Source organism: Tetrao urogallus (genome assembly GCF_951394365.1).
Source record: "Tetrao urogallus genome assembly, chromosome: Z".
NCBI lineage: Eukaryota > Metazoa > Chordata > Aves > Galliformes > Phasianidae > Tetrao > Tetrao urogallus.
Window position 1 is genome coordinate 31,697,985 of NC_136816.1, and position 72,089 is coordinate 31,770,073.

Genomic DNA, 72,089 nt, shown 5'->3' on the forward strand with positions numbered 1-72,089 from the left:
AGCAACCTGGAGCTTCTTGTGGAATGATTGCTAGAGGTGACTTGGAATTTAAACTTAAGTTGAAGGTATAGCTATATTCATTCATCAAGGAAAGGTACAAAAACATAGTGCAGCTGGTATGCAAGGAATCCATTCCTTGCAGAAGTTCCCTAGGCAACCTTAGATGTTGGCAGCATCATAGAGCTTGATGTGCTAACTGTAAGAGAAACAGCAGGAGGGTGGAGTGAAGGCATTGCAGCCAGGCTCTGTGACACCACCTTGTCACTTTGTACTGATAGACTGTTATTTTTTGACAGAATACCATCTTTTTGGTGAACTCTGTTTACTACAATCTCATACAACTAAAACACACCTCCATCCCAAAAAGCTACCTGTTAATACGGTTTGACCACTTCTCATTTAAGTTGCGCCCTGAGGTCTTCTGTCTATACCTTTGAAGCAAAGCAAGAAAATTTTGCAGTAGTCGTAACAAAGGGTGTGTATCAATACAGTCACTCAAGCTCCACCTGTAATATTAGAAATAGTAAAAAAAAAAATTGCTTGAGAGAGTAGATGGCAGGGAAATACCATTGGATGTCAGGCACAGTCCACCTTTAACTTATGAGATCAGTTGACAGGCTGATCCTCTTTCACCCCTATAGGAACACCTTGGGTTAAGATTAAAACACTTGGTTATATCGAGAGTTTCCCTGGAAAACTTGGAAATCTCTGTATTGTTCTATAACTTCATGCGCTTGTGTCCAGGATGTATTTTTCTCATTTCTTTGCATGTGCTTTGCAGACAGTGAACTGGTAAGCCAACAAATCTGTAGTTTATTTAAGCAACAGATAGATACTATTCATTAATCTAGGCATGACAGTCATGACAGTGGTTTTTTAGTGTAGTAAGGAAAAATTATACTGCATTTTAGAAAAGTGATTAAAAAAATTGCTTTGTATTCTTTGGCATTGTTGTGTATACAGTGGTAGATTGCAGAAGAGATGAAATGTGGAAAAAAGACAGTCCTTTAAAGAATTTTGAGTTTTAACTTCAGAAATTTGTACAGGTTCACGACTGAATGTCTGCTGTAGTTCTTTTCTTCCAAACGCAGATTTTTCCAAAAACTGCAAGTTGACAAACTAAGAACACCAAAAATGAGCATGTAGTCTTATCTCTGTCTTGTTCATTATTCCAGGAATTATTTACATATTCATTATTTACATCATAACATCATTATTTACAGAACCTGTATTGTTCTAATATGCCTAGAATTTAAGGAATGTTAGTCATGGAAGAACTGGCAAATGCTGTTAGATACAGGCGGATCTTTCTGAGTAACACTTGTATCATACCTCGAGGCATGTCTGTTCTCTTGTTTTTCAGTAAGACATAAACAAGATACAGATTGCCTCTTAGGTCACTGGTTTTCTGGTCACTGGTACTCTGTTTTTAACCAGTGTGTCAGAATTCATAGCAAATTCCAAAATTGAAGTAAAAGGGAAAAGGTCAGCTTCTGATTAACAGATTATAGAGAGTGTTACAGCAATGATTTTTCTTAAGAAAATGGGGCTAAAAGGATGGGTATTGGGTAAGGACCCAGAAAGAAACTAAAGGATCTTGTCTTTAAATACCTGGCTTCTTGGCTGGTGCCATCGCCATAATTTGGGTTTCTTTTGACAGCCAGTTAGTCTACATGGTACCAGGTTTGTAGGCAGCAGATGGGGTTTGCCTTTCTCAGAGAGGAAGAAGGAACCTAAGGGAAAAGGTAGTGAGACTCATTAGGAGGGCTTTAAACTAGGAAAGGATAGTGAGCCTTCCCATTATAGGGTGTGGGAGAGAGTGCTGGCAGGGGCCTTGGGGGACCTGCTGCCATAAGAGGTGCTGGCAACACTGCAGCACATACAAAACTGTCATGATGAGGCAGTGACTGCTGGGACAACAGGAGAAGACACTGGGAAAAATCAAGGGAAATGCCTAAAAGGAGTTATGGAGTTATCTTCTTGGGAAGTGGCAAGACCAGCTGCCCACCTGGAGTGCCTCTGTACCAATGCATGCAGCTTGGGAAGCTAACAGGAGAAACTGGAAGCTACCGTGCTACCAGAAAACCACAATATATTTGTCATCACCAGAACCTGGTGGAGTGGTTCCCATGACTGGAGTGTGGCTATCAAAGGCTACAAGCTTTTAGAATGGATGGATGGGGAAGGAGAAGAGAGGGTGTTGCTATTTACATCAGGAAGGGAATAGTATGTGAAGAGCTGTCCCTAAAGAACAATTGAAAGCAAGTCAAAAGCCTAAGAGTGAGAGTCCAAGACAGCAAAGGGAGCCTTGTGATCAGCAGGGCCTATTGATAAGACCTTCTACTTCCAACTGCAGGAGGCATTGCAGTCGCAAGCGCAGGACTTCACCCATCCCAGATATCTGCTGGAAAAGTAGCATGGCAAGCTGCAGGTAATCCAGGGGGCTCCTGCAACATATTGAGGATAACTTCCTAAGTCAGGTAATAGCCAGGAGAGATGTAATACTGGACCTGTTGCTTACCAGTTTAAAAGGACTAATTGGCGACATCAGGATTGGAGGTTGTCTGGGCTGTAGTGAACATGAGTTCACACTCCAGAAGGATATGAGATGAAGTGTAAAATCAGGAAGGTAAATGCATAGCTGGCCTACCTTAAAGGAAGCTTTCCTCAGGGCACAAGAGCTCTCATCCTCTGGTATAGAAAGGCAGGAGACCAGCATGGCTTAACCAGGACCAAACTGAAGATCAAACTGAAGAGCAAGAAGAAAATGCACTGGCTGTAATGACAAGGACAGGTTCTTGGGGAACTGTAGAGAGTTCCTCTGGAGTTTCCCGGTGCACTTGGAAATCATACCATAACACCATACACCAGTATGGTTAAGATGTGGAATGGCTCATTTATTGTTTAGATCAGTGTATTTTTATACATGCTAGTATTAGCAGTGCTTGTAATTGCGTTTCCACGGTTACACTTACGGAAAGTTTCAGTTCTAGATGCCATTCCAGAACAGACATTATCATGTTCCTGCCCTTGTTACCAACTCCCTCAACTTGGCTTAATCAGGGGTACCATCCCTGAGCCCACGCGCTGTTTTGCTCACAACAGTCCAAGGACAGGAAAATATGACCACTGTCTTTGAGCCAATCCTCCACAGCAAACAGTATAAAGAAGCTGCTAAGCTGTGTAGGGGATGGGGTCAGAAAAGCCAAGGCCCAGCTTGAACTAAACTTTGCAGGAGATGCCAAAAAGAGTAAGAAAGGCTTCTACAGGTACCTCAGCCAGAAAAGGAACGTCCAGTAGGTCATGCTTATGTTAGTGAGTAACACAGGCAGACTGCTAATGGCAGAGAAGGAGAAAGCTGATGTACTTTGCAACTTTTTTTGCCTTAGTCTTCTCCGATAAGTGCTCACTGCATAGCCCTCAAACATTTGGTTCTGTAGGAGGGGACTGGGGAAACAAGATCCCTCCCACTGTAAGGGAAAATCAGGTTTGTGACCACCTGAGGAACCTGAACATCCACAGCTGTGTGAGTCATGATGAGATGTATCGCAGAGTCCTGAGGGAGCCTGGCTGATGTAGTTGCCAAGCTGCTCTCAATGATATTTGGCCAGATGTGGCAATCAGGTGAAGTCCCTGGTGACTAGAAAAAAGGTAACATCATACCTGTCAGCGGTTTACAGGCTGGTTCAGCCCGGTTCCGTAACCAGCAGGGCGGAGGGATCTGCGGATCTGCACCTCCAGGAAAGGGGAAACAGGGGACTCCAAAATACTTGAAAATAACAGCAATCATCTGAGGTGGAACAAATCATTTACTAAATACAGTATTAGCAAAAAGATACAGTGAGAGAGAGAGAGAGAGTCTGTCTGAATGGTAGATAGACCTCACCACAGTGCTGAGGTGAGAAGTGCAGTCCAGTGGAGTGACTGAAGAAAAGCAGTTAGGTGACCTTGCACAAAGTTATATCTCCTTGCTGACCGCAAAGCCTCCTGGGGAAATGTAGTTCTTCTCCGTCCGACGAACATTTGGCAGAAGTCAAACCCACCCCCCCCCCAGTGCATTACATGATGTTATGGTGTGGAATACTGATAGCCAAAAATCATAAAAACATGACAATAGCCATCATTAAAAAGGGTGAAAAATATTACTCCAGGAACTACCCAGACCTATCAGTCTCACATTTGTGTCAGGGAAAATTATGGAACAGATTATTTTGGAAACTATGCTAAGGCATATGGAAGGCAGGGAAATGATACATGAGAACCAGCATGGCCTCACTAAGAGCTGTTTGACCAACCTACTGGCCTTCCATGATGGTGTTGCTGCATTAGTGGACAAGGGAACAGTCCTTGTCTATTAATGCAGTGATGCACTAATGCACTGATGTCATCTACCTCAATATCAGTAAGGTCTTTGACACTGTACTCCACAACATCCTTCTCTCCAAATAGGAGCAATATGGATTTGATGGGTGGTCTGCTCAATGGATGAACAACTGGTTGCAGGATTGAGTCCAGAGAATGGTGATCAATGGCTCAATGTCTGGGTGGAGATCAGTGATGAGTGTGTCCCCCAGGGACACCTTGATGCTGGGATCAATACACTCTAATATCTTCATCAGTGACATGTGCAGTGGGGTCAGGTGCAGCCTGAGCAAATTTGCTGATGACCCCAAGCTGTGGGATGCGGTTGAAACACTAGAGGAATTGGATGTCATCCAGAGGGACCTAGACAGGCTTGAGCAGTCCAGGCCCAGGTCAATCTCATGAGGTTCAACAAATCTAAGTCTTGCTTGCACCAGGTTTAAGGCAACCCCAATTATCAATACAAGCTGGGAGATGAAAGGATTGAGTGCAGCCTTGTAGAAAAAGACTTTGGAGTACTGGTGGATGAAAGCTAACCTTGAGTCAGCAGTGTGCCCTTGCAGCCCAGAAAGCCAACTGTATCCTGGCTACATCAAAAGAAGCATGGCCAACAGGCCAGAGGAGATGATCTTGCCTCTCTGCTATGTGCTGGTTAGAAATCAGCTGTAGTTCTACATCCAAATGCGAAGTTCTCGGTGTGGGAGGGACATAGAGTTGTTGAAACACGTGCAGTGAAGAGCCGCAAAAATGGGCCATGGAATGGAACACTTCTATGAGAATAGACTGAGAAAGCTGCAATGTGCAAGGTGGTAGCAGCCTTTCAGTGCTGAGCGAGGAGCTACAGAAAGAAAGGGACAGACTCTTGAGCAGTATCTGTAGTGATAGAACAAGGGGAAATTGTTTCAAATTCAAGGATTGTAGGTTTAGGTTAGATTTTTTTAAGGAAAAAATACTTTACAATGAGGTGGTGAGGCATTGGAACAGGTTGCCCAGTGGTGATGTTGGTGCCTTTCCCTGGAGATTTTCACGGTGAGGGTGTATTAGGCCCTGGGCAACCTGATTTCACTGTGGTGTCCGTGTCTATTGCAGGGGAGTTGGACTAGATGACCCTCAGAAGTCCCTTCCAACTCTAAGGATTCTGTGATCCTAACCTAAGTGTTAACCAGGTGCCTCTTAAACACCAACACAAGGAGTCAGCAACCTTAGGAACCCCGTTCCAGTGTTTCACCACACTTACACAGAAAAATAGTTTTTAAAACCCCAAGTTTTTCCTGATTTCTGGTCTGAACCTGGTAGAACTTTATGCCATTACCGCATCCTGCCATCAATGACAAGTAGAAGAGATGATTGCTTCCCTCTAGGCTTCCCTTCCTTACAAAGGACAAGGAGGATGCCTCTGAGCCTCCCCTTTCCAGATTGGGTAACCCAGGTGTCCTCAGAATCTCCCTGTAGGATGTGCCTTCCAGCCCTTTTATCAGCCCTCCTCTGGAAACTTACAAGTACTTTACCATCCTTGTTATTTTATAGAGTTCAGAACTGCACGCACAGTATTCAAGGTGAGGCTGCACCAATGCTGACTGTAGTGGGAAACTCACCTCTTTTGACTAATGGCTGTGCTGTGTTTAATGTATCCCAAAATGTGGTTTGTCCTTTGGCTGCCCGGGCACACTCCTGGCTCATGGTGAGCCCGCCTGTCACCAGTACCCACAGGTCCCTTTCTGCTGAGCTGCTCTTCCTACCACTCATTTCAGTCTGTCTTTGGCATAATCCCATCCTAGGTGCAGAACTCAGCATTTTCCTGCATTGAACTTCATTTTGTTGCTGATTGATCAGTGTTCCCATCTACTTAGATCACTCTTCAGAGCCTTTTGTTATTCCAGGAAGTCAATACTGCTTGCCAGTATAGTATTGTCAGGCAATTTTTCATAAGGCTGTCTTCTACTTTTCTTTTTGGATAACTGATAGGAGTATTGAAAATAGCTCTAAAGTTGTGTATGGGGGAATGATGCTAGCAACTGTTTGTCAGCCACTTGTAGCCCCATTGACAGCAAGCCTTACAGGCAATTCATCACATTTTGTCCAAAAAGATACTGTGGAAAACAGTGTTAAAAGCCTAGTCTAAGATAAAGTTGAGGAAAACTGCATCTACCACCTTGCTTTCACCTACTAACTGTGTTATCTTACTGTTTGTTTAACTCAGCAGATAGCTAAGCACCCTCTCAGCTGTTTGCTTAGTCTTGTGGGATGGTTGAATGAACCAGGGCAGTGGTGGGGAAGTAGGGCTCATTGGTTGAAATAAAACTGTTTACTAGGAAAAGAGAAATAACAGCAATGATAATATGTGCAGAAGTAATACATATACAAGTAATATTTATGTGTATTTGCAGAACAAATGATGCAAGGTATAGCTGCTCACCACCTGCCCAGCCATTCTAAGCAGCAGCTGCCCCTCCTTGCAAAAGCCTCCACAGTTTTATAGTTTTTCCACATGATGCCATATGGTATGGAATATACTTTTGGCCTGCTAAGGTCAGTTATCCTGGTTCTGACCTCTCCAATCTTTCTGTGCCCTGTCAGCCCCCTCACTGATATGTGTATATAATCAATGAATATATAGATGTTGTACTTATGAAATAAACAAGAGAGTTTCGCTAAGCAGTTATTATAGCAAGAAAGAGAATAAATAAGAGTGCTTACCCTTGTCCTAGGCTCACTGTAAAACTCCAAAGGACAAATCTCCAGAAAGATCCTTTCCTACGGTCGTCATCTCTTAAATGGGTCTAGGAGAGGTAGAGCCAGGCTCCACCCCTTCCTGCAGCACAGGTGAATTGCCTTCACCTCTGCTCCCCGGGCTGAATCATTGCTTGCCTCAGGTGATCAATTAGAGGTTCAGGCCGTGATTCAGCAGTTCCCTTATACATGTGACAGTATGTGAAGATGAAATGTCCTTGGCTCTGTGTAGCATTACTCAGTAACAATTAAAAAATTGTAAAATATCTGTCTGTTATCAGTATTGTTTTACTTCTGAAGCCAGAGCACAGCATTATACTATGCTCTGTCGTAGTTGAAACTAGGACAGTCATCAAATTAGCGAGACAGGCTTTTCCTTTCAAGAACCCGTGTCTGGTGATTGCTGTATCCTTTAAGTGCAGTTGTTTTCAGGTAGTGAATTTATAGTTACAGGCCAGTAATTTCAAGGCTTTTTGCTGTGCCCGTAAATTGGAATAGTGTTGCCTTTTTGACCAACAGTTCTTCAGATTTCTAGGTAATAAAAAGGTTTCTTTAATTTAACTTCTAAATGGAACTTCTAGAAGTCCTTAGTTATCTCCTTGATTATCTAGATGAATGTGATGACTAAATACTTTAGGAATCAGATGAATTTAGGTATAGAAAATCACCAAGAACTTCTGCAGGTCTTTACAAACCAGTGACTCATTCAGCCACGAATGCTTATTTCAAGTTAAGTTTCAAATCAAACAACTTAGTGCTTTGCCTATTTTGTTTTTCAGAGTGTGTCTTCTGCTTTTGAAGAAGAACAAATTCATGATTGAATAGTGGATTAAGTAGCAGTTTCTCTTTGAAGAGTGAGATCTCCTGAAAGCTGGGAAGAACTGGATTTTCACCCTAGTCCAGCAGCTTTGCTGCTCACTTAAACACAGATGAATGAAGACCCCATTTGGAAAATCACCAGGTCAGCGATCCAGAGCTGATGCGGGTAAGCCTCCTTTTCAGTTTTATGGATTTTGTTTGCTTGTTTGCTTTCAGTAGGTAAAAAATATTCTTGCTTTTATAAATAGTTTTTATGTCTCAGTGTTTTTATACAGGCATTACTACTTGTGTCTTAAAAGAGTGTTTACTCATGTTACAGAAGCTGACAAAAAGACTCAAGCAGATTTAATTTAACAATACAGACGTGCATATAAGAAGTTTATAATGTAAAAAATATTAATGGAGCTGTAAATTAAACACCTCCTTAAAAGGAGGAAAAAAATGAGTTTGTTGTAGACCTTCACTGACGTTTTCACAGGAGACTTTTTCTTCTGTTTATCCCTGAAGTGCTGACACAAATAGAAAGAAATGTATACCCCTTGTATTTATAGTTTGATGTAACTTCATCAGAAATTGTAGAAGAGCCTCTGTTAAGCACTACAAAAAAGTTTGTCTATAGACTGCTGCTACTGTCTTATCTAAATTGAAAATTAGTCATAAGTATTTTATAATCACGTAAGTGCAAAATGTGAGTAAGCATGCTTTATGACCATTTGGGCTTATTTGAAGTTTTGCAGTTTGATAGACTGCAATCAATTGCAGTCTAGCGTACTCTGAAGTGAGGATTATCAGCAATGATGCAGTAAAAGCATAAAGTGGTGAAGAGTTGTTCTGTGTTTTTCTATGAGGCCCTTTAGAAACAAAACCAGGTCAGTCTTTTTTTTTTTTTTTTTTTTTTTTTTACTATTTAAGTAATGCAAATCATTCTATATAATTAGACCTTTTTTTTTTTTCCGTGAAATTACTTAATGTTTTCAGAGAGAAGTAGAATTGCCATTTTTATTGTGTAGTGAAATTAAACTCATGACTGGCCAGCACAGTAAAAAACTTTGTAGATGCATGATGTAGGACATTACCTAAAATCAACCATTCTGAATCACTGCTTTTCTGAAAATGTCAATAAATCAAATGAATACAATTGGGTAAAATTGGGAAAGGGAGTTATCTTTAAAAATACCCATTTTGCTGCTTTCAAGTACTTGCTGAATTCATTCAGAACTGAAGCACCCAATGAAGGAAAATTCCTTTGAAACCTTTTGGTAACTTATTGTTTTTATATGTCACTAGCTTCCACTAATGTTAATTTGCTGTCTGTCATTTGAAACATATACTGATTTCAAATGTGACTTCTGCAAGTAGTTTTAATAAATCGTCTCAAAGGAATGTTGCTTTTCATAGGAATGATCAATTGCAAAGGCAATATATATTGTATATATATATGTTTGTGTATATAAAGTACTCCTTATTTGCATCAGCATTTTAAGTTTAAAGACATACTGTCATCCAAAATCCAGGAAGAAAACTCTCCAACTCCAGCACAGTGTTAGAAAGTGGCATTCCTTTACTTCTTATGATACGCAAGCACAACTTCTCAAGCTCTGCATTTGAACAGTTGAGACATACATATGCAGTACACTGGCATACATATTCATTCTTTTTCAAGGACTCATAATATGCTAATGTCCCTTAGAGTATGCTCAGTGGTATCTCAGGTGGTCGAATGCTCACCCACTTCTTCCCATTTTTCACTTCATCACTAAATCTTTGACTTACTTTTGTCCACTTTTCCCCACTTCGGAAGATTTCCATTGCTTATTAGGCCATGATGAGCCACTTTTTAAAAGCAATACATGTGGAGCCTGAGAAAAATGTTCTTGCATGTTTTGAGAGAGATGATATCAAGTATTCTATTGTGACTCCATTGCTTCGTTCAAGGCAAAATCATTGAGGCAAAAGATGAAATTATTCTATTATTTTCTTACTGCAGAGTTATTGAGGAAAACAAGACTATTCATCATGAAAGCTGAAATGGAAAATTTTAGAACTATCACTTATGGATTCCTTTCACTAATACATTGGTTCTTAAATTAGTGTACTAATTCCTATTGCTAACCAAACCAACCTATATTGGTAGCAATATGACAGTATAGATGTAATCAAAATCGCATTCATTTACAAATGAGAAACTGTACTTACAACAAAACTTGTCAGGCTTTTTGCAGTTTTGAATAGGAAATAAGAATCGTGTTTCTTGCCACTGAAGTTTTCTCTGTCTTACTTTACAATAGTTTTATGTAGTTTAGTTTTTTCCTTTGATCTTGGGGAGAAAGTGAAATGCACAGAACTTAGTATGTAAAAAAAAAACAGAAGGATTTTAGTAGTTTGAATTAATTTTTTAAATTCCTCTAGGGAAAAGAAAACTGGAACAGCATTTCAAAATGTAATTTGTTCTAATGGATTTACCACTTCAAAGGAGTAATGTTTGTAATCCTTCAAAGACTCTCTCATTTTAGTTTCTTGAAAAAGTTTTATCTTGACAAGGGTGTGATGGTATTTTTTGAGTAAGGGATGGGCAACACAGTGTCACAGAGTTATCCCTAGATCTGTGTCCATGATGGCACAAGCCTGGAAGGAGACAAAAGAGAGAGGAAAAAAAAAAAGTATTAGCTTTTTGGGGTGGGATGAGGCCCTGTGACTAATGAGGCAAGGCATCTGAGGGCTGTGCACTCTGGGAGAGGAGGAGAGGGGGGAGGGTAGGAACATAGCAGATAAGTCTAAAAAAAAAAAAGCAACAGCAACAATCTGAGGAGGAACAGTAATTTACTAAGTCCAACAAAATCAAAGGAAATGAGAGAGAAAAGAGTGTCCAAATACGAGGTATTATGCTAGTAGACTGCAGGGGAAGCACATGCTTTTCTTCCCAGCAAGCTGAGTGAGCAAGAGGTGGCTGGTGTACTGCCAGGAGCTCCACCTTTCTTCCTCTGTGTGAGAAGTCTTCCAAGAATGCCGCGCTGCTCCTCCTTTCCCTTGTGAGAACCAAAAATGCCCCCAAAAAGGCAATCCACAGAATCAGAACAATTAACTCTGTAACTCTCACTGTTTTACATGATGTTATGATGTGATATACCAACAACAAAAATAGAAAGAACACAACATACAGGCACTTGTTGGTGCATCACCAATCTTGTGTGTGACAGGGGTTGTTCAGTGTATATTTTCCTATTTTTATTAATGGTGTTTGTTTCACAAAATCACAGAATGGTCCAGGTTGGAAGGGACCTCAAGGATCATGAGTCTGCAGCCTTCCTTGCCACAGGCAAGGCCATCAACCTCCCCATTTAATACTAGACCAGGCTGCCCCTGCTCCTTCCAGTCTGGCCTTTAATGTCTCCAGGGACGGATCATCCACAACCTTTCTGGGCAGACTCACCACTCTCTGTAAAGAACTTCCTCCTGACATCCAACCTAAATCTTCCCTCCCTCAACTTAAAACCATTTCCCTTGTCCTGCTGATACCCACCCTTTCGAAGAGTTGGCTCCCCTCCTATTTGTTGACTCCCTTTAGGTACTAAAAGGCTGCAATGAGGTCAACCCGCAGCCTTCTTTTCTCCAGGCTAAACAAGCCCAGCTCCCTCAGTCTGTCTTCGCAGGGGGGTTTCTCCAATCAGAGGAGAAATCTTATCTTTGTGGCCCTCCTCTGGACCCTCTCCAACAGCTCTCTGTCTTTCTTGTACTGGGGGCTCCAGACCTGGACACAATACTCCAGATGGGGCCTCACAAGAGCAGAGTAGAGAGGACAATCGCCTCCCTGTCTCTGCTGGCCACCCCTCTTCTGATGGAGCCCAGGATACCATTTGCTTTCTGAGCTGCACACTGCTGGCTCATGTTTTGTTTTTCATCCATCAGGACCCCCATGTCCTTCTCTGCAGGACCTCTCTCAAGGACTGCTCCTTCCAGTCTGCATGGATGCCTGGGATTTCTCTGGCCCAAGTGCAAAACCTTGCACTTTGCCATGTCAAACCTCATCAGGTTCACCCAGGCCCACCTTTCAATCCTGTTGAGATCCTTCTGAATGGCCACCACATTCCTTCCACCATATCAACTGCACCACTCAGCTTGGTGTCATCAGAAAGGTTGTTGAGGGTGCACTCAATTCCGTCACCGGTGTCATTGATAAAGATGTTAAAGAGCACCGGTCCCAAGACAGACGCCCTGGGGAATGCTGGCCTTCACCTGGACATAGAACCATTGATGACCTCCCTGTGTCTGCAGCCTTTCAACTGATTTCTCATCCATCGAGTGTCCATCCATGAAATCCATGTCCCTCCAATTTGGAGATAAGAATGTGGTGGGGACTGTGTCGAAGGACTTGCTCAAGTCCAGGTAAATGACATCAGTCTCCTTTCCATCATAGAAGGCCGCTAGATTGGTTAAGCATGGCCTTCCCCTGGTGAAGCCGTGCTGGCTGTCTCAGATCATACGCTCATTCCTCATGTGATCAAGCATGTCATCCAGGAGGATCTGTTCCATAATCTTCCCAGGCTCAGAGGTGAGACTGACCAGCCTGTAGTTCTCTGGGTCCTCCTTGCTCCCTTTCTTGTTAATGGGACTGATGTGACCCTTCCTCCAGTCATCCAGGGCCTTACCTGACAGCCATGACCTTCCAAATATGATGGAGAGCAGCTTGGCAATCACCTCAGCCAGCTCCTTCAGAACCCTGGGATGCACGCCATCTGGCCCCATAGATTTGTACACATTCAGGCTCATGAGGCAGTCTCGGAACTTGCTCTGCCCTTACAGTGGGAGGGGATTTACCACCCCAGTCCCACCTAGAGTTTTAGGAATGCAGGGTTCAGAGACGTGAGAAATACTAGAATCCTGGCTGCCAGTGAAGACCGAGGCAGAGCTCATTCAGTACCTCAGCCTTCTCTTTGTCCATTGAAGCCAGTTCTCCTTTTACATTTACCAAAGTAGGTACACTTGTTTTGACCTGTCTCTTCTGGCCAGTGTACCTGTAGAATGTCTTCCTATTGTTTTTCACATCACTCACCAAGTTCAGTTCCACCTGCACCTTGGCTTTCCTGATCCCACTTCTGCAAGTCCGGACGGCATCCCTGTATTCTTCCCAGGTGATAAACCCTTGTTTGCAGAGCTTTCTTTGCCCTCAGTGTGCCCAGCAGGTCCTTGCTGAGCCATGCCGGTTTCCTACCTCCTCTGCCTGCTTTCTTATTCAGAGGGATGGAGAGCTCTTGTGCTCTCAGAAGGCATCCTTGAAGAGTAGCCAGCTCTCCTCAACATCTTTGTCTCTAAGGACAGCATCCCAGGGAATCTTGGCCAGCAATTCCTTGAACAACTTATTGTTCGCTCTTCCAAAGTTCAGGGTCCTGATCCCACACTTTGCCAGGCCCGCATTCATCGAGATCACGAATTCACTGCAGCCCAGGCTGCCTCCAACTTTAATGCCTTTAATGATCTCCTCTGCATTGGTGAGCACCAAGTCCAGCAACACTGCACCTCTGGGTCAGTTTGTCCAATACCTGGACCCGAAAGTTATCATTAGTGCATTCCAGGAGCCTGCTGGATGTCTTGTAGCTCGTCGTGTGGTCTTTCCAGGAGATATCTGGATGGTTGAAGTCCTCCACCAGGACAAGAGCCTGTGGGCATGATGCCTCCTGCATCTGAAGGAAGAAAGCCTCGTCAGCAGTTTCCCCTTGATTGGGTGGCCTGTAGTATACTCCTATCACCAGCTGGCATTTATTAGTCCTGTCCCTAATTCTAATCTGGAGGCTAAGAACCTGTTCCTGACTTTCTCACAGTCTATCCACTCTTTGATATAGAGGGCAACTCCCCGACCCTTCCTACCTTGTCTATCCCTTCTAAAGAGCCAATATCCCTCAGTGGTGACATTCCAGTTACAGGAGGCATCTCACCATGTTTCTGTGATAGCAGTAAGGTCATAACTTTCCAAATGCATCACGGTTTCCAACTTGTCCTGCTTATTTTCCAGGCTGTGTGTGTTAGTATAAAGGTATTTCAGCTGGGCTTTCCATCTACCGCCTTTATAGTGGATCCAGGATCCCCTAGAACAACAGCATCCCCAGCATCCCTCTGCCCTCGACCATCCCTTTGTACTCCACCCTCTTTTTCCATCAAGTTTGGTATGAGCCCTTGAACTACCCGTTCAACCCCAGTGGCCCTGATTTTATCCCCTTCCCCCTTCATACGTAGTTTAAAGGCCTTTCAATGAGTCCTGCCATTTCCTCAGCAAGGATCCTCTTACCCCTCAGAGACAGGCTACTTCCATCTGCAGCCATCATGCCAGGTGCTGAGAAAATTGCCTCATGGTCAAAAAAGAACCAAAATTCTTGTGTTTGCATCAACTTCTAAGCCATTTATTCATCAGGTGGGTTTTTTGGATCCTCTCATTATCCTTCCATGCTACTGAAGGTATAGAAGAAAAAGCCACCTGCACGCCTGTTCCTTTAGCTACCCACCCCAGTCCCATGAAGTCTCGCTTGAGAGTTTTCAGGCTTTTCTCGGTGACTTCTTCACTGCCAGCCTGAACTATCAATAAAGGGTAATAATCAGAAAGGTGAATCAGTTCAGGAAGTTTCGTAGAAATCTCCCTGACCCCAGGGAGACAGCACGTCTCCCTGTGGGTAGGATCAGGCCGACATATAGGACCTTCCTCTCAGCAGGGAGTCGCCTACAACAACCACCCTTCTGTCCTTCCAGGTTTAGGCAGTCTTGAGGTGTGGGGTCAGCCACTTCACGCGGCAACCTCATGGGTGGACCTCCCTCCACACCCTCACTCACTTCTCCCTCGAGTTCCAGGGCCTCAAACCTATTGTGCAGTGACACATGGGGAGCCAAGGATGGGGGATGTCCACTTCGCTGAGCCAGTATCTGTTTCCACCCCTCATAAATTGCCTTGATGGCAGGGCAGCAGATCCACCTGTCTGGTGAATATCACCCTGGTGCCTTTTTGGGAGAGAGTTATGCTGCTTTTGCCTGTGCCCCACACCCTCCAGTTCTTCCCTTGGGGGGAAGGACAGGGGGCTAGGTGGAGGAGAGGACCGGGGGTTCACTGCAGCAGGAACACCATCTGCCTGCCAGTTCTCCTCTACCACATGTTTGCAAGGTGGCACGGGGTGACGTGCTCCATGTGGAACCTCAGCTGTGTGCCAAGATCTCAGAGCTGATAGGTACTGGCACCAGCAATTGTTTGTGGAACATAATGGCTTTTTGTGCCATCTCTGACCTTTTGTACGAGTACCAAATAAAGAAATATTCTTCCGCACGATGCTGTTACGCAGATAGGAATGTGTATATCTTGTTCAAGCAGTGTTAATGGTTGTATGGTCTAGTGTAGTGTACATAGTCTTTAGCTGAGTAACTTATTTTTGAAGGTTACAAACTTCATTTACTTCATTAAATAACATCTATTTGTTTTAGCTATTATTTTTTAAAAGTAATTAGTTTTAAAAACCTTTCTTAACAGGAAAAACAGCAGTCTGAGAATTTTTCATAGAATCATTGAATGGCCTGGGTTGAAAAGGACCTTAATAATCATCTAGTTTCAACCCCCCTGTCGTGGGCAGGATCACCAACCACCAGACCAGCTGCCCAGAGCCACATCCAGCCTGGTACTGAATGCCTCCAGGGATGGGGCATCCACAACATCCTTGAGCAACCTGTTCCAGTGCGCCACCATAATCTGTGTGAAAAACATCCTCCTAATGCTTAACCTATGCCTCCCCTATCTTAGTGTGAAACTACTCCTTCTTGTCCTATTACTATCAACCCATGTAAGCAGTAGTTCCTCCTCCTGTTTCTATGCTCCCTTCAAGTACTGGAAGGCCACAATGAGGTCTTCCTGGAGCTAAACAAGCCCAGTTCCCTCAACCTTTCTTCATAGGAGAGGTGTTCCAGCCCTCTGATCATCTTAGCGGCCCTCCTCTGGACCCATTCCAAAAACTTTGCGTCTTTCTTGGGCTGGGGGTGTCCAGGCCTGGATACAGTATCCAGATGGGGCCTTACAAGAGCCGATTAGAGAGGGACAATCACATCCCTCTCCCTGCTGGGCACCCCTTTTTTAATGCAGCCCGGAATACTGCTGACCTTCTGGGCTGCAAATACACACTGCTGGCTCATGTCCAGTTTCTTATCCACCAGGACCCCCAAGTGCTTCTCTACAGACCTATTCTCAAGGAGTTCTTCTATGTAAATAACTGAGATGGCACAGCTCAAGCACAACACCTTACACTTGGCCTTGTTGAACCTCATTAGGTTTTCATGGACCCACTTCTCCAGCCTGTCCAGGTCCCTCTGGATGGCTTTCCTTCCCTCCAGTGTATTGACCACACCACTCTGCTTGGTGTTGTCTGCAGATTTGCTGAGAGTGCACTCAATTCCATCGCCTTATGTCATTGATGAAGATGTTGAAGAGCACTGGTCCCAAGACCAGCCCTTGGGGGACACCACTTGTGACTGGGCTTCACCCAGAATGACTGATTACAACCCTGTGGCTGTGACCAGCCAAGTTCTTAATCCATCAAACAGTCCATCTTTCAAATCCATACCTCTCCAATTTAGAGAGAAGGATGTGATGATGGACCATGTCAAGGGCATTGTAGAAGTCCAGGTAGACGGCATCCATCGCCCTTCTCCTATGCACTGATTCTGTCATTCCAACATAGAAGGCCACCAGATTGGTCAGGCAAGATCTGTCCTTAGTGAAATCATGCTGGCTGTCTCAAATTACCTTTTTGTCTCATGTGTGCCTTAATATGGTAACAAGGAGGATCTGCCCCATGATAACCACCAGTGAAGACTGAGGCAAGATTGAGGACCTCAGCTTTTCCCAGGTCTAAGGAAGCCAGTTCTTTGTTCTCATTTATCAGAGGGGGGTACATTCTCCTTGACCTGTCTTCTCTTGCCTACTTACCTGTAAAACCCATTCTTGTTATTTTTCACATCCTCTGCCAAATTCTACTTGGCTTTCCTAATCCTGTCTCTACACTTGCAGACAACATCCGTGTATTCTTCCCAAGCTACACAACCCTGCTTCCACTTCCTGTACATTTCTCACTTTTCCTGCAGTTTAAGCTGCATGTCCTTGCACAGCCATGTCAGTGGCCCACCTTCTCTACTTGTTTTCTTCTGCTGGGGGATGGTGAGCTGTTGTGCTTGCAGAAGGGTGTCCTTAAAGAGCTGCCAGTTCTGTTCTATTCCTACACCTTTAAAGACAGTTTCCCAAGGGATCCCATCCAGCAGTTCCTTGAGCAGCCAGGTTTGCTCTCCTGAAGTTCAGGGCCCTGACTCTGCTTTTTGCCAGGCCTGCATTCCTCAAGATCACAAATTCCACCAGGGATGGTTACTACAGCCCAGGCTGCCTCCAATCTTAATCTCTCTAATGCTCTCCTGTGCATTGGTGATTACCAGGTCCAGTAAGGCTTCACCTCAGGTTGGTCTGTCTAATACCTGGACCAGGAAGTTGTCCTCAGCAAACTCTGGGAATCTCTTGGATTGTCTGCCACTGTGCTGCTATCCCAGCTGATAACCAGGTGTTTGATATCCCCCATCAGGACAAGAGCCTGTGAGTGTGACGCTTGCTGCAGTTGAAGCAAGAAGGCCTTGTCAGCATGCTCCTCCTGATCAGGTGGCCTGTAGTAGACCCCAAATGCCTGATGTCCTTTCTTGGACCAATCCCTGATTTTAACTGATAAGCTCTCAACCTTGTCATGGCTGTTACTCAGACACAGCTCTTCACAATCTATCCACTTCCTATTATAGAGTTTTTGTCTTACTACTGTTTTACCTAGGTGTATCCTTGCCTTCCTGTAGCTGAAAGATAATCAGGCAAGGAAATTTGTAAATTTTAACTATTAACAATACTGCAGTTGTTAAAGTAAGTTGTCTTCTACATGTGTGGGGACCCAGCCCCCCATCCCTGGGTATGTTCAGTCCAGGGAAGAGGAGGCTGACGGGAAACCTCACTGCAGCCTACAGCTTTCTCATGAGAGGTGTGGAGGGGCAGTGTTCTCTGGTGGCCAGCAGTAGAAGGGAAAGGCATGGAGCTGCCACAGGAAAAGTTCAGGCTGGATATCAAGAAAAACTTCTTTGCAGACAAAGTTGTTTTATTCCCACTCAGTGAGTTGTGAAGAAGATGAATGTTTGAAATTCCTCAAATAGTGATACTGTATGTTTGACAAGGGTTGCCAGAGCAACCTAGTCAGGTAGTGACTCAACGGAACCATACTAGACAAATTACTGAGCTTTCTAACAACTACTTTGAGGCAAAATTAGGTAATTTTCTACAGTAGTAGGCAACAGTTACTGAAGAAAAATGACTAAGAGGAGATTAAGGGAAAGACCGACAGAGAGGGAGAAATTTCACCACTTAACGTGGACCCAGGATTGTCTTGAGTCTTGATCTGTGAGTGGTGGATCAAAGGTAAACGTGCACATTCAACGTTATATACTGCATTAGTTAGACTGCCTTTGGAGTGGCAACTCACTTGAGTCTAGAGGATTCAGGAATTTTCAACAAGGGTCTCTGGAGTTCATGCACTCCCTCCTGTTAATATTGATGTTTTTCCCTCAGCTGATGGTCTTCAGCCTTAAGCAGAAGTAAGGATAACCCCTCTATCACTGTCTTTGCAGAATGAGGGTCCATAAATCTTTAAAGATTTTTACTCTAGTCATTTAGACCCTATTCTGTATTCTCTCTGGGTGAGGATGTAACTAAGGGTGAATCACCATTGGACTTGATAAACTCCATGGTAGGCCTTGTAGGTATGAAACCCTGGGAGTCAGCAAACTAGAACAAACTGTGATTAAAGAATAACAGGATGTTCTCTTTATGCTCTTCTGCTGATATGTACAGTTAATGTCATATTTAGGGAAATTGAGAAGCCTGTTGTCTTACTGCTGTTGCTTGGTAGAATCTTAAGCCAATGAGCTGTTATTGGTAAATTACTGCTTTCTAATGAAGAATATATAAGAAGTATGTTGAGCACAGTAAAGAGGTTCATTCCTATACCATGATAATTCTGAAAGCTCGAACTGGGTAGCGCGACAATAGTTCTCTAGTCAACAAATTCCTCCTTAATCTCAGACAAGGGTGATCATGCACAAGAACAGGCTCCCCAGGGAAGTGGACCACGCTCACCAGAGTTCAGGAAGCATCTGGACAATACTCTCAGACATATTGTCTGATTTTTAGGTGTCAAGCCAGGATTTGGACTTCATGATTCTTATAGACTCCTTCCAACTCATGGTGATTCTGCTGAGCTGTTTTAGCCAAAACCATTATCAGTCAGTAATTTAAAACATGAAACATGTTAATGTTCTGATGATGCAGATCTTTTACTTTATGAGAAAACTTTTATTTTTTTTAAGATTTATAATTTTAGTAAAACACCCCCATACTTCTAATAAAATAAATTTTGTTTAATTAAGTATAAATTAAACATAGTCATCTCACATACAGAAGCAACTTTAGTTGCAGTCAGTTCCCAAGTTCTTCAGCGTTTGTAATCAAACTTTTGGTTATCTTTTGAAATTATTATTTTCTCATTAAGAGTTCATACAAACGTGCTTAAAGTACAGTTCTAATTGTATAATCTCCTAAAAGTCTATATTGCTATATTTACTTTAGTATTTACCCTTAAAGCTTGTTTTTGTAACCCAAACCTTCTAGATGTCATTAGAACTGGAAACACAAATCTGAGGATTTGATTCAAGCCTGAATGCTATAAACATAAGATACAGTATTAATTCTGCCATTTGTTACTTTATATATCCTCTTTATTTTTCCACTTGAAAAAGCAAAAATGGGAATATTATGGAGACTGATGGTTAGGAGTACTTTTAGTGCTTGACTCTCTTGTATGATACTGCTATGACTTAGCATGACTTACCATACCCAAAGCTATGCTTGGAACATGTACATACTGTTAAATATAGAAAAATTGGTTTGTTTAGACTTGTAAAGAAACTTAATTAAATGTCTTTCTATGGGTGTTTATTTAAGCATTAATAGTCAAAATTCTGAGCGTGTTTATACACATGGCTGTTTACAGATGCTAGTAAAACATGTCCAATTAGTTCCACATTAGTTCATTGCTTTGACAAGGTTCTTTTGAGTACTGCCCTCAACAAGGTTTTGTTTTAATGCCCGCTTTATCCCTCTGAATGTATTTGATGTTAGATGGGATTTTCATTTAGCAGAGCAGTACACTGGTATACTGAAATAACAGCACAATCATAATATAGCAGTTGCACTGTGATGGTGGCTGCGATGGTACATTTCTCCTGGCAATTAGTCACCTCACCGCCTTTTGTTATCAGCTCTATAAAGCTCTCCCTGTGGCAGGCCAAAAGCTTCTTGACACTGTACTGCCAAGGAAATTTGAGGGCTCCCTGGCATGACCCTACAGACTTGGGTCTGTCAAACCTGTCTGAGATAGCAGATTTTATCAGGGCAGTTTGCAACTTTTGAGCATTCCCAACCACCATTAACCATCTGATATTTCTCATCCCCCGCGCTCTCTTCCACTACCCTTAACCATAGCTGATAAGCAGTTGTCTGGCCCAGAAGACAGGATGAGGTCTGTTTCAGTGTTGGGCTTTATAGGAGCATACTTTTTTCTAATACTAAACTGTGAACTGTGAACTGTGAACTCCTCATCATAGTATTAGACATTTTTATTTATTCAGAAGGAATATATGAGTTGAAGCCGGCTTAGGAGACCTGCTCTCTTCATGCCTCCTTTTTTTCATTGCTTTTTTTTCTTATGTTCTTCAGGCTGAATCACATCTATACTACCTCCATGTTGGTCTGATTTAATTCAGCAAGACATTCATTTGCATTTTTTTGATTTGCATAAGAACAGACAGTTAAACAGTTAGTTGATTCACTTAACTGTTATAGCTAGCTGGTCATCTCAACTGTTGTGGCCATTTTTCTAGAACACAGACCAGGTCCCTGTTAAGTGAAGTTCAGCTTTCTCTTTAACTATTGTAGCCATATCACACTTCAAGCTTATTTCTTATTTCTGTAAAGCCTTCTCCCATTGCAGGAGTACATTGGTAATTCACAACATGATGTTTTTGGATTGTGTACATTTTAGTGCTCATAGAGAAATTTTTATGTATAAGTTTTTTTAACATAGATTTTTGTGACGTTGTACACAGTCTTTATTTTTCAGTAATTCCATCATCATTTATATTGTAGGTCATGCAGGAGTCTCTGCCAGCATGATGAAGAAAAGAACTTCCCACAAGTAAGTTGTTAATATTTTTACAAAAATGCAGCTGTCTGTAACTGGAAGGACTGTTTTAGAAATATATCTGCATTGTTCCAATCACTTAGCTTCTGTAAAATTTAGGAAATAGCAATCTGTTTTTTGTGTAGAGTCAGACTTCAGTTCTTTCTGGAGGGTGGTAGGAAAGAATAAGTCACTAAGGGAGTTTTAAGCATCATTTTTGAATGTTATTCTGAAATTATCTTATGACTACAATTTACAATTTCTCTGGGATTCAGAGAGAAGCAGTTGCAAGCCAGAAACCAGTCGCATGTACTCAGGGACCTCTGTTAATCTGGCAAAATGTTCATCTGTTGCTAACAATTCTAAAGCATACTTACTGGTAGACAAGTATGGAAATAACCTTAGAAATATTTTATCTTCCATTCACTAGAACTGTAGTTTTGAAAAGGATTTTTCACTTTTCTGAAATAAAGGACATCTGAAGTATGTCTGTTAGAAGGCTGCTGTTCATATGTGTAGGATATCTTCTTATGCATTCTCATGACATGCATTATTTCCTGTACAAGATCTTTAATTAGCTACTGAATGTTGCTGAGTAGCTGTGAGAAAACAGTTAATACTCTGGTCATTATTGATCGGTGAGATGTATCTGACTGCATCTCTGATGGAGAAATCTAGGCTGCTTTAGCCTGAAATTTATTAAAAAGTTACTAGTTCAATTTTAAGTCTAAAGTCCTATTATAGTGGTTTATGACATGCATCAATCCAAAGCAGTTTGCCTACCAAGTGTGTTTTCAGTGACTTAACTTTTTTGAATGAATAATAATTGTTTCCCAGAGAGAAAATTTTATGTAAAATTACTCTAATCCCTTCCACCAACTCATCATTATCCATTCTTATCTATCTTCATAGAAGGCAAAGACATAAGTTTATTTGTCTAGAGGCAGGTAGAGTTGGTTAAAACTTAATTTCTCTTGTTCTTTTTCAACCGCTCAGAGAAAGGAGTGTATGATGGGAAGACTATCAGAGGTGGGTTGCCTTTTGTACTTGAGGGTGGCTAGATTTGTCTTTACTGTTGTGTTGATATACAGTTTTTAAATACCTAAATAGGTTGTGCATTTGTGAGCATAAAGGCTATATAATACAATTTTGAGGAATTTAACTATCCAGCTTAGTTTTATGTTAAGTTAGCCTAGTTCAATTGTTTCTTGATCATTTAGTGAAGGTTTTATGTACCAAACGAAGATACGTGCTGTTCACTGACTTATCTGAGAATAAGAGAGACTAGCGGAGAATTGTTTACATGTATAATTTACAGTAAGAAGGTGAGATATGGATGATTCTGTAACAATGTGTGCTTATAATACTCTGAGCAGTTATAGTAGACAGTAAGTTAGTAATGCATACTTTGTTGTTGATTTAGTTATCATGACTTTTATATTCCTCATTTAATATAAAACAAGAGGAACCAGCCTTGGTATGTTAAGGCCATAGGGGAGACTTCATACATGCTACAGAATTTTTGTGGCAGAGGGCAGAGCCAAGAGTATGTAAGAGAGCATGAGTCAAGGAAGTGATCATATGAGCAGTGCGGATTACTCTTCTGAAGTCATCACTAAGTGGTAGTCAACTGTTGAGCCTTTTGGAAAGGATTCAGCCATGATTATAGTTCAGCATAAAGACAGATCTTCCAGATGATGTCAGTGGGTAGTGACCATTACTGTGAATATGAATCTGACCTCATTAGCATCAGATCAGTCAGTAGCCTCTCAGATCTCATTCTTTCTCCACTCTTGGTACTTAAGAAAAGAGTACAAGAAATGATGTACGTATCAATACTTTCTTCTCCCCGCATTTCTTGTAGTTTGCAATTTGACGATCTCAAGGTGCAGGCTGTACCTGCAGTTTAACTATCAGTGAACCTAGCCTTTTGAATTTCTGATCCCTCTTTAAACCAACTTGTAATCTTGGCTTCTGCAGCATCATAAGATTTTGCAACTGAATAGTGAGTTTTGGGTGAGTGCAGAAAGCTCTTCGTCTAAAGTGCCTCATTGTCTGAATATTGTGAATAGTAGTTAATAAGAGTTTCATTGTCATTCTGCTATTGGTGGTAGTCTGTAATAAGATTGTAATAAGTTTGGGGTCCTATTTTTAATACTTCTTCATACTGTGAAAGCCTAAAATTATTTGGACCGCTGCTGTTGTGCTGCACTTACACCACTTACACAATTGCAGAGTTTTCTTGCCAGTTCTTTTGCAGCTGTGCTTTTTTTTTTTTTTCCTCTCCGAATGTTAGGGGCGTGGCTTTCTTTCATCCTTTGCTGTTTCTTTCCCTAGTTCTAACTCGTTTCTCTGAGAGCTGGAAAAAATTTATTTTTTCTCAAAACTTAATTAAATGGACAACTACATAGACTATTGGAAATTGCTATGCTCCTTTTATAAATACCAGTTTGTCTTGTAAGCACAGTCCTAAAATAATGGTTCTCAGCTGCCAGTTGTAAGTAGTTATGCAGTACACTGTTTGTCCTGATAGCACATGCAAAATGAAAGTTTGTATGAGGACCATCTAAGCATAATTTGAAGAAGTAGGAAGATTTCTTTCTATGTGTGTAGTCTCACAAAGCTGGTTTCGATAATGAAGCCTTTTCATAACTAGGTTTTCTCTACCAGCTTAATGCCTTCAAGGTACGGAAGAGGATCTGAAACACACTGAGGATATGTCTGATGTGTTGAGAACTATTTCTAGGACTTGCTGGTTTTTTGTTTGTTTGACTCCATGTGTTGTACGTATCTAGAAAATTGATTGAGAATTAATTAATTTCCTTAATCTGAGAATCTGAGTGAAATTTTAGAAGAGAATTCTAATAGAGGTAAACACTTTGGGTCTTCTGGATATAGCATCTCAGAGGTTATGTATATTTTTATTACTTGGTGTATTACAGAAACAGCATACTATTAAGGCATTACTTGGGTTCATTACTTTTTGTCTTGGATGAAAATAAATTGGTAGCTGTTGCTTAAAAAGCTATACATTTGTTCTTACCACACATTCATATGTAAGAAAATATAAATTTTCCTTGGAAATTTACTAATTTAAAGATCTCATTTTTTACATTAAAAAATACTGCAAATGAGAGTGAATGGCAGTTCAGTGGTAGAACAGCCTTCAAAAACAGCTTGATCTGGATGGTGTTTGACTACATTTGTAATGTTTTTTGCCCTTTCCAAGGCATTTTAAAAGGTAGTTACTAGTTTGAACTCACTTTTCCAGTATTTTTTCATCATATTATTTAGAATGACTGTGAAGCTTTTCACTTAATTGTTTCACTTTAAACGTTTCAGGGTGCTTTACAGGTAGAAAAATTGATATTGAAAAGTATCTTTAAACTTTTCAAGAATCAGATAACTAGCAGCATATACAAACATTAAAAACTGATGCTATTGTAATTTTCAGGGTTTTTTTTAACTTTGTTTTATTCTGTCTTAAATAGAACTAAGATTCATTAGAACTAAGTAAATGTAAAACTCATTTCTGTTGTCTCCTCTGAGTCATAATAAAGTATTACTGAAACCATTGTAATTAAAAAAAAAAAGAAACACTTGACCAAGAGTTTGAAAATGCGTTCTAGTGTCAGCATAAAATTAAAACCAACTGCGAGAAAGAGCCTTGTAGCTGATAGTTTATAATAATTTATACTCTCAGAAGTTAAGACTGCACTGTAGCCTTATTTTGCTGAAAAAGTCAAATCACAGAAGGGGAATTTTGTTAAATTCAACTATTGAAGTATCTGCTAAGATCTTTTTCTGAAGGTGGAACAAGCTGATGAAATAGTAAGTTGATGAAATAATCATACGTCTCGTTTTTTATAGAATTTTGATTACATCTTCAGCATTATGCATTCTAGTTTCATATAGTGAATGCCTTATTCTGTAGGACTGAGATTTCACTGTTGTCTTCTTTGTATCTTTATCATACATACACTGCTCTGTGAGCTCTCATCAACTTTCTCTTCAGTTACTGCTGTCTTTAAGAAAAAAAATTTGTTTTGTTTGCAACCTATTTTCATTCTTTAGATGTTACTTTTAAGAATATTATTTCATGTTTGCCATATAAATGAAGTATATAACAGGTAGTAACTAATCAAAACAATTATTTTTGTTTTAGTTGAGATTCACCATTATTTTGATATGTCACCCCTCTAAATAAACATTTTAAGAATTAAAATGTATATTGTAAAATGCTAAAATATACATAGTACTAATTTCCTATCCCCAGTATACTGTCCTAATGTTCGTTTGTTTCTTCCATTTGTATTCAAATGGTCAGTTGGTGATTTTAATAACTTGCATGAAGCATTCAGTGCTTTGTCAGACAGCTTACGTGATTGCTGATCAGAACAACTGCTCAGACCAGAAGGAATTTTCATGCAACTTCCATGAAAACAAGAAGGGCAGAAAAATGTTAGTGCACTAAGAAGTATGCCTTCTATTGCCGTTACCATTACATACAATTTTAATGGTGTTGCAATAAAAAGGAATGCTAGAAGAATATTATTGCTGACATACCGTTAAAAATACTTTGACTCCAAAATAAGTGAAGAAGGAAGCAAAATATCTTTCAGATGAAAACACACGTTACAGGAGAAAAAATTCCTTAGAAGAATTTTAGTCACCTGCCAGTAATACTTCCACTCATTTCTTCATTCTGGTGTAAGGGACTTATGTTTACTATTCACAAGGCAGAGAAACAAGATAGTAAAGTTCTGTGAGGTAACTGTGCTTTGAGATGTGATCAGGTGAGTTGATAGTCAGCATAGTTCTTAAGCAAACTAGTTTTAGGTATACAATTACAAAGCTCTCATTAAAATGTTGTTGGGAGTAATCCACTACTCTTCAGTATGTTTTTGTTGGTTGTTTTTTTTTTTTTTCCAGCATAGCGTAATAAGCCTTATACTTTTATTTCGCTAAGATACACTGAGCTGCAGACAAAGTATACACTTCTTATCCAGAGTAGAATTTTGAATATGTGCTTATTTAATATTGTGTTTGTATCTGTGTACAGAAAGCACAGAAACAATGTGGGACCAAGCAAACCAATTTCTCAGCCACGAAGAAACATTGTAGGCTGCAGAATACAGCATGGATGGAAAGAAGGGAGTGGACCTGTAACACAGTGGAAGGGCACAGTTCTTGACCAAGTTCCTGTAAATCCCTCTCTTTATCTTATAAAGTATGATGGATTTGATTGTGTATATGGACTAGAGCTGCACAAGGATGAAAGAGTTTCTGCACTTGAAGTCCTTCCAGACAGAGTTGGTAAGTGTTTGTTTTTTTTTCCTAAATACACACATATAATTTGACACTTATTTTTGAACGTTTCCTGGCATCCCAGGAATGAAAAGATGAAATCTGATTACTTATATTTTATTAATTATTTTTTGTCATATGGCAGGTAATCTTAAACATTCTGTTTAAATTTTCTGATTTCACAAAGATCTGACAATACCAGAGAATCCAGTAGGGTTTTTTTTGTTTTTGTTTTGTTTTTTTGTCTTTAAATAGCATATAGTACATTCTGTGGTTAGAGTCTTACCATAGCAAGATTATGAAAAGTTAACTTTGCTTTTTCCACTAAAATCTAAACTCTAGGTGATCTTGGTTATGTTGTGTGTAGTATGTCTGGAAGTGATATTTTTCCTTCTGTACTTTACATAAGTATTTCTAATAACAGCAGGAAACATTTTCAATGACTTCAACTTCCTTAAACTGCCCTCTGTTTGACTTCTTTTTCTAGCTTTCCTGACCTGCTCACTGCCCAATATCTAGCTAAAATACAAATAGTTTTCATTGCTGTGGCCTATGCTGGTATTGCATTACAGTGCATTATGAGTATTTGATTTTGAGCAAGGCATTCAAGGCCAGGCTTGATGTGGTTCTGGGCAGCCTGGTCTAGTAGTTGGCGACCTGCACGTAGCAGGGGAGTTGAAACTAGATGATCATTGTGGTCCTTTTCAACCCAGGCTATTCTGTGATGCTGTGATTCTATGATTCTATGATAAGAGCAATACAATGATTTATTGTTTCAACAACACTAGTAAAATTCTGCATTTCTTCACTAAGTAAACTCTGGAATGGACAGTGTTTGCTTTGTATATGAATTGACTAAGTTCAAATAAAATCTGTTCATGAATCATGAAAAAAAACCTGCTTTTCACAGTGACATATAATTGTGCTGTTGAATGAACTTATGGAATGCTGTCATTGCAGCTTCATCTCGAATTAGTGATGCCCACCTGGCAGACACAATGATTGGCAAAGCTGTGGAACACATGTTTGAGACAGAAGATGGCTCAAAAGATGAATGGAGGGGGATGGTCTTGGCTCGAGCTCCTATTATGAACACATGGTTTTATATTACCTATGAGAAAGATCCTGTCTTGTACATGTACCAACTCTTAGATGATTATAAAGAGGGTGACCTTCGCATTATGCCTGATTCAAGTAAGTAGTCCCATTAACATTTTTTTTTCCTCTGGAAAGTGTCATCTTTTTACATAAGTATTTGCCTGTGGTTTATTAATGGGCATGGGACATGGACATGACCTTTTATGAATGCAGTTCTGTTAATCTGAGAAATTCTGGGGGTGGTTTGATTATTCATCTGCTTAAAATCTGCTCACTCACTCTAGATACATTCTGGACATATTTGTAGACTGGGCTAGAACTGACTATGGATGCAATTCCAGATTTGATTATGGAGGATTTGGGTTGTACGGAGCTTGCATTTGGCAATGACACAGTTGAGATCCCCTGCTTAAGGAGTAAAGTAAATTTGTGGATGAACAGTTGGCTGATGTGTTGGGATCAAGAAGTTGTAGTAAAGGTTGTAAGGGGTTACATTAGACTGTTGGGGTTCCCAAGGGTCAATTTTAGAGCCAGTTCTGTTCAGTATTTTTATAAGTGATCTGGACACAGTCAAAAAAGCATACTAAGTTTGCAGGTGATGTTAAAATAATTCTTATAACTATTGAAAAATTTCATTTTTAATCAGCAGAGGAGTATGCAGTAAGTAGTGGAAAGCTGTTTTCCATAATTATTCTTAACTTTGCTGAAGATATGTTCTTGCTACTACAGAAGAGGTTCTGTCTGGAGTTTTTATTAGAAACTCGACAAGCCAGACGCTTTCCACTATTGTTCTTATATGGAAAGAGGTATCATAGCTCACAGAGGTTGTTTCTGATTTGTGTTTCTGAAGCAGTTTAATTTAGCTGTGGTAGGTCTTCAAAGTGGAAAAGCTTTGAGTAGTTTATTGGGGAAAAGAAGCACTTAAGCTATTGAAAATTCATTTTCTTTCACATGTTGCAGAATGAAGAAAAAAAATGGTAGATTAGGGGAATATATTTTTCTTGTTTCTTGAAGTGAAAGTTTTGTGGCTTTTCCTACTAACATGAAGAATTTTCACAGAATAAATATTGTTCAGGAATATAGAATAGAGTAGAATTTGCGCTAGTGTTAAAGCTAAAACTTACCGGGACGATTCTTTTTATTTTCTCAAGCTTAGGTTGTTACTTGTCTTTGTGTATGTGAGGACACAAAAACGTAACTTCTTTTAAGCTTTTATTTTTGTAAGGGAAAAATACTTTACCGGTTTTGATACTAAAACTGTGTAAACACTGCACAATTCTTTCTAATTAAAAGCTTATGTTTTGTCAACAAATACTTCACATAAAACTGATTTTGAGAGAATGATAACTATTTGTGACGATGCATTTATGGAGGAACTGTACATTTACAGAGAAACTTCATAAAAGAAATAGAGAAAGAACGTGGGTTTTTTTGGTGAGGCTAGCTTCCAGTTCTTCAGTACACTGCTATTACTGCTTATTGTATTTGTTCTGTAATTTACTTGTCTTTTTGCATCAATGCGTGGCATAGACACTGTCAAAAAATACAAGGCTACTTCTGGGTAGATTTTGCTAGCCAAGCAAATAATATGGTTAGACTTCAGTAATGATACCTATTGCAACGTCAAATCAAAAGCTCTAACAAAGAGGTTACTCGTAGTAGACATCTTGGAGGTGTGCTTGTTGCATATACTCAAACATCGCATAATGTGTGTATAGGGGGTAGATGGGGCTGCTGATGAGATCCAGTCTTGTTCCTGCTGGTAGATTGAATTTGGTAATCCACAAACATTTTTGATAACATGTATGTAAACCTTTTTGATTAAAGATTAAACAATCAAAAGTGCTGTTTTTGACTTTGTAAAATTGAACTGTTGTATTATTGGTGGGCTAAAAAAATACGCAACTGTACATTTCAGAAGTACACTGGTTATTAAATGTTTGTGTAAACAAAACAGCATACTATGTATTTAAAAGTTCTGATAGTTTATTACTGGTTTTGCAGATGAGTTTGATGTTATTTTCCATACTGAAATTCCATCCATGCCTACCAAAGTATACTGGTTTTGTGTTACAGATGATTCACCTCCTGCAGAACGGGAACCAGGTGAAGTTGTGGACAGCCTGGTAGGCAAACAAGTGGAATATGCCAAAGAAGATGGCTCAAAACGGACTGGCATGGTCATTCATCAAGTTGAAGCCAAACCATCTGTCTATTTCATCAAGTTTGATGATGATTTCCATATTTATGTCTACGATTTGGTGAAGACATCCTAGACATCATTGTGAACTCTGCCAAATTTGTGGAACTATTAAATGTAAAATTTGTAGACACAAAGACTTGACTGCTTTCCAGTTTAATGAAAGCTTAAATGTCCCTGCGAACCCACAATCTCTGCCAGCAAAACTGTTTTGTTCTGAATAATAGGAAAAAAATTATGTGAACATGATACATTTTGTGTAAGAGAACTCCTTTTCTTGGAGGAAGTCAGTATATCTCAACAGGAGGAAGTTAAGAGCAAAAAACAGCTGCAAATTCAGGCTGTGTAAATTTGATCCAGTATTGTAGTCCTTAATCTAAATTTTTTTCATAGATTTTAACTTTCTTCAACTTTGCACTCACCTCATGCAAGTGTAGTTCGATATTTTGATATACCTTCTTCTATAACATTAAATTTAATTTCTTGGCTACTGGCAGTCCTTGTTTTCAGGGTTGGGACAGAATTGATGTTCATTCAAAACTGAAAGGTTTGAATGATTTGTTCTGCATTAAGGAGTGCCTAACCCAAGTAACACCAATCTGCTGTGTTTCTACACTTAATTTTAAATATAGCTTCTTAAGAATTTGCAGTACATGGAAATACTTGTGCATTTTTAGTAGTCATATGGCTGTAGAATATCAAGTGTTTGACTTGCGCACCTTTCAGTGAAAAGTCTTAAAACTACAAAATATATTTAATCTGTATAACCAGTTAACTAGAAAATGCAAGGTTAATAGCCCATATTTACAAGTTGTAGGAACCAGTAAAATACAAGCAACAAGGCTGCCTTCAGTCCTAAATGTTGTACTTTTTTATTTGTTCATTACACTCTCTTAGCAAAACACAAGTTCTTGGTGCCACAAGTTTAACAGTATATATATATATATATATATATATATGCTACTTCAGAAGACTTTAGACTACGCATTGGCAATCAGTAGTCTCTCATCTAATACCAAAATCTAGCAACCTGAATGTGTGGATTAGATGCCTAACAATGGCCATATTTTTACGTGGTAAATACAGTCTCAAGGGGGAGGGTACAGGAATCATTTTTTATGAAGACTTAATTGTAGAGAAGGAAAGGCATTTGTTGCCTTCTGCTCAGTCTGTTGCATTCTGTCATTTGCTTGATTTTGTTGTTGTTGTTGTTTTGCTTTCCTCTTTGATTTTTTTTGTTTGTTTCTAACCATTTTGATTCAAAAAGGCACCTTCCCAACGTAATCTTTTTCTGGCTTTTCTACATTAGGAGTGTCCAGACAAATCTACAGCTTAAATCTGTTGTTGCCTTTTGTGGTGTAGATTGTACTTACTTTGAGATACGCTGTTACTTGAATTTCATTCTGTGAACACTACAGTTCTGCATGCCAGTGGTGTGCTGTCTCATGGAAGCTACAGGCAGTCTCAGTGGTTCAGCCGTCTGCATTAGATTGTGGAAGTACCTAGCAGCCCACAGCAGCAAAATCCTTTCACAGTGGTAATCTTGCAGGATAGTTGCAAATGAAGATTAGGGTTGTTGGTGGGGTGTTTGGTTTTTTTTTTGTTTTGTTTTGTTTGTTTGTTTAGGTTTTTTTGTTTTGTTTTGTTTTTGTTCCTGTAAGTGTGGCAGCTTTTGAAAGCATAGGAATGGCAACAACGACCAGCACAGCAACAAAATTGTCATGTTACACAAAGGCGGAGCTCTGCAAGTTTCAAAGAACTGCTTCATGAAAGTGCAGTTTTGTGAAGACAGCGCTGTTGATGGAACATGCACTCTGAAATCCACCCTTATGCCATTAGTGGAAGGATGCAGGAGATATGCTGTTAATCAGAGATCAGAAGTCTGTGTGATCTCAGATTTGGGTATACCGAAGACTCGGTGGTTTAAGCCCCTTTCTGTCCATTTTTTTGCTTGATTTCATATTTTAGCCTTAAGGCTTGTGCCTCATTATGCTGTTGAATTGTAATAAATACTTACCATATAAATATGATACCTTAATTCTTTGTCCATTGCTATTATATTGCATTATGTCCGGTTATTTCACCATGGGCAACCAAAGGCAGGCTATTGTCCTATAGTGAATAGCTTCTCAATGCAGTCCTTAAGCACTAGGTACCTGAGTAAATGTTCCTTGTGTTTTGAACAAAGTGAGCAGATTTGCAATACAGTGTTTTCATCCTGCAGATCTGTTATATGTGTTTTCTATTGACTCTTAAGAGTCCTGCATGTAAATCTCAAAGCTGAGCCTGGCTCCATGAGCCCAAGTTGATATTTCTGGCACAAGAATGAGTGAGTGTATTTATGACACACAAATAACTTAGTACACTGATTTTGGGGCTATACGTCTGAGGAATGTGTTTGTTTTGAAAGATCTGAGGTTTAGATCTATGAGAAAACTTCTAGCATTAGGCTTGCATTTGTGGGTTGTCTGCAAGCCACTTTAATACACCACATATTCTGCCAATTAGAGTACAATCTATAAACTGTAAATTTTATGGTTGTTTTTAGATGTTCCCATTGGCTATTGTGTGGGTATTTCTTTTCATTTTTTCTTCTTTCCTTTTTTTTTTTTTTTTTTTTTTTTTTTTTTTTCAGTAGCTTAAACCACCTTTTCGAGACTTGAGACTAATTCCACTCCCTGCCCATCTTCTTTGGGCTTTGTTTTAGGCTCATGTTTCAGATCTGCATGCAGTGCTTGCATTACCCTGGTAACTAAATGTTGGTTCCTTGTTCTAGGGGTTCAACATTACTTTCCAAAATTACATAGGGCCTGTGATGGCACAGGCTATGGATCTTTGTATAAAAGTTATTGGCCTTTCACATTTACCTGCTGTAGTACTGTTGTATATTGTGTGTGTGTGCGTGTGTGATGTCAGGCTGCCATGTAGAACTTTTTAAAAGGAAAAAAAGTTAAATGCAGACCATCATTTTTTGCATGCTTAGAGGGTTAGAACGTTCAATGTAACAAACTAAAGTTGCATGTTAAAAATGTTTAGGTTTTGGTTTTGTTCTGTTTTTATTTTGTGTTCAGTTTTTGTGAGTTTGCTTATTGTGCTGTTTTAATGGTTGTTAGTAGGATTAAATGCACCGGTGAGACAAGCATAGTGCCAACAGAAGGTAATTTTTCCAGTTGTATGTGTCATACAGCATTTAAAAGGACCGTGTATTCTGTTAACAAATAAATAAAGTCACACCTAATCAGTAAAACACTGCATTTTTCTTTTGAGTGCCAAACCTTAAACTAAGTTGGAATGAAGTAGGGGAAAACTCCTTTTTATTGAAACAGGTAGATAATTTAATTTTTAAAAAGAATTAAAAATGAAGTCTTTGTCTTCAGAAAATTAATTAGTTACTTATGGGAAAAGAATGACAGTAAAAACAGTTTCTGGTTCCTTAAAAATGCTGTGTTTTTTGTATTTTACATCATTAGTGCAATTTGGATGGTTCTTGGTATGTGTATAGTTCAAAGGTCTTCGTGTTCACATTTTAAAACTAGATAATGACTTCATCTTTAGAGCTTGGTTTCATTATTTTTATTTTATTTTGAACAATGTAGACAGTTCTCTGTTCTCTGCATTTAGAAGTATAAACACTTTAAATCTGTTACTTAATTCTGTAAGTAATTTTTATAATTATGATGTAACTCTATCCTTAAAACATTTAAAATAAACCCTTTATGTGCAACATATGACTGTAAACTCTGTTCTCATGAACAAAATGTAGCGATGTGTTTTCAGATTGTGAAAAAGTAGTTTTTTAAAGTTTTCTAATCAGTACTGAGCAATGTATGCTGATATAATACCTTACAAAATAGGATTACTTGCAAAGCTAAATCTTTATTTGACAAAGGTGAAGCGTAGTGTTTAAATCATATTCCAGCAAACACAGAAAAATTCCCTTTCAGAAGGGGTTCACACAGTGCTCTTGTGAAGAGGCATTTATTTCCAGAGCACACAAAGGAGTAATTCAGTGGTGGGAAAATGGAGAAACATTTGGTAATCGTTAGGTGATAAGTTTGTGTACTTTGACTTACTTTGTTTAATTTTTGTTGTCGTTGGTTTTGTTTTTTAATTACTAAGAAGATCCAAAGCAGATCAGTCAATTAGTAAATAGCATCATGATTCTGCAAATTTTCTTAAGCTATAGGAGCTTTTCACACTACTATATGAAGACTTCATTCTTTTATGTTAGTAAAGATAAATTACCAAAGCAGACCACCCATGTTGTATCTTTACTTTATTCATCCCTCTGAGTGGAAAGTATTGAACAGATACCTTTGAAATACATGTTTTGTCACCAAATTTAGAAAGCTCATTAAATGTAGGCTGAAGATCTGTCTGTAGCATACTAGCATGCAGTTTGGATGAATACCCAAGCCTCTTCTATTCACTTAGTTTTCTCCTTTTTATTATATGCTGTTGCATGAAAGACTGGTCCATTCAATGTATACCTCTGCCAGTTAGGAGGATCTAAGACTGCTTAGCAGAAGCATCACATTCATGGACTAAGTATGAATCTGCATGAGCTGCCTACATTACATTGTGGTATAAAATATATAAATACTTTGACCATCGCCTGAACTTGTTTTGTATTGCAGCTGCTGAACCAACCTCAGTTTTGAAGTATGTTTTCATTGAGGAGAATTTAAACAAAATCTTTTTTAAACAAAGACATTTAAATTCTCCATGCTATAGTAATGAAAATTCCCCTTAAATTTTGCATGATTAGGAGGCTACTTATAAGTGTTGGAAATATCCAAATAATTTTGTCAGGACAGTATCTCTGATAAAAGCAGATTTTATTCGCAATTGCAATGGTGAGCATCCCGCAAGCAGGAGTGCCTCTATGGAGGCAGTAGTGCAGCTCTTGTACCTTGTCTCCCTCACGCCTGCCCCCTCCCCCGTTTTCCCATTGGCTGGGTATTCCACTCATACAAAGATTTACAGTTGTTAATTACACTCTGACACTTGCTGATCCATGTGCTGTCCTGTGCCAGTCAGTCACCATCCTGCTTTTTACAAGATGTCTCAGTACTTTCTTATCATGTTGATATGCTGATTCTCTCCAAGGCTTCTTCCATTCTGTGCAGAGGACGCTTCCTATGTTAAACAAAGAGCATTGAGGGGGTGATGCCAGGCCTTCTGGATGCCTCTTCAGGCGCTTCCTTGGGCATGCCATGACTTGTTCTCTGGCTTGATCAATCTCATCAGGATATTCTCGCCTTGTGTATGACAAAATATTACATATATTCATGGTGACTGGACATAAATTGTTGCTAGCTATACAAGTATATTGCTTATTATTTAACTACTCCTCCTTAAATTTTCTATTACTTGGGTCTTGTCTGTCCAGCACCAAATATTAGTAAGGCTAAGAGGTATTTCAGAAGGCTGGACAGGCAGGAGCTGCAGTCTTTGTGCCTATAACCTATTCCATCTACCTAGCTTCTGTGATTATAAATTACTTCACCTACATATTGAGCATGCATTCCTGGGGAAGGTTCATCTAAAGGATAAGTGACGAAAACTACCAGAGAGCCCCGAAAAGAACTGCAGAGACTTGTTCTAATTCAGAAACAACATTTGATTCTCACACAAGCAATTCCAATGTGAGTGCCTTGAAAATTGTAATGACAACAGAATCATTAAGGTTGCAGAAGACCTCTAAGATCATCTGCTCCAACTATCCGTCTACCACCAACACTGCCCACTAAACAATGTCCCATAGCACCATGCCTACACATTCCTTGAACACCTGGAGGAGCAATGAGTTCAACCACCATTCTGCGTAGCTCATTATGGTCCACAGCCACTCTTCTATTGAAGTTTTTTCTTATATCCGACCTTAACCTCTCCTGATGCAACTTGAGCCCTCTGTCAACAGTTTACAGGCTGGCTCGGCCCAGTTCTGTGACTAGTGGGGCAGAGGGATTTCACAAAATCTGCGCCTCCAGGAAAAAAGGGAACAGGGGACCCCAAAATAATTAAAAACAGCGGCAACGATAGGAAAAGAAACAAACTAATTTACTAAATATAGTACCAGAATGCAAGATAACACACTATAACACAATATAATTAGAATTGAAGCTATAATGAGAGAGAGAATGTCTGAAAGGTGGATAGGCCTCACCATAGTGCTGAGGTGAGATGCGCAGTCCAGCTGAGCAGCAGGGAGATGAAAAAGAGCAGACAAAGAAGAGCACATCAGTTGACCTTGCCAGGAGTTATGTCTCCTCTCTGACCACAAAGCCCCCTGGCAATTTAGTTCTTCGTCTCTTCCAGACTGGTACCCGGAACCGGAGCATTAACAGTTAAACTCCCAGTGTATTACATGATGTTAGGATGTGGAATACCAAAAACCAAAAATCACAAAATCATGACACCCTCTAAATCTGTTGTTAGGTAGGTGGAAGAAAAGGCCAACTTACATCTCACCACAACCTCCTTTCACATAGTTGTAGAGAGCTCCAACTTTCCTGTCTCCCATGGGCATCCTCCAAACTGAACAGTTCCTTCAGATGCTCCTCATGAGACTTGCGCTCTAGACCCCTCACCAGCTTTGTTGCTCCTCCCTGGACACACTCCAGGGCCTCAATGTCTTGCCTGTAGTGAGAGGCCCAAAACTGAACACAGAATCCCAGCTGATGCCTCAGCAGAGCTAAGTACAGGGGAATGAATGCCCTGCTCCTGCTGGCAACACTATTTCCGATACAAGCCCAGATGCCATTGGCCTTGGCTGCTTGGGCACACTGCTGGTTCATGCTCAGTTGAACATCGACCAATACCCAATCGACCCAGGCTGGTTTCTTCTACATAGTCTTCCTGCCGCTCTGCCCCAAGAATGTAGAATTGTCTGGGGTTCTTGCAACAATAGTGCAGGACCAGGCATTTGGTTTTGTTGAACTTTATCCCACTATCCCATCAGCCCAGTGATCCAGCCTGTCCAGATCTTCTGTAGAGCCTTCCTACCCTCAGACAGATCGAGACTTCCAGCCAACTTGGTGTCACCTGCAAACTTACTGAGTGTGCACTCTATCCTCTCATCCAGATCCTCAATAAACATACTGAACAAAACAGGCCCCAGCACCAACCCCTGGGGAGCACCACTCTGATCCTGGTCCTCCAACTAGTTCTTTACCCAGCAAAGAGTGTACCTGTCCAAGACGTGGGCTGCCAGCTTCTCCAGGAAAATACTCTGGGAGATGGTGTCTAAGTCTTTGCTGAAATCTAGGAAGACTACGTCAACAACCTTTCCCTTATCTACCAGGTAGGTCACTCAATCATAGAAGGAGATCAGGTTGGTCAAACAGAACCTGCCTTTCATGAGCCCATTCTGGCTAGACCTCATCCCCCAGCTGTCCCACACATACTGTATGATCTCACTCAAGATGATCTGATCTGTAACCTTCCTGGCACCAAGGTCAGGCTGACAAGCCTGTGGTTTCCCAAACCCTCACAAAACTTCCTGTAGTTGGAGGTCATGTTGACAAGTCTCCAATCCTCTCACACCTCTCAGATTGACCAGAACCAGAATTGATTGATGTTGGAAGGTGGCTTTGCAATGACCTCTGCAAGCTTCCTCAGCACCCTCAGGTGGATCTGATTTGGCCCCATCTGGCCGCCTGCTAGGTGGACTAGCAGGACTCTGTCTCAACCTGAATTGTAGGGGGTTTATTCTGTTCCCTATCCAAACTTTCAGGTGAGGGAGTAGAGTATACCCATGGATGACTTTTACCCCAAGGATATCTGATTTTTAAAGACAGATGTAAAGAAGGCTCTGAAAACGTCAGCCTTTTCCTGATTTTTATTCCCTGCCACATCCAGTGAAGGCTGGACATTCTCCATAGCCCTCCACTTACTGCTAATGTATTTGTAAATAAAGTGTTTTGTTCTTTTTTACTACAGTGACCAGGTCGAATTCAAGCTGGTCTTTTGTCTTTTTAATTCTCTCCCTGCACATGCTAACAACTTCTTTGTACTCTCCCCAAGTCGAGTTGCCGATCCCTTCTTTCACAAAATTTAGATTCTTCTTTTCTGGGAGTCTAGTTCCCTTTCCATCCACACAGGTATTCCTCCCCAAAGGCTCATCATCAATATGGAGGTAGGTAGGAATCCTAGCTGGAGCTGCAGATGTAATACTGCTGTACACTTGCAGATGTAATACTGCTGTACACTTGCAGATGTAATACTGCTGTATGCTGGTTCCTTGTCTGTATGAGCAGGCTATATTTTTGGAAAGAAATTACTCCTTGCTTGGTGAGATCGTCAAGGTTAGCTGCTGGACTGCTGCTTCGGCGCAGTCCCAGCCAGAACTGCAGTGACTGATTGCGAGGTATGGGGAGGTTTCGGTCAGTTCCTTCATCCAGGGAACCCCGAGATAGCAGCAGAGAGCGGCTGACGTGAAGTGGGCGTTGCCAGGGCACCGGTTCTGCATCCACGCCCTCTGCCTAGAAAAAGACTTGGGGAGCAGTGACGGAGGATGTGGATCACGTGGGCGGTTCAGACGAGATGAAACGATAAGCCATCTATTCGCTCGACTACACAGGGAGGCGGGCTGTTAACTCGCTGTGAAGAAGGTGATTTTCAGGGCAAAGAGCGGATCAGCGAGTAGGCAGGGCGGGGCACCTTGCCATGTAGGAGGCGGCTTAGCACTTAGCACGTAACAGGTCCCTTAACAGGTCGCTGGACACACCGAGGCGCAACCGTGGTCACCGCACGGCGGCGAGCTGCTGCTAAAGGGGACGTGGAGACCCAGACTGAAAGCGTGAACGGCCATGCCGTAGTTCAGGTCTCAGGCTGCAGAGAATGCCTGACCTGTCACTGCTACAGGAGGGCAGCCGAGATACCAGCTGAGTGCGGTGTGAGCAGGTGGATGATCTGCTCAGCCTGGTGGTAGAGCTAAAGGAGGAAGTAGAAAGCCTGAGGAGCATCAGGGATCGTGGGAAGGAGATTATTGGTGGAGTCGCCCTCTGTCATCCCTACAGGAAGGGTGCGGGGGAGATGCTCCTCAAGCAGTGGATCTGCTGTCTCATAGTTGGGTGGGAAGTGGCGACGTCAAAGACAGTGAGGGATGGAAACAAGTCCCTGTTTGGGGCAGCGAGCGGACTGCCCCTCAGCATGTCCCACCTTTCCAGGTGCCCTTACATAACAGGTATGAGGCTCTGGAGCTGAACAGACTGGGGGATGTTGGTGAAAGCCCATCTGTTCAGGAGAGGTTGCCCAAGGCTAGTCAGTCTGCTCCCCGTTTTGTTACAGCATCAGTCAGGAAAAAAAGAACTGTTGTCATAGGGAACTTCCTTCTGAGGGGAACCAAGAGCCCGATATGCTGCTCTAATCCATCCCACAGGGAGATGTATTGCCTGCCTGGTGCCCAGGTGAGAGATGTTGCTAGGAAAATCACATGCCTGGTTAATCCCTCAGATTATTATCCATTACTGGTTTTCCACATTGGAAGTGAAGAGGTAGGCAAAATAAGGGACTTCAAGGCTCTAGGAGGACTTGTGAAGGGATCGGGAGCCCAAGTTGTGTTTTCTGTCCTCTTGGTTGGCCACTGGGATCTGCACAAAAGGAGGGTGGACACACTGGATGAATGACTTTGCGAATGCTATTGTACTCAGGGTTTTGGGTACTATGGCTTGGGACACAGCCCTGAGAAAGGGCAAATGCTGATGATAGGTGGGGGCTGACTTGACTAGAAGAGCCACAAATATTCTTGGCAACAAGCTGGCTGGCTGATTAGCAGGGCTTTAAACTAGATATGATGGGGGAAGGGGATGTAACTAGGTGACAGAGAAGTGCGTGACAGTGTTCCCACTGTCACCTTGGTAGGTGGTAAGGAAAAACTCCAGACTTGTTCTGGAGGTACTTGGGAGGGCTCCTCTGAGAAGGCGACAAGGCCAGTAGCTAAGCTGAAGTGCCTCTATATCAATGCGTGCAGCATGGGAAATAAACAGGAGAAGTTAGAAACTGTGGCATAATTGGGAAAGTATGACCTAATTGCTGTCACAGAAACATGGTGGGATGAATCCCATGATTGGAATACCTTGATTGAGGACTGCAGGCTTCTCGGAAGGGATAGACAGGTATCCTCCATGTGGATAGATTGCGAAGAGCTGTGTCTGAGGAATGGCCATGATCAGGTCGGGAGCTTGTGGGTAAAAATCAAAGATCAATCCAGTAAGGGGCAGCTAGTGATTGGAACCTGCTACAGGCCACCTGATCAGGAGGAGGCTGTTGGTGATGCCGTCTTGCTTCAGCTGGAGGAGGTGTTGTGCTCACAGGCTCTTGTCCTGATGGAGGATTTCAACCACCTGGATATCTGCTGGGATAGCGGAATAGCAGGTGGCAGACAATCCAGGAGATTCCTGGAATCTGTCGAGGACAACTTCCTGGTCCAGGTAATAGATGGACCAACCTGAGGTGAAACCTTACTGGACCAGGTGCTCACCAATGCAGAGGAGAGCATTAGAGAGGTTAAGATTGGAGGCAGCCTGGTCTGTAGTGACCATGCCCTGGTGGAGTTTGTGATCTTGAAGAATGAGGGCATGAGAACAAGCAGAGCTTGTACTAAAGCCCATGCTTTAGTAGAGCAAACTTCTGGCTGCTCAAGGAACTGCTGAGTGGGATCCCCTGGGAAACTGTCCTTAAGGGCATGGGCACAGAACAAAGTTGGCAGCTCTTTAAGGACAGCCTTCTGAGAGTGCAATGGCTCTCTATCTCCCAGCAGAAAAAGCCAAACAGGGGAGGCAGGCAACCATCATGGCTGTGCAAGGACCCGCAGCTTAAACTGAGAGAAAAGAGGCAAATGTACAGAAAGTGGAAGCAGGGTTATGTATCCTGAGAGGAATACAGGGCTGTTGTCCATGTGCGTAGAGATAGGATTAGGAAAGCCAAGGCGCAGATGGAGCTGAACTTGGTGAGGGATGTGAAAGATAACAAGAAGGGGTTCTACAGGTACGTAGGCAGGAGGAGACAGGCCAAGGAGAGTGTTCACCCTCTGATGAAAGGTAATGGGGAGCTGGCTTCCTCAGACATAGAGAAAGCAGAGGTACTGGATGAGTACTTTGCCTCAGTCTTCACGGGTGGTCAGGCTTCCCATTTCTGCCAGGGCCCTGAGCCTTTACATGAGGGTGTGGGGAATGGTTTCTGTCCCACTGTAAAGGGGGAGAAGTGCGAGTCCTCCTCTTGAAATTGAATGTGTATAAGTCGATGGGGCAGGATGATATCCATCCTAGGGTTCTGAAAGAGGTGGCTGATGTGGTTGCCAAACCGCTCTCTGTCATATTTGAAAAATCATGGCTGTCTGGTGAAGTCCCCAGTGACTGGAAAAAGGGAGACATTACTCCTCTTTTTAAGAAAGGGAGAAAGGAAGACCCAGGGAACTACAGGCCTGTGAGCCTCACCTCTGTGCCTGGGGACATCATGGAGCAGATCCTCCTAGAAGCAATGTTAAGGCACATACGAGACAAACAGGTGATTCGAGACAGCCAGCATGGCTTCATTAAGGACAGATTGTGCCTGACCAATCAGGTGGCCTTCTATGATGGAGTGATGGCTTCAGTAGATGGGGGAGAGGTGATGGATGTACCTGGGCTTCTGCAGAGTCTTTGCCGTGGTCCCTTATCACATCCTTTTCTCTAAATTGAAGAGGTGTTGAGTTGAGGGATGGACTATTTGATGGATAACGAATTGGCTGGCTGGACGCAGCCAGAGGGTTGCGATCAGTGGTTCTGTGTTAGGGTGGAGGCCAGTTACAAGCGGTGTCCCACAAGGGTCAGTCCTGGAACCGGTGCTCTTCACCACTTTCTTCAATGACATGGACAGTGGCATTGGGAGCACCCTCAGCGAGTTTGGAGATGATACCACGTTGAGTGATGCTGTTGAGGGAAGGGAAGCCATCCAGAGGGACCTAGACAGGCTGGGGTAGTGGGCCCATGAAAACCTAATGAGGTTCAATAAGGCCAAGTACAGTGTACTGCCCTTGGGTCAGGACAATCCCAGTATTTTTTCAAACTGGGGGAAGATCTCCTTGAGAGCAGCACTGAGGAGAAGGACTTGGGGTTGCTAGTAGATGAGAAGCTGGACGTGAGCTGGCAATGTGTGCTTGCAGCCCAGAAGGCCAACTGTATTCTGGGCTGTATTAAAAAAGGGGTGGCCAGCAGGGAGAGGGAGGTGATTGTCCCCTTCTGCTTGGCTCTTGTGAGGCCCCATCTGGAGCACTGCGTCCAAGCCTGGGGCTCCCAGCACAGCAAGGATGTAGAGCTCTTGGAGTGAGTCCAGAGAAGGGTCACTAAGATGACCAGAGGACTGGAGCACCTCTTCTATGAGGAAAGGTTGAGGGAACTGCGATTGTTTAGCTTGTAGAAGAGAAGGCTCTGGGGAGACTTCTTTGTGGCCATCCCATAATTAAAGGGATTATATAAACAGGATGGGGAATGGCTATTTATGAGGGTGGATTGTGATAGGCTGAGGGGGAGTGGTTTAAAACTGAGGCGGGAGATTTTTGTTAGATATTACGAGGAAGTTTTTCACACAGAGGGTGGTGACACACTGGAACAGGTTGCTCAGAGAGGTTGTGGATGCCCCATCTCTGGAGGCATTCAAGGCCAGGTTGGATGTGGCTCTGGGCAGCCAGGTCTGGTGGTTGGCAACACTGCCCATAACAGGAGGGTTGAAACTCGATGATCATTATGGTCCTTTTTAACCCAGGCCATTCTATGAATCTATGATAAGATACATATGTACATATATCTGTTAATATTCATGCTCTAAACAAATGAGCTACTGTTTTCAGTGCAGGCAGACTGCATTGTTTTTAGGAAGGAATAAGCTTTTAGAAGACTGTTTTGGAGAAGTTTGGGTTGCTGTGATTTAAGATAATTAAGGACTCAAAAGAGATGTAAGAATGGGGTTAAGAAAATGGCCGTTACACTATTTTTTTCTTAATAATAACAAATATTAACTTTTTGCACAAAGATCAACTTTTTCCATCTTATTTGTGGAGTTGCCTCATTTTTTCTTAAGAATGTTCCAAAATAAGCACAACTTAAAGTACACTTTAGTTCAAGTTGTATCAGTGCAATTTCATGTAACCAGCTGCTGCTAGGGGAGGGAGATCTGAGTTTGGGTATTTTTGTTTTCAGAAACAACATTTGATTCCCACAATATGTTATCAAAATTGTTTTTCTCCTAGAACAAAAATATATCATCATACCAGACATTCTGAAGGAAACAATTCCATCTCAACTGGAACTAAAACTGTGACCCATTTGTTTGTGTTTTCTGGTCTCAGCTAATGAAGCAGCGCAGCAAATTTCACAGGCCTAAGGATCTATATGAATATCCAGTATGTATTTTAGTTGACAGACAGTATCAGGTAACATTGGATCTTTTTGGTTCAGTAATCTCTTCATGTGCTGGTCTCTTGTCACAGCTCACAGGTTAGTGTTGTTGGAATCAAGTGTTATTTCTGCATTAGAATCGGATAATTTTTTTTTATTTCATGTTCTCCACTGCCATAGTTCTTTTGGGGAGTCTTTCTGCTTTACTTGATGGTGGTCTCTGATAGGCTGCATCACTTTTCCTGTACATGAACCTTCCCCCAGAATGCACGCTCAGTATATAGGTGTATATATGTATATTTTATCATACACGAGGCGAGAATATCCTTCATGAGATTGATCAAACCAGAAAACAAGTCATGGCATACCCAAGGAAGTGCCTGAAGAAGCATCTGTAAGGCCTGGCAGCCTCCCATGCCCCGGCTCTTTTTGTTTAATGAAGACTTTGAGGAAAACCACCTTATCAATACAAGAAGAGCACTGAGACATCTTGGAAACAACAGGATGGCTACTGACTGACACTAGATAACACCCCAATTAACAAATGTAAACTTTGACAAGATTGTGAACTAGGAGTACCCAGCCAATGAGGAAACGGGAGGGGGATGGGGTTGGGCACAGGGAGAAACAAGGTACAAAAGCTGTCACTGTGTCCTACTCCTACGGGCGCTCCCGCCATTGCAATTGCAAATAGAATCTGCTTTTATCAGAGGTACTATCCTGACAAAAATTATTTGGATATTTCCAACATGTATCACCCCATACCAAATCACCTTGAGATACAAAAGGGGTATTCCCATCCTTCCACATTACCTACCACATACACACAGGTCCTTGAGCAAAAGCAATCCCATGCCTTTGCCTGAGGCAGGAATGACCCAGTCTGTCTTCCCCAGCATATTCTTTATGTGTACCTCTGGGACTTTATCCCCTTATGCGGTATGCAGAAGGTTTGATTTGGCAGGACCAGCTTGATCGGCAGACACCTGAGTTCTGACTAATCGAATAGCTTTTGCTAAATCTACATCCAAAGGTTTGAATGTTCCAGCACTATTGCACTAAATGTAGTCTTTAACAGTCCATTGTGTATCCAAATGGTACTTATCTTTAATCTATACATTCCTTCTGATTATGTCATTTTACAGGCTGCCATTCTTCCCAGCCGGTGTCAAAACATAGGAGGATGCTTGAGGGTTAGTTTTAATCTGACTTCTTCAGGGATTACATTTAGTTTTGCTCAAGCAAAGTTCACACTGATTATGTTTCTCTCTTTCAATTTTTAATTAGGTTGTAATGAAATACATGTACTGCATATGCAGTGTGGTAATGATTAAATTCAACACAGATCCAACAAGCCTCCATCCTCTTAGAACTCTCCTCTTAGTACAATCAGTCAGCTTGTGCCTTGTGGCTCCATTCTCTGATTACATGGCTTGTCAATGTTAGTTGTGCAGTGTAGGTACACATTTCCTACAGAATGCTTAAGAAATAAAAGCACATTGAATCCTTGAGTCTAACACCTTTTCAATTAAATATTGAGCATCATATGTATACTGCAAGTGCTATCTGGACTCTTAAAAGACTACATATTGGAAATGCTGACTGAATCAGATATCCTTTGCTTCTCAGAATATTCCCAACTAATAAAGACAACGGAGAGAGTGAAGTGTAATAAGAATGTACTTGTATCAAGAAAACACTTGAACCTTCTGGAATCTTCTTGTATTTTAACTTGCGTATAGTTTACAGAGCTATATATAAAATAATATATAAAATAATGCAGACATTGGATTTGCAGTCAGAAGGGTATGGAATTATACTGCCATGAGGGTAATCACAATATATAGGAGTTAGCAAGTTTGATCAATTATTGCTTGTTTTTCATTTCTTCCATGTCTCTTTCTCAGAATAATGCCCTCAGTCATTGAAAACATAATTAGATTTATGTGACTGATCTTGATATTCTTGTTAATTCTCATAGGCTTGTCAAAATTTGGATTTATAATTAATTCATTCATAGTTAACTGAGGCTAAATATGAGTGAGAAGTAGGATTTTCCTTGCAATCTGAGTAAAAATAACTTGAAAGTCTTGCTTTCAGATTAAAAGACAGAACTAAACAATGTTACACTAGAATATTATAGTAAATTCAGCATTTAAAAGCCTTTTTTTCAGCAAAATTAGAAATGCAATGTTATATGGTGGGAAATTTAATTTTTATTTTAATTACTTTATTCTCGGTTTTTCCAGGAACTTCTACTGAATAAATACTGTTTGTAACCTTTCTGATAGTGTCATCTTAAGAGCTAATGACGCTTCCCTTGAGAAAAGATCACATGTTCTGCATCAAGAGCTCCGTTACTGTCAGGAGATGAGGAAATGGAGTAATCACAGTAATTTTAACATCTCTAATGAGAATACTCCTGGAAAACATTTCTAGCCAAAACAGGTTCTAGCCAGCTTAGATAGGTCATAAAATGAGACTTTTTACATTGGTCCATGCTAATGTCACAGAGAATTTTCTTTATGATCCAAAGACAAGCAGATGCAAGATAAGACTTCCTGCAATATGCTGCATTTTCAGTGAATCTTGATGTCCTGACAGAGATGAACACATTAAGCTTCCTGGGGAAAGTATTTGTTGGTTTTGTTGTTTTTGTTGTTGTTGTTTTTAATGCTCTGTAGCTATTATATTCAATAGATTTATTAAAACTAACATCAACATTATAACCTGGATCACATCAACTAATATTTTTTTTAATGTGCTAACATGCATGTCTATACCTATCTTCTGTTCAGACAGGGTGCAGCTCTATCCATGAAGCCTTATCTACACAAGCATTAAAGTTTCTCCTGACTTTCATTGCTTGTATGCTTACATAAAAGGAAATATATCCAACGAAAATTACCTTGGAAGGTAGTACACTTTACTTCTCAGATACAAGATCGTTGTAGCTATAAGAATTACCAGAAGAAAAAAAAATTGGTTGTTTTGCTTGCAGACAGGCTTTCAAGTTAAAAACACAGGGAGAAGCAATGAACTGCATTATTTATAGCAATATTCCCTATCAGCTTGGACTACCTTTTATTCTTGTTAACTTCAATACAGGCAGCTGCAACCTGTGCCCCTAGATTTCTCCCTGTGGAGCTGTAGTTACTGACTACAGTAGTAGTCAGTAGTTAATAACTCCCTGAGTTACTGCTTGCCGAGAGGACCAGAAGACAGTCTTGATAATGACCTTTCTTTATGGAATAGTGCAGTATCTGGCTAACCAGCTTTCTAGTGCACAGTGTAAGATAGTTGCATGTTCCTTGGATTATTGCCTCAGTTCATAATTAATTGAGGGGAGGGGAGAGGAGGGGAAGGTCTTTTACTGGTAGGACATATTGGTGGGAATGTTAATAGTGACCCTGTGATAGCCTGAACTTTTATGGGAATATTTTTATGTTTTCCTGTGATTCCCCAGTTCTCCAAAGGCCCTCTCTCTGTGTCCTTTTTCACAGGTAGTCTCAGAAAGGCAGACAGTAGAGCAAAAGCTTTAGCTGAAGGGTCAGTTTAGTTAAACCTACTTTTTGTGTCATTTTAAAAAGCAACTTTCCATAGCTACTTTAATCTTCTCCTTTGGATATCCGGTGGAAGCCTGAAGGAGGACATCACAAAACTGAATTCCAAATTTGGAGAAATGATTTATAAGAGATATGGGGATTACTTTCTTTCAAATGCTACTTCTATTTTGAAAAGACACTTGGATTTGAAACCAAAAGCAGTCCGTGAAAATGGATGAAAGCTGTATTTGAATAAAAAACATTTTCCAAATGCCCATGCAATAATTCCTTTTTTTCGTTCAGTGAAATAACAGAACAGTGATTACAAGTTAATCAGATATGAGATCATAAGTAAAAAGGTCCTGATTCTGAAGGATTAATTTAAATATACATAAATAATTTGTAAAAGAATAACAATTCTAACCTCTCAATTATGCTTTTTTAAAGGTGCATTAAGTTCTGCACAAAACAAGCCATCTTTTCATTAACACTTAATTGGTATTATCCTTGACTCCTGCAATAATAGAAAAAAAGCAGTAAAAACTGACATGTGGATGCATGCCTCAAATCAAACTGATCCATCTAAACAGTTATAAAAACACACATAGAAATAATATTGCAGTGCTATTTCTGCTCATTTTTTTAAGAGATTCCTTCTCTCATTGTCTCAAGACAAAAAGTGAGAGTAACTAACCAAGTCAAGGGGGGGAAAAAAACACTTCAAAGAGACCTCAGAAGGAAGGGTTGAGGGGCCTGTCTTCAGTTTCTTCCTGTAACAGATTAGATCTGAACATTTATGCTGCACATAGCAAGGGAGTTGAAACTTGATGATCATTGTGGTCCTTTTCAACCCAGGCCATTCTATGATTCTATGATTAGACTTTTGATATTGCAGTTCTATGGCAGATGGTTGGGAGACATCTGTGTAAGTCCTTCACTGAGGACTTTGTTGCCAAACTACATACTTATTATGATTAGTACTGGTTTTCGGTACTTCAGTCATGATGTACGTTGATCACAATTCTGTCTTTTCCCAAAAAAGAATACATTTTTGAGACTCTGCAGCTGAAAAAGTAGGACCAGCAACTGTGAAGGCCAGTTTTAATGTGTAATGTTTTCTGTAGTAGTAGCTCCGTAATTTGAGCTCAAAGTATCCAAAAGAAATAGCAGCACTTGTATTGGTCAGTTTTGGCTTAAGGTATATTCTCTTCCAACAAAATGCGGTGCAATTACTGAACATGACACAGTGTGCCACGTGTGGTTACCGCCCCCAACCATGTCCCTTTAATCAAACTTTAGAAGTTTTCTAAAGCTGATGGGGATGCGACTTCCGCCCCGGTGAAAGGTTGCTTTCAGCTCTTGGGGACGATTCCCCCGCCCTGCGGGCACAGGCACTGCCCTCCGTCACCCGGCCCCTTGGCGTCCGCCATCCCTCAGCACCTACGGGGGAGGGGCATGGCCACGCCCTCCTGCCGCGGCCATTGGCCAGTTCTGCTGTCTGTCAGGGGCGGGGTGGATATAAAGAGCGCAGACGTAAGGGCGGACTCCGTGGTCGTGAAGCTGATGCAGACGGCGAAGGTGCGCGTGTGGGGGGAGGTTTACATGTGTGTCGAGATGCTTCTCCAGACGCCCTGAGTACCGAAGCCTAGTGCCGCCCCCGGCGTGTACGCGTTCACCGCCCCTGTGCCGCACCTTGCTCCTCTGTGTCCCCCCTAGAGGCAGCATGGTGGACGTGTTCAGCGGGCGGCTGCTGGTCAGCAAGGACGGCCGCAGCGTGGACCCTGAGGAGGCACTGCAGAACAAGGTGGTAGGACTCTACTTCTCGGCCGGCTGGTGCTCGCCATGTCGCGACTTCACCCCCGTGCTCTGCGACTTCTATACGGAGCTGCTGGAGGAAAGCCAGCCACCCGCGCCATTCGAGGTCGTCTTCATCTCCTCTGACCACAGCGCCGAGGAAATGGTGGGCTACATGCACTCCATGCACGGCGATTGGCTAGCTCTGCCCTTCCACGACCCCTACAAGCAGTGAGTACAGCGGGGGCCGGCTCGCATCCCCCTCTTCGGCATAAGGACCTTCCCATACCTCTGGCTGGCCCCTGTGCAGTCCTGATTGGTGCCCTGGCAGCTCCAGGTCGTGCTTCCTGTCCTGCGGGAGTTTGGCCGCGTCAGCCCTCTGCTGCTTCCATCGTCCTGTCCTCTGGGCGAGGCTGCTGCTGTCTCTCTATCCAGGGCTTTTCCAGCATAGCTATAGTTCTGGGTTGCCCGATTTGGTCGTGCTCTGGAAAGAAATAAGAGTGAAGGAGTAGCAAAACTCGTTGCTGATGAACTGTAAGGAGAGCAGACTGTTGCCGTAGTTTTGGCTGGGATGGAGTTAATTTTCTTCATAGAGGTTTGCATGATAATGTACTTTGGATTTTTGATGGAAACGGTGATAGGACACAGATGTTTTAAGTTGTTACAGGGCAGTGCTTATGCGAAGTCAATGACCTTTCTACTTTTGCCCTGACAGCAGGAACGCACAAGGAGCCAGGAGAGCTGGCCCATGATAGCCAAATGGGTTTCACATACCGTGTGTGGTAGTGAAAACTGGGGTAAGGTAAGAAGGCAGGGCATGCAAAGTGATGGTGTTGGCCTTCCCAGGAAGCGGTTACCTGTGATGACCCTATTCTCCTGCCTGCTGATGGGATGCAGCAGATGAATTCCTTGTCTTGCTTTGCTGGTGTGCATGGCTTTTGCTTTCCATAGAAAACTGTCTTTTTCTCAACCTATGAGTTACTGTACTGCTTATCTTTATGATTCTCTGCCCCACCCCACCAGGAGATAGTGAGCAAGTGGCTGTGTGGTGCTGAGTTGCCTACAGGGTTAAGGCATGTTTATAAACAACTTGAGATACGCAGCTTGGTAAAAAACAAATTCAGCTGATAAAAAAGGGACAAAAAATTCCTGTGGTAATATATTTTCAAATGGGCATTACTGTAGGCAGTTTGCTCAGCAGAACAACAAAAGGATGAACATGTTTGAAGAGTAGGATGAGGGACAATAACAAGGATTGTTATGGTGACAGAAATTAAAGATATATATATATATATGTTTTGACTACCCAGAAATATGATTTGGTTCCTCTGAAGAATTATAGATTAAGGGGGCACACAGAAGATATAGATAAGGGGGCACACTGGAGAGGGGGGGGAGGGCACTGAAATTTCTGAATGCTGAAAATGTTTCTTTAGCTTTGTATTAGGTAAAGCAGTAGATTTAGTTTATTTGTGTAAAGTTGCATATTCATAATAATGTATTAAATAATGAAAGTAAAGGTACAGATGGTCCATATCTTGTCCTGTAAGAACAGCGATGTTTCAGTCAGTGAAGTCAGGAAATAACAAGTTGCTTCTTCAGTGTACTTTGACAAGCTCAAGAGTAAACAGCCTGATCCCAGGGATTAGGTCATCTGTCCTTGGATCATTCCTGGGTGTCACTTAATGCTATAAAAAATCTATTTAATGCTATGTCTTTGTTTTTTCATAGCAATTTCCATGAACTCAGAAATAGATTTAAAAATACTTTTTCATAGCTCTCCAAATGCTTCCCAGGCAGTAATTGTATTCAGTAACTGCTAACACTGGTAGAATTTGGGCCAACTTCCTGAAGAAAATGTAATACCTGAAGTCACTCCATCCAGCAAGCTGTTTGGCATAGGTGACTGGAATGTGCTTACAGCTTCAGAGTCAGTGGATTAGGGTTCTATTTCGAACTGTGTCATGACTTGCCCAAGTCATGTGAAATGGAGGTATGGAGGCAACCTAATCAGCTTTCCAGTCTCTAGTGACCTTCAGATACCTGTAGCGAAATGTGGTTTGTGCAGTCAGGGGGGGTTTGTTAGACTAGTGTTCAAAATGTATAATGGAAGTACAAAGTATGGAGTAATAGGAAAATAAAATGATTTTGAAGCTGTTCCTTGCTTACAATAAAGAGTTCTGTGAAAATGCTTAAGAAGCTTTGAATTAGCTGGCAGTTCGGCTTCAGAGATATTTATGAATCACTGTAAACGTTTTACAAGTGCATCTGACTTATTCTGGCCATTTATTTCAGTTCTAAGTAAGAACACAATTTTAAATTCAACTTATATCAAGTTGGTATTTTAACATTTTGTGTATTTATTAAGCTTTACTCATTAACCTTATAAAAATTCCATTGTAAGTCATTCAAGTTGATTTCTCTGTCGTGTTCTCTCAAAGTCAACAATGAAGTTGGTGTTCTAGCTGGTGACGTTAGTGCGTAATTTCACTGCTGAAAGAAAATACACGTGGCTGTGGGTTACAGCATATACTACTAGAAGCAGCGTGGCAAGATGGAAGTACTTTTGCTTGAAAAATACTGGACAAGTGAAAGCTGTTAAAACTGAAGGGCTGTTAAATATCCCTTTAACCTAGTGAATGAGTGTCTTGCATATGTTTCCATTATGATATTAACTTTGTCATGTGTTGTCTGTCTGTTAAGAACCCTTTTATGTATAGATCTTAAATTGCATATAAAATTATTCACTTATGTTAACTCCGGTAAGCGGCAAGCACCACTTGCTGCTTGTTTGCTTAACTGCCTTTCCACCTCCACAGTGGACGCTAGAGGGATTAATTTGAGAGGAAGGAACTTGCTGAAGTAGGGTTGAAATAAGGACAGCTTAAAAGATGAAGCAGAACTGCATCCACAAACAAAGCAAAATAAGGAATTCAGTTGCTACATCCTATCAGCAGGCAGATGTTGAGCCATTTGTAGAGAAGCAAGAATTTATTATATGTGATGAGAAGATGACAATGCCAGTGAAATCTAAATGTCCCCCCACTTTCTCCTTCTTTCTCCCAGCTTTTATTGCTGACTCTGTCATGTGGTTTGGGAGATTCCTCTGATTAGTTAGGATTCACTGTCTCAGCCATATCTTTTACGAAGCTCTCACCCACTCTCAGCTTCCTCACTGGCAGGACAGTATGACAGACACAGACTTGACTGTGTAAGTACTGCTTAGCAATAGGTAAAACACTGGTGTGTTATTACCTATACTGTTCTAGCCCCAGATGCAAATCTTAGCACTGTATGGGTTTCTATGAAGGAAATAAGCTCTACCATAGTCTAAAACCAGTACATTATACTGTAAAATCTTTGTACCCTTGGAAACATTCCTCAATAAGATTCTCCTAAAAATCAAAGGCCTAACAAATTTCAGTGACTTCCAGGATCCTTAAATAATCTGTCTCATGTATTTCGTATGTGAATGAGGGTTGTCATCTTGTGTTATGTTGGCCATCTTGCATGGCCAAAAAGTAACATTTTCAAAGATTTTGCTAAAATACTCTTTAACTATGAAAAGGCTACTCATCTAGTCTTCCCCAGCTATCCTTTTTTATAGCTTTCTCTTCTGCGTTGACTATTTGGATTTTAGATTTCTCTTCTCAGCGAGAAACAGTACATACTTGTAGGCTTCACCTGGGAATATCTTCTTTCAGCTGATACTTAAAAATGTCATTACTTATCACTTCAATGTATTGCAAGAAAATTGAGTTTTCCTTTGAGGCACAGGATGTTTACAACTAGTGATTAAACTGTCATTGTTAGTTCATCTGATGGTGGCTGTGTTCTTTGTACAGCTGAGTCACAGGGTCTGAGATCCCCATAGGTGATCTAACAGGCTTTAAAATGCTTTTGTAAACACCTCTAACACATCCATGGTGATGAAGTGATATCTGCAGAGCCATTCTTGAGCGTTCTTCAAGTCTAGTCATACAACCACCTACACACAAATATCAGCAGAATCTGTGTGCATGCTTCAGTCTGGTTTGATGCAAGTAACCTTCTGTCCAGGGCTGCATAAACAAGATACTGTACCGGGGTACATATTTCTTAGGAAAGCAAACTGTTATTTCCAGTCTCGGTGGCAAATTACCTTCAGTTTCCACAGTTCTGCCTGTGCTACAATTGTGTGAGGCGTTATAAACTATTTGATTGTCTGCTGAAGCAATACAGTGCATCTTCCATCTTGTTTACTTTACCACTGATATGAGATGATAACATTTTACGTTCCCCTTACATGAATTTGCTTTGGATCGTTGTTTTTTTTCTTTTTTTCCTGCATTTTAGGAGACTTGAAAACAGTCTCTGGGTTTCCTTGGTAGCTGGTTTTAATTCAGAGTTATCTGAACAAGCCTATGATGCTAGATCTTATTATTGTTTCTCTGCTAAAAATTGCTGCTAATTAGCTGGCAAAGCAGCATCCGTTACCTGTTCAAGGTTTTTCTTGCAAAAAAAAAAAAATGAGAAGGAAAGACATACTTTAGGAATGCTTTCTCTGGTCCTGTATTTCATGTAGGATTTTAAAGGCTTCTCCTTGTTTCAGTGAGAACAGATGATGTTTAATATGCTAATGCCTATGCTAATGAGCATGTTACCCAAGACAGCCAGCACAGCTTCACCAGGGGAAGGTCATGCTTAACCAATCTAATGGCCTTCTGTGATGGAGTGACGGCATTGGTGGACAAGGAGAGGCAACCAGTGTCATTTACCTGGACTTGAGCAAGGCCTTTGACACGGTCCCCCACCACATCCTTATCTCTGAATTGGAGGGATGTGGATTTGATGGGTGGACCACTCAATGGATAAGAAATTGTTTAACAGGCCGCAGACACAGGGAGGTCATCAATGGTTCTATGTCCAGATGAAGGCCAGCATCCCGCAGGGCGTCTGTCTTGGGACTGATGCTGCTTAACATCAATATCAGTGGCATCGATGATGGAATCGAGTGCACCCTCAGCAACTTTTCTGATGACACCAAGCTGAGTGGTGCGGTTGACATGGTGGAAGGAAGGGATGCCATTCAGAGGGATCTCAACAGGATTGAAAGGTGGGCCTGGGTGAACCTGATGAGGTTTGACACGGCAAAGTGCAAGGTTTTGCACTTGGGCCAGAGAAATCCCAGGCATCCATGCAGATTGGAAGGAGCAGTCCTTGAGAGCAGCCTTGCAGAGAAGGACCTGGGGGTCATGATAGATGAAAAGCTTAACATGAGCCAAAAGTGTGCTCTTGCAGCTTGAAAAGCAGATGGTATCCTGGGCTCCATCAGAAGAGGGGTGGCCAGCAGGGACAGGGATGTGATTGTCCTGCTCTGCTCTGCTCTTGTGAGGTCCCACCTGGAGTACTGTCAAGGTGTGGAGTCCCCAGCACAAGAAAGGCAGGGAGCTGTTGGAGAGGGTCCAGAGAAGAGCCAGATAGATGATCAGGGGGCTGGAGCACCTCCCCTATGAGGACAGGCTGAGGGAGCTGGGCTTGTTCAGCCTGGAGAAAAGAAGGCTGCGGGGTGACCTCATTGCAGCCTTTCGGTACCTAAAGGGAGCCTACAAACAGGAGGGGAATCAACTCTTTGAAAGGGTTGATAACTGCAGGATGAGGGAAAATGGTTATAAGCTGAGGGAGGGAAGATTTAGTTGGATGTCAGGGGGAAGTTCTTTACAGAGAGAGTGGTGAGGTGCTGGAACAGGCTGCCCGGAGAGGTGTTCAAGGCCACATTTGATGAGGCCCTGAGCAAACTGGCCTAGTGTTAAATGGGGAAGTTGGTGGCCCTGCATGTGGTAGGGGAGTTGTAGATTCATGGTCCTTGAGGTCCGTTCCAACTGGGTTCTGTGACGATGGATGGGTTCTGTGACGATGGATGGGTTCTGTGACGATGGATGGGTTCTGTGACGATGGATGGGTTCTGTGACGATGGATGGGTTCTGTGACGATGGATGGGTTCTGTGACGATGGATGGGTTCTGTGACGATGGATGGGTTCTGTGACGATGGATGGGTTCTGTGACGATGGATGGGTTCTGTGACGATGGATGGGTTCTGTGACGATGGATGGGTTCTGTGACGATGGATGGGTTCTGTGACGATGGATGGGTTCTGTGACGATGGATGGGTTCTGTGACGATGGATGGGTTCTGTGACGATGGATGGGTTCTGTGACGATGGATGGGTTCTGTGACGATGGATGGGTTCTGTGACGATGGATGGGTTCTGTGACGATGGATGGGTTCTGTGACGATGGATGGGTTGCTTGCTGTGTTGCCATTGTCTGGCTTTTCTGGTGCTCAGTTTCGACCCACTTTGGAAAAGAGTGCAAAACAGTCATTTTCTGTAAAGCAGATAGTTGTTGATAGTTCATGCAGGCAGTTATGAAGTTGCTCAGGGATGCCTGCAATTTATCAGAAGACATTAGGGCCATTGGTTGAGGGAGTGGGAGTGCAAGTAGTATTTTTTCTCTCCCTTCTGGGATGTGGTGAGAGATAGAGTGGGCTAGGAAAACTGAGAATAAGTGACTGAAAGACTGGTGCTGCATCAGAAGCTTTGGGATCTTTGACTGTGGGGTGGTTTACTTGGCGCTTGGCCTGATGGCTGTGGATTGGTCTCACGTGTCTTCAGGTTGAAAGGGAATCCTGCTCCAGGAGGGTGGAAGTCAGTGGGAAAGAGAAGGGCTAGGCTAGGGGATGTTGTTCTAGGATATTGCAGGGAAAAATCTCTGGATTGTCATGTAGGATCTTGTGAGAACTCCTCAGAAGAATATGTTGCAAATTCCACACCTGAAATTTTTTTGCATCCCTTTAGGGATACTTGGACCTGCTGCTTCCCTAATGTTTCTGTATACTAATGCACACAGCATGAGAAATAAACAGGAAGAGTTAGAAATCTTTGTGTGGTTGCAAGGCCACGGATCTCATTGCAGTCATGGAGATGCGGTGGGACAGCTCACGTGACTGGAATGCTGTCATGGAGGGCTATGTGCTTTTTAGGAAAGATGGGCTGGCTAGGTGAGGTGGTGGAGTTACACTTCATGTGAGAGAGCAGCTAGAATGTATTGAACTCCACCTGGGGGTGGGTTATGTAGCAGTGGAGAGCTTATGGCTGAGAACTAAGGGGCAGGCTAGTATGGGTTACACTGTTGTGTGTGAGTATTATAGGCCCCCTGATCAGAAGAAGGAAATTGATGAGGCCTTCTACGAGCAGCTGGAAGTAGCCTCGCGATCCCAGGTGCTAGTTCTTATGGGAGACTTCAGTTATCCAGATATTTGTTGGATAAGCAACATGGCCAGGCACGTGTGGTTCAGACAGTTCCTGCACTGTTGAAGAGAACTTTCTGATGCAGGTGGTGGAGGAACAGATGAGAGGTGGGGGTGTTACAGGACATTGTTCTTACTAATAAGGATGGGCTTGATAAGGAAGTGAAGGTCAGGGGCACTTTGGATGTAGTGATCAAGAGATGGTAGAGTTCAGCATCTTGAGTGGAAGAAGCAAACCAAACAGACTGAAAAGACTCCCCCATGGGAATCATGGACCCTGGAGGTAAGTGAGAGAGCCTAGGGAATGGAAGGCTTCCCTTTCCTGAGGGAGGAGATGGTGTCAGAGTGTCTAGGCAACATCAATGTATGTAAATCCCTGGGCACTGATGGGATGCATCCACATAGCCTGAATGAGCTGGCAGAGGTGATTGCTGAACTATCTTTGAGAGGTCTTAGAGAATGTGAGAGGTGCCTGAAGACTGGAGGATAGCCAGTGTCACTCCAGTCTTCAAAAAGGGCAAGAAGGAGGATCCAGGAAAGTACAGGCCTGTCAACTTCACCTCTGTCTGTGGAAACATGATGGTGTAGCTTGTTCTGGACATTGGCTCAAAGCAATTGGAGGAGAAGAAGGTTATCAGGAGTAGTCAGCATGGGAGGTCATACTTGACCAACGTGGTAGTCTTCTACAGTGTCATCGCTGGCTGGGTGGATGGGGAGAAAGCAGTGGATGCAGTCTACCTGGATTTCAGCAAGGCGTTTGATAATGTCTCCCACAACATCCTTATAATGAAGCTGAGGAACTGTGGGATAGATGAGTGGATGGTGGGGTGGATTGAGAACTGTCTGACTGGCCAAGCTCAGAGGGTTGTGATTGGTGGTGCAGAGTCCAGTTGGAGGCCTGTGTTCCCCATGGGTTGGTTCTGGCTCCAGTCTTGTTCAGCATCTTCATCAGTGACCTTGATGAGGGAATGCTGTGATAAGAAGCTGGGAGGAATGGCTGACACACCAGGAAGCTGTGCTGCCATTCAGCGAGATCTGGAAAGGCTGGAGAGCTGGGCAAGGAGGGCCCAGATGAGCTTTAACAAAAGCAAGTGTAGAGGAATAAAGCATGCATCTGTACAGGTTGGAGGATGATTTGCTGGAGAGGAGCTCTGCAGAGAGGGACCTGGATGAATGGTGTATGAAAGGTTGGCCATGAGCCACATATATTTAAAAAAAAAAAAAAAAAAAAAGCATGGCCAGCAGGTGAACGGAAGTTACAGAAGTGATTCTCCCTCTCTGTTCTGCCTTGGTGAGGCCTCACCTGGAGTATTGTGTCCAGTTCTGGACTCTTCGGTACAAAACAGACAGGGGTGTCCTGGAAAGAGTTCAACAGAGAGCCACAAAGATAAAGGGCCTGGAGTACCTCTCTTATGTGGAGCGTCCTGGGTCAGTTCAGCTATGAGAAAAGAAGACGGGGGGGGGGGAGGGTCTGATCAATGTCTAAAAATATCTAAGTTGTGAGAGGCAAAGGGATGAGGCCATACTCTTTTCAGTGGTGTGTGGTGATAGAACAAGGGGAAGTGGCCACAAAGTGGAGTATAGGAAGTTCTGCACAAATGCGTGTAAGAACTTTCACAGTAAGGGTGATAGAGCACTGGAACAGGCTGGCCAAAGAGGTTGTGGAGTCTCCTCTAGAGATGTTCAAGACTCACCTGGATGTCTGTCTGTGCAGCCTGGTCTAGGAAGCCTGCTTTGACAGGGGAATTGGACTAGATGATCTCTTGAGGTCCCTTCCGGCCCCTACAATTCTGTGATTGTGTGTCTTTCTGTCTTTCAGAAGTTGTCTCTAGTTTTTCTTGAGTTATTTGCTCCATCAGTATGGAGCATTGCTGCTGTATGGCTTTTCAATTTTTTCACCTGCAGTTTAACTGTTTTGTTGACTGCAAGATAGTTATTTGTAATCTGTCCAGATTTTTCCATATCCTGATTTCAAGAAATGATCACTGTTGGTAATATGTGGCCTTTCTTGCCAGTTTTTCTTCTGTTGAGATTTCAGCTTGTGTTATTGAAGGAATTTAATGTGTTTTTCTGTTTCATTTTTTTTTCTGCTTCAAGTATTATGTACCATGCTCCTTTACAAATTTGATTTATTACAACATCTCTATTCTGGAGTAAATAGCTAATGCTAATTTAGGTAAGGTATTTTATCCTAGCCAGCAAAAAGAGACAACTGGTTCTGGCTAATAAAAATGGAGTGGAAGGATATGTCACACTATAATTGACCTCTTTATAGTCCATAAGATTCAATTTCAACTTCTCTGGAGGCTACAGACAGTGATGAAGAGCAGCGATGGGAAGGTTGCTTCATCTTTCCTTGCTCCCTTAGCTGAAGTTTCACCTGGTAATTGCTCAGTTCTGGTTGGGCCTTCTCCATCTCTCCACACTACTCAGTACTATGCCTCAAACTCTGAAGAGTCTGGACGGTCATTGCTTCTGCTCTGACATGTGTAATTAACCAGCGTACCTTTCACAAGAAATTAGGTGTTTTCCTAGAATGATCCCTAATGTTGTCTTTAACTTTTTTCTCTCAGTGATCTGAAGAAGAAATACAACATAACAGCAATTCCTAAACTGGTGATTGTGAAACAAAGTGGAGAAGTCATTACTGACAAAGGAAGAAAACAGATCAGAGACAAAGGGCTATCCTGTTTTCGGAACTGGCTTGAGGGCGCGGATATATTTCAGAATTTTTCTAGCTAAATAGAAGTTGACAAGCAAGACAGGCCATCATGGAGATTTTGTAGAACTTTTGAACAATTTTTGTGATCTTCAGAACAAGAAGAGTAAGGCTGCATTATTTAATTTTGTTTGAAAAAAGAATTTGTTTTTGACTTGAAGATTATTTATTCCATTAAGTCATAAAATACGATGTCTATTTTATTTGTATTGTTTTATCTACTGTAGTTGGTACAAACCTAAGCGTTCCTAATAACACTGAAGTACTTCAGGAAGTTAAGCTATTTTAGACAGTAAAGAAGCACTGTGAAATCTATGCAATTATCTTATTCTGCAAAATCTGTAAAAAATATATCCACAAAGCTATTTTTGTTGTCAATCTTTTCTAATGATAAACACATTTTATCAACAAAGTTTGAAAAACAAAGTTTTTGTTTGCTTTAATAAATATTTGAAGTGTACAAATCTGGTGTCTTACCTGTTTTAATCAGTCTAATCTATAAATGACATGATTAAAATACGCCTGTTCAGTGTTCAAGCACTGATAACATACTTTTTGTGGGGGGTGGTTGTTTAAGTTGTTGGGTTTTCTTTATCTCTGGAATTTTAAATTTGGCACTTCTTCTTAGTAACATAATCTGTAGCAGTACACACTACAAAGGCACTTATGTTAGTCTGCCTGCTATTTGGGTTTGTAGTCTCTTGACCTGTTCCTGAATGTATAAAGCTTCCAGAACTTCATCTGCTCTCATGTGAAGTGTGATATTTCCTCTTTGCTTCCCCACCCTTTGCTTCCTAAGAGCCTGTGTCCACTATTGCAACACTCAAGTTGTGTAAGCTGTTCACCACATTGCTGTAATCTCAAAGAGGTCAAGCTCTGTAATTGCACACACACTTTCCACATAAAGCTGTTCTGTATGTACTTCATTGTTTCAGTTTTGATAGTTTTGCACATCAGTATTTGCAATATCAGAATTATGATTCTCTGGCATTAAATTAATTTATGTCCAATGTAGAGGAAAATCAGGGTATTAGAAAATTGCTTATTGTCAGCACTTTGTGAGTTAGGAGGAACAGATCTCACTGAGACACAGTAAAGATTTGTTACTGTTTTGACTGTGTCCATTGGAAACCAAGCTTATCAGTTTATTGACATCTGAATTCATTGAAGTGTTCCCATAGCTTCTGTAAAATTCATTAGCAGCTTTCAACAATCTACTATTCACTGCTACTGACAAAATATAATGAATATCAAACACTTTTTCTCAACAAGTTGAGATAACATGTATCTTACTGTTATGTATATCTGTATATCAGTAGACTTAGCATGGTCACACTGATGGAAGCTGCACACTTGTCATGGTTTTGTGGTTCATTATCAGTATCATAACATCATGTAGTGCACTGGGAGATAAAGAGTTAATGCTGCTGTCTTGGAAGAGAAGAATGAACCATGATTCCCAGAAGACTTTGCCTTTTCATTCTGTCCCAGGGAGGAGGGAAAGATAAAACTGACTGGAAGTCTCGAGAGACTGTCTTTTTTTTTTTTTTTGCTCCTTGGCAAATGAGAGTAAGAATTTGGGTTTTCAGAAACTCACTCCCTTTTACTTGATATTTATTAGCTTCAATCTCAACTGACTTGTATTTTGTTACTGTAATTACTAGAGTAAGTTGCTGCTGGGTTGTTTTGTGTTTTTTTTTTTTCTTTCATTCCTTTCCTTTCTTTGCCCTTTTGAGCTGATCCCCTGTCATGGACGCAGATCTAGAGATAAAACCATGACAATTCTGTTGATCCTTCATTGAACTGGCAAGATATGGGTTTCTATTAGTAAATCATTTTATGAAACACTACGTGTTGAGATTGAGCCCACAATGTTGAATTGATGGAGAAGCATTTTGTTAGGGAAAATAGCAAGCATTGTGAGTTGGTTCTTTGTAAATTGATCCATACAGTGATTTTTATTGACTGCAGTGACTAGCCGTGGGTAAATGCTGTGGTCTCTTACATTACCACTGATTATACCATTTGGTGTGTTCAGGCAAAGCGTAGTGTCAGGGATGATATATAGGCGTTATCACAGCAGATGAAACTGACGTCTTTGTTCTATTTCTATAATTCTCCATCTTGTACAGCCTTACTATCTGCTTGGTGTTCTTTCTGAAGAGCTGCTGTTGTCAACCTTAAAAAAAAATCTACAAATGTATATGTAGTTATGGTCCCATTCAATAAATATTAAAAGATTGCTTACCAGTGCTGTGCATTGTGATAGAATATTTATCTGCTCAAGGTCTAAGCATCCCACGCATAATTCTTTCCACTAATAATCTCAAATACTAGTCTTCAAGCATTTTCTCTATTAGCATTATAGACATGAATTCATTTTTAATTCTTCTGGGTTTTAATTTCTTTCTTAGCATCACAGCAATTAATTTAGCCTTAATCACCAAAGTTACCTATTTACTGACTCACCCTTTAGGGGTGTTTTTCTATTGCAAATGCTGAACACTTGGCTTTCACAGAGGTATAATACGTATATATACATCTTCAAATTAGAAAGCTGATTTATGCTGTACCAAATTAATTTTTCTTGATCTCATCTTTTTCTTGCAGTGTTGTTACTGTAAATACTGTTGGTTAAAATGTCAACCAACATCTTACACATAGAAGATATAAAACTATGCTCTGTGGGCAGTTTCCTGTACATTAATAGAGACACTCAAAACAAAAACTGAAACAATGAAAATGAGGGAGTACTATGCTCAACTGTATTTGTATTCATCTTGCTGCCATGTGAATTTAGCTATGTGCTTATGTGGTTTGCAGAAAATTGCTCTAAGCAAGCACTAACTAAACAAAAAATGTTGTTGATGATATATTATTACTTGAATGCCGTTTGACAGCATCTCTCCTGCCACGCTGCTAGCTGGCTTGAAGAAGAGTCAGCGTGGTAGAGGCTGGAAGGGATCCCTAGAGATCATCCAGTCTAACCCTCTGTCAAAGCAGGCTCCCTTGGTCAGGCTGCACAGGTAGGTGTCCACGCAGGTCTTGAATATCTCCAATGCAAACTAAGGTAGAACTACTGAGTTTGTCTAACATCTATATTCAGAATATATTCATATTCTCTATATAGAAACAGAGTCACACATGCATACCTGAAGGTTATAATTGAATTCTTTATGATCACCAAATTAGTTATGCTTGCCTGTGAGTATAATCCACTTAAGTTCTAACAACTACTTGTTTTCAGTTTGTGTGAAATAGTAGTAGTGAACCAAGTAGAAAATGCCAAGTTCACCCTTTTCTGTGCACTAGAGTAAAATGCAGTTCATTGATCAAGCTTTTCACTTTTGTTAAGTAATATATCATTTAGCTGTTAATGCAAATAATAGTTTCTCATTGGATCTAGACACTAAAAGCTTGACTAACCTATTCAATTTATAAAAAAAAATAATGAAAATAACAAAGAAAGTAACCATTAGATTATAAATGGTGTGTTTATTTTACTTTATTTCACAAAATATTGCATTTTATTTTCAGATCTTATGGATTTTATGTTTAAGACAGGGTTCGTAGGTCTAGACTAAAAGGGAAGTGTTGGGTTTTTTTTGTTAAATTCCAACTGATGATGCTTTACATAGGGTTCAAATGTGCATACTATGTGACCTGTATTTTTTTGGCAGCTAGAGGCAATTCCTATGGCTGACAGTCACATTTCTTTACCTGGGAACATCATGGAGCAAATCCTCCTGCACGACATGCTTGATCACATGAGGAATGTGATCCAAGAGCCAGCACAGCTTCACCAGGGGAAGGTCATGCTTAACCAATCTAGTGGCCTTCTGTGATGGAGTGACGGCATTGGTGGACAAGGAGAGGCAACCAGTGTCATTTACTTGGACTTGAGCAAGGCCTTTGACACGGTCCCCCACCACATCCTTATCTCTGAATTGGAGGGATGTGGATTTGATGGGTGGACCACTCAATGGATAAGAAATTGTTTAACAGGCCGCAGACACAGGGAGGTCATCAATGGTTCTATGTCCAGATGAAGGCCAGCATCCCGCAGGGCGTCTGTCTTGGGACTGATGCTGCTTAACATCAATATCAGTGGCATCGATGATGGAATCGAGTGCACCCTCAGCAACTTTTCTGATGACACCAAGCTGAGTGGTGCGGTTGACATGGTGGAAGGAAGGGATGCCATTCAGAGGGATCTCAACAGGATTGAAAGGTGGGCCTGGGTGAACCTGATGAGGTTTGACACGGCAAAGTGCAAGGTTTTGCACTTGGGCCAGAGAAATCCCAGGCATCCATGCAGATTGGAAGGAGCAGTCCTTGAGAGCAGCCTTGCAGAGAAGGACCTGGGGGTCATGATAGATGAAAAGCTTAACATGAGCCAAAAGTGTGCTCTTGCAGCTTGAAAAGCAGATGGTATCCTGGGCTCCATCAGAAGAGGGGTGGCCAGCAGGGACAGGGATGTGATTGTCCTGCTCTGCTCTGCTCTTGTGAGGTCCCACCTGGAGTACTGTCAAGGTGTGGAGTCCCCAGCACAAAGAAAGGCAGGGAGCTGTTGGAGAGGGTCCAGAGAAGAGCCAGATAGATGATCAGGGGGCTGGAGCACCTCCCCTATGAGGACAGGCTGAGGGAGCTGGGCTTGTTCAGCCTGGAGAAAAGAAGGCTGCGGGGTGACCTCATTGCAGCCTTTCGGTACCTAAAGGGAGCCTACAAACAGGAGGGGAATCAACTCTTTGAAAGGGTTGATAACTGCAGGATGAGGGAAAATGGTTATAAGCTGAGGGAGGGAAGATTTAGTTGGATGTCAGGGGGAAGTTCTTTACAGAGAGAGTGGTGAGGTGCTGGAACGGGCTGCCCAGAGAGGTTGTGGATGCCCCATCCCTGGAGGTGTTCAAGGCCACATTGGATGGGGCCCTGAGCAAACTGGCCTAGTGTTAAATGGGGAAGTTGGTGGCCCTGCATGTGGTAGGGGAGTTGTAGATTCATGGTCCTTGAGGTCCCTTCCAACTTGGGCCATTCTGCGATTACGTGATTCTCTGATTCTGTGATTCTGTGCCTGCATATTGTGTATGTGGACAACCTGCACTGCTGCATTGCTATGCACTAAGTAGAAATGTTCAACTGGGCTGCTGTAGGCTGTAGTAACAGCCAAAGAAAATCAGTGGAAGGAACAATGGTAAAAAGCAGAGTATTTTTTTATATAATTGCATAGTGAATAGCAGAGCATTGTTCTAACTATGGATTCACAAAAATGATTCACAAATGGAAGCAAGTGGATTCATGAACGGAAACAAGGAAGTGCAAGAAAAAAGCAGATGTTGGGGCAGGTTTTTAAGTTCTTTCCTTGGCCTTCAGTTGAACAACATGATCTGTCTGGTAGAAAAAAAGATCTCTGTTACGAGAAAAAATGCAGCACTGCTTTTTCAGTTAAGTCCAGTAGAGAAGTCTTTGTTTTCAAACATTGGAAGCTGCAAAACTGTAAACAAGCCAGGGAAATAGTTGTCTGAAAGTTGTCTTTAGCAATAGAAAAATGAGCATTATTTTGCGGCTAAAGCATTCTGTTTTCTTAAAGCTTTATGCCAAGTTGTGCCACTACCCATATTTAGGGAAAGCAAAGCTTTTCTGACACCTCCTGCTTAAATTCCAAAAAGTCAGAAGGATTGTGAGGCTCCACTTTCATGGTCTGTATTCATACTGAAAATCAAGGTCAAGCGAGCTTTCAAGGTTTCTGGATAAAGGCAGAACTACTATTTTTTTTCTGCATGACTTTATATTTGTTTTGATTTTCTTCTGTTGTAGATGAATCTGTTAAACCAAGACATTTTTTCTCAAACACATAATTAAACCAAGAGGTAGTGAGCACTTTCTGCCATTTGATCTGTGGCTATTTTCTTTTTTATTTCATAAGTTGCTTTCCTTGAAGTCTGCTGAAGACTTAACTCTAAACTAAAGGGCTTATTTGATGGTAAAAACATTCTACCAGTTTGTGCATATTTAGTCTGTCCAGATTTCACCAGCATTGAAACATCACTCAACCCAACAGTCTTGGGAAGCAGCTGATATGATCTGTATTCATTTTACTGATATGGATAAGTAATGTAATACAAGTGTCTAGAAATGTTGCCTGCAAAATGCTTGGCAGTGTCAGGGTCAGAACACAAGTTGTGATATAATTTGATTCCTAAACCAGTTGTACAGCTGTGTACTCACTGCAACATTATAGTAAATTATCCATAGATGATAAGGGCATTGCCCTTATATGGGTTTCCATTAGAGAAATTAATAGTAAAGGAGTGTGAAAAGTCATGTTCTCTTGGGCTGAAAATTTGGAAAGCACCACCTTTTGCTATGAATCTGAAATACAACATTGCCAAAAGACCCACAACTGCAATTGCTAAACAAGTTTGTGCCTTCATATGTCTGTGTTTTTCTCTAAAGAGATGCATGAACAAAAATCTAATATAATAGCAAGATATGTTAAGCATATTTTCATACATTACACCGGACTTTTATATAGCTTTATAAAAAAGAAAAAGTGAGGAGGGAGAGAATATTTACCTACGTAAAGCAATGTAGCTGCAGCAGCACGCTCATGACAGCATGGAGACATGGACATTGGAAAGACGCGGAGACCCTGCTGTCAGAGACCTGACTGTTCCAAAGAGATGGGAGCACCAGCAAGTCACCTTGATGACACAGCTCCATGTACTTGTGCTGGGACTACTGCAACAACTTTACAGGATGCATTGTCTGCTCCTGCTCTGAATCTTGACTAGCTAGAATTTCGGTAGGAGCAGCTTGTGTCTGTAGCTTTGTCTTGCTGAAAGCTCCTGCTTTCAGCCAGAGTGGCTGTGTGGGACTGGGAGCAGCAGTGTTGGGTCTCATAGAGCAGCAGGGGCCTGGCTGCTGAACATTGGGTCTGATTGGAATGGGTAGAATAGAGAAGACAGTTCATGGTGAGAAATTTAGGGTGACACTGCAAAGGTTGTCCTGTGAGAAACTGAATTTTGGTCTGGCAGCAATATAATTCTGATCTGGGACACAGCAGCAATGTCAGAACACAAGAGGTTAGAGCACAGCAACAGAGGCTTTGTTTTACATGGAGGTCTGGAAGCAGTGGGGTTGAAGTGGGGCACTTCCTCCTCCTTCCACAGAGGGCTTGAAGGCTAGCTGAACCAAAATTGAAGGTAGCTATTTGTAAAATAAATCTATGTGATGCCAGGAAGGTTCAGGTTGGATATTAGGAAAGATTTATTCTCTAAAAGAATGGTGATGCATTGGAAAATGCTTCCCAGGGAGGTGGTGGGTTCCTGTCTCCAGAGATGTTAAGAAACATGTAGATGTGGCACTGAGTGATGTGGTTAGTGGGCATGGTGGAGTGGTGATGGACTGACAGTAGGACTAGATGAACCAAGAGGTCTTTTGCAACCTAATGATTCTATGATTCTATGATTCTGTATTTCCCTTTACTCATAACTTCTACAGAATTGGCATTACTATTTTATACAATTAGAGTCATTTTATGCAATTAGAGACTTTATTAACCTTGATTTACCTCTCTTTAAATGTCGTGTATCTGCAAAACCCAAAATAATAAAAGCAGCCATTGTTTAGAAGCGCTTTCTTTATCCTCCACTCCAGTGCTCTGAAAGACACGCCATCTAAATGTGGCTTATTTTTTGTGCATTGAACTTCTTGACAGTCCTTTTATCTCCCACCATACTATTTCAGCAGTCAGCTGGATCTTCAAAGCACCTGTTCTCTAGACAAGATGATGCTTGCTCTTTCTCCATTTATTCTTCCTTCCAAGTACATTGAAATGGAGACAGACTGAACAAGAACTTTCATGGACTAAGGTTTTACTAAGTGCTGCACACCCTACCATTCAAAGATATATGTACATATACTTACATGTTTATATAAACACATACACAGATCAGATATCATAACATATATCAGATGGAAAAGTGAGAGAAATAATTTTAAAACCAGAACATCATTAATTTAATGTATTCTTAGGTCATTTTGCTGTGGTTGTTGACAGGTGCTCTTCATAATGGAGGACAGAGCAGGGGATATTCTTCTAGTGATGAGAAGGGAATAATGTTTGTTTAATGAGTACTACTCCAGCAATCATACTCAACATAAAACATCTGTGTTTGCCATTTGACAGAATGCCATCGTATAAGCCATGTGTCTTTTTTCCCAAAGATATTCTGAGATTAGAAAGATTGGAGAATGTGTGCTTCAGTTACTGCAGCAATGCAGACTTCAGTACCATTTCAGGGCAGAAGGATCAAGCAGTCATGTTTAAGGCAAAATCATGCTAGCCTGTCTCAAACCTTCTTGTCCTTCGGCTACCCTCTGCTACTTGATTCTACTCCTTCTCCTCCCTCCCCTTTTTACCAGCTGACTCATTCTTCTTCAGTCAGGTTCTCTGAGATCTAGACAAAAACCAAAATCAGTTCTCTTCATAGTGTGTACCTTCTCAGGACAGACTCTTTTTAAATTCCACAGCCATCATGGCAGGCTAGTCACCACCTCTATACCATAGACTTTCAGTACTGTTGTACTTAAAGTACTGAACAGTACTGCACAGTTCACATGTTTTCTCAGAAGAATCTCTGTTATGCTGCATCTCTTCACAATGCACTGTATCAACTCACGAGCTGCGATCTGAACTGCTCAGGCTGAGCATTATTAACAGAAACAAAGGGTGTTCTGAAAGCAAATCAGACCTACTTGACTGTCACAAGCCTAGTTCTGTGTCTTAGCTCCTAGGCTAAATTACTGAGATTGATGCTTCTTCCTGCCTTCCAGCAATAAAAAGAATCTGGATCTGAAATACCTGGCACTTACAGAGCTCTGGCACAGCCTCATAGAGTTACTCCTTGTCAGCACACAGAGATTTCCACTCAAAAGGAAGTCCTGGCTCTGCAAAATACAGTTCTCAACTCTGAACGATCTGAGTACACAAAATGAAAATTTCGAGAGGCTGCAGGGAGAGACTAGCAGAACTAACGAGGCCACGCCCACACTAGGACTGGAGCTGACGTTTTTCATTTCATCGATTACCCACGAGAGGGCAATGTTATTCCTGTATTCCACTGCTGAGGAGAAGGAAACATGGAGCGTTGGACAGTTTGCATGTTGCCCCTTCTCTGGCAACTCCACACTCTGAGCTCTTCTTGCCTAAATAGATCGACTTAACAACATCCTTGTCAGCTATCAGTAGTTTGACCATCATCATCGACCATCATCCACCATGTGTCAATGATGGAACTGGCACACCAGCAACTGATCGCTGCTGATAGCTGGCAGTAGTTGCATACGGCAAAGGTTCATTGATGTTACTTGAGCCTCGAGTGTGTTGAGCCCTGTTGAAATCTTGTGAGATGCTTTCTTAGTATTAGAGGTTAGCAGCCTCAGACTTTAGTGCTGGCTTGCAATCTTTAATTATCAGAACATGGTAAATTAATGCCATTCCAGTCGGTATTTGAGACTTGTGGGGGCTATTGTGGGAAGGTGGAGCAGAGGAAAATGATTAGCACTGTTCAGTGTCCTGGTGACAGCCACCAGTGCATTGGTGCACGCTTATGTAAATTGTCCTTTATGCCAGCCTCGAGCTTATTTAATCTGCAATGAGAGCTCTTCTTATGTAACTGTTAACAATACGTGTTTGCTCAACTGAGCAAACACTGGACACTGTGAGCAAACACTGGACACTGATGAGTCTGTCAGTGCCTTCTCTCTCTACAGCGCAGGTCCACCTGTCTCAAGGGTGCAGCCTTCACAGGCAGTTTTCTTTGTTTCAGACTCTATACGCAGAGAGGGCAAGCTAACAGCATCCACACCAGTGCTGCCGGCTGTTTCACAGCTTGGCATGTAATCAATGCAAGTACAGTGTCGCAACATCCACACTACAGATCTTCCACACACACGGCTTACCCAAGGGAGTCTGTGTCACATCCAGACTTTGGCAGCAGGGCTCTAGGTCCTCCCTTCTGACACAGCCTTTTTTTTCTAGTTGTTGGACTGTTCTGCTTATTAAAAATGCAAAGATCATTTGACTGCCAACACACCTAAGTGCAGCTCAGTTTCATGTCAGTTTCATATTTTGTCTAGATACAGACAAAAAAACAGAAAAAAGTAGTAGTACAATGAGTACAGTGAAGAGCCTTGCTTAAAGTGAAGAAGCTAAATACGAGCTAAACCTCTCTTCCTTTAGTTTAAAACCATTCTCCTTGTTCTATCACTATCTACCTGTGATAAAGTTGATTTCCCTCGTGTTTCTAAACTCCCTTTAAATATTGGTCCACAGTGAGGTCCCCCTGCAGTCTTCTCTTTTCCAGGCTAAACAAACCCAAATCCTTCAGGCTAGGAGAGGTGCTCCAGCCCTTAGATCTTCTTCATTGCCCTCCTCTGTACTCTTTCTAGAAGTTCTACATCTTTTCTGTGTTGGAAGCCTCACTCCAGCTGGAGCCTCATGAGGGCAGAGCAGAGGAGAACAATCACCACCCTGACCCTGCTAACCACTCCTCCTCTGATGTAACCCAGGATGTCATTGACCTCTGATGCACACTGCTGGCTCATGTTAAGTTTTCTATCTGTCAGGACCCCTAAGTCCTTATCAGTAGGGTACTGTTGCATTCTTCTCCCAGTTTGTAATCTGGGATTACCTCAACCCAAGAGCAAAACCTCGCAGTTTGCATTGTTGGACTTCATTAGGTGCATAAGGACCTGCATGTTGAGTTTATCAACATCCCTCTGGATGGCATTCTTTCTTTCTGCTGTATCAACCACACCATTCAGCTTGGTGTCTTCTGCAAATTTACTAAGAGTGCACTAAATCTCATAATCTATGTCATTTATAAGGAAGTTAATCAGGAAAGGTAAATATTGAATAAAAAAATCAAGTGATTTTGACAGAATATCTTCAAACCCAGTGCTATTTTTATGGTTACACATTCCCAAATACTTTGAATTTTATTTGTATATTTCAATTACATTAATATTTGTCTGAAGGTAAGCAGCAAAAATCCTGTGCATAGAAAGAATCCTATGGATGATAGTTTTTTTCTTAAACATATCTGTAATGAAAGATAAAAAAGAGGTAAAAGGGCTTTACTGACCATTCTGCTTAGTGATAGGCTGCTGGTTATCACTGATGCAGTAGTCCCTACAAACATTGCCAAGTAACATCATTCAAAACAAGCATGCAAGATGTTTAAAACAAGTAGTGCAGCCTGTCCTTGCCTCTTATTCTAAAGCTAGAGGATCTTCCCACCCTGGGCACATAGCCATCACTTAGCAACAACTGAGCATTGCTGCATTATGAACCCTATCTGGGCTTTAACGAGGGCATGGGGAGGGAGCAGTGCACTGCTAACTCAAGTGATGGCAAAGAATTGTGTTCATTTTGATACAGTGGCTAAACACAGTCCTGTGAGCATCAACAAATAAGCAACCATGCTTTTCACTGTGATGAAGGAATTTCAGTTGACTTAAATACATGATCTGCAAATTTTCAAATTGAATGTATAGAGTTGCAGTTACATATTTGACCCCAAAATGTGAACGTCTCTCTACTGCACTTTTATAAGACCTGTCGTAGCAGAGATATATTCTTTGCTTCATAGTCATGCCTTATAAATGTCATCAACTTTTGGTAGTATGCATATTTGTGAACAGTTGTTGTCAAGATTGAAGCACAGGATGAGTAAAATTTTGTCAGAAATCTCTGATGAAAACCTTGAGAACTCAATAAGAATTGCAACCACTGCCATCCAATCAGTCTGATGCATTGGTTTCACAAAAAAGACATTGAATAACCAACTAATTTTATGTGCTGGGTGTTCTCTTCTTTATGTTTTCATAAAAAATGTTAAAATTACAATGTTTTTTTATTTATATATATTAACTACTACTAAGATATTATATATGCCTTCTGTTTTATTACATCAACCCACAACGTCAGAGGCAGATTGGTGATATGGCAGTAGAGGCAGCAGCAGTAGAGGCTGAACATTCCCACAAATATTCCACTACACTTTATTGTTGTGTGACAGATGACAGTAGAAGGGCAGTCTGACAGAATGGAATCTGACATGGAGCGAAGAAAAGGCGTGGAACTGGATTCCTCCATGTGGAAAAAATTGCATTTGTCAATATTCATCAACACTTGCTGAACATTTATGGAGACAAAACAGTGGATGTGAACACAGTGAGGTGGTGGGTGATGCATCTCAGCAACAACACTGTCATAGCAGCTGTGGAACAGTGAGTCACCTTCACTGGTGCAAATTTTTAGGAGTGCAGCATGCAGGCTCTACATAATGGCCACTGAAAATGGATAATGGTGATTACTGCGTTAAAAAAAGTGTTTCCTAGTTGAGAATTCACTCTATCAAATAGTGTTATTGTTCTCTTTGTATGAATTATAGTTACCAATAGAAATAACTTGTAGAAATAAACAGCAGTCAATATTTTTGGAGTTTCTTACATATATGCAGCCCAAAACAATTCCTCTTCACTCAGTGCAGCCCAGGTAGGCCAAAAGGTTGGACAACCGTGGTTTAAAGCCTTGTTCTAGTGCTACAACTCATTATTTTCCTATGTTGATAAACAGAAGAATCATGACTTGAAAGAGAAACAAGTATGCTCCTTGCCAGCTACAAGCCCTGTCTGTTTCCTGATGCAGCTCCTGGAGTACCACCGACCTTCCTATTTCTCTCATGCACCACCCACTTCCCCTCATTATAACCAGTGGGTTTTTCTTCACTGGTGTATATGTTCAGGGTGCTCTTTATCAGCCATATCCTGATCAGTGACTACTTCTGGATTTATGCAGAAGTTATGTGAAAGCAGAGCAATAGACTTCAACTTCCCCTAGATGTGTGACTCTGCAGTGGAAATATTCCTTCTCTGCTGAGCTCCTGAGATAGAAGAGGTGGAAGCTGTGCTCCTCCAGTGGTCAATTACAGCACAGTTCTGGAGTAGGTTAAGAATGAGTGTAAATTAAAAAGAAATTTCCAAACACTTACTTATAGTAATAAGGAAATGTTTACATCTTCCCAAGTTCTGTTTTGGGGACTGAGTTTCCATTGTTTTTTGGAGGCTTGCCTCTATTATGGACAGAGGCAATTCTTCCACTCCCCACCTGGAGAAAATTCCTCTCAATGAAGTGCAGCACAACAATTTCCTTACAGATATAGTAAGGACTGGACAAGCCACAGGTGACAGCAGCCAACAACTGAGACTGGGTCCTGGAGACAGAAAGGCCCAGCAGAATTAGCCATGGTAAAAGAGTTACAGGCTCTTGCAGTGCTTTGGGGAGCACGTGGATTTTTGTTGTAGTGCAGTTGGGTTAGCGTGCTGGAGTACCATTCTGCAAGGGGTCAAACAATTCTTAAATGCTATCACTGTTTAGGGGATGATAGTTTTTTGCTGCTTGCTTTGTGTACTAAGGATGAGTTTGCTGCATAGAGCTTGTAGCGGTTAATGCAAAGCAAACAATCATCTAATTTCATTACTAGCCTATGGGTTTTGGAACAGATGAA

General features: G+C 41.5%; 2 protein-coding genes across 2 annotated transcripts; both read left to right on the forward strand.

Moving 5' to 3' along the window:
• Positions 1-8,025: 8,025 nt before the first annotated feature.
• Positions 8,026-29,866, forward strand: SPIN1 (spindlin 1; the record flags this gene model as incomplete). The annotated part of the gene is made up of 5 exons (XM_079548167.1): positions 8,026-8,077; positions 21,152-21,200; positions 26,248-26,501; positions 27,453-27,686; positions 29,667-29,866. The coding sequence occupies 5 exons, from the start codon at positions 8,026-8,028 to the stop codon at positions 29,864-29,866; spliced, it is 789 nt and encodes a 262-aa protein (XP_079404293.1).
• An 18,571-nt stretch (positions 29,867-48,437) lies between these two features.
• Positions 48,438-58,538, forward strand: NXNL2 (nucleoredoxin like 2; the record flags this gene model as incomplete). Its single annotated transcript, XM_079548555.1, has 2 exons — positions 48,438-48,739; positions 58,370-58,538. The coding sequence occupies 2 exons, from the start codon at positions 48,438-48,440 to the stop codon at positions 58,536-58,538; spliced, it is 471 nt and encodes a 156-aa protein (XP_079404681.1).
• Positions 58,539-72,089: the final 13,551 nt, after the last annotated feature.